The 72,089-nt window shown below is 37.7% G+C and overlaps 1 protein-coding gene and 1 pseudogene across 1 annotated transcript; both read left to right on the top strand.

The window, feature by feature from the left end:
- Positions 1-46,030: 46,030 nt before the first annotated feature.
- Positions 46,031-48,866, top strand: LOC133807284 (jasmonate-induced oxygenase 4-like; annotated as a pseudogene).
- Positions 48,867-51,488: 2,622 nt separating this feature from the next.
- Positions 51,489-54,390, top strand: LOC133803648 (jasmonate-induced oxygenase 4-like). The gene is made up of 4 exons (XM_062241752.1): positions 51,489-51,826; positions 52,211-52,458; positions 53,052-53,379; positions 53,908-54,390. Exons 1-4 carry the CDS (start codon positions 51,623-51,625, stop codon positions 54,148-54,150), a joined length of 1,023 nt encoding a protein of 340 aa, XP_062097736.1. The 5' UTR covers positions 51,489-51,622; the 3' UTR covers positions 54,151-54,390.
- The last annotated feature ends 17,699 nt before the right edge of the window (positions 54,391-72,089 follow it).

The following is a 72,089-nucleotide window of genomic DNA, read 5'->3' as shown; positions in this document are numbered from 1 at the left end:
ATTTAAATTATGAGATGACATTTTGCAAAGAATTACTAAAACTAGGCTAGAGTGCAAAATAACTTTAAAAAATAGGTTATTTTGCAAAGAAGCCCTTTTGTAAACAATATTTACAAATTAAAAAGAAAAATGTAACAGACGATTATATAACTGTTATTCCAGAACTGTTATTCGTATTTTTCAAATATTTTTAAAATTTATAGTGCAAAATGTGTAATTTTTCCATATATTTTGAAGAATAGAAATGAAGAAATAAATACAGAAAAAGAAAAGTTATTCCACCGACCTTATCAAGCATTGTCCAATTGTATTAAATCTCTTTCCCTCTTGCATGTTCTCTTTATCTATATTATCCTTGGCTTTTGCAACTTCTTAATGGCTGACAATGCCCAACGTTGAATGGTAGTCTCTTTTAGGGAGAATCTTAATAAATAGTCATTGCACACTATATGAGAAAAGGACACATAAATATATATATATACACTCATAAATATTTTCAAGCTATTTAAGTTTCTAATCTAACCCAAACAAGATAATTAATATAATTTTTTGTAAGTAATAAGTATAGCTGTAAATAAAGTTAGTGTAGTGTGGATTTGATATGAATTGCATGATGAGAACAAAAGTTGTATATAGCTGCCATATATAATAAAGTTATTTTAATTTAACGAATAGCATTGGATAGTTACAAGGTCATGATCACTTGATAATAAAGCTAAGATAAAAATAAAGGCATGAAAGAAAATTGTGAATTTTATTTTCATTTTTCTATTAACTGATAATAATTTTTCACGCAGCCAAAAAATGACAAGTTCAACATACCATCAACTTGTCTCTCTCTTTTCCTATAAATATCTCTATATGGTACCTGTTTACTACTACAAATTTCAGGCCTTCCTCACTCTTCTTCATCTTTTCTTCTCTAGGATTAAGCCTGCTACATCCTTCTTGATTCTTGAGTTGCATCCCTCATCAAAACCAGCTATGGACAACAAGTTCAAGAAATCACAAGTCCTAGTGCTTTCACTCCTAGCAATTCTTCTTATCATTGCACCTCTTCTATCCTCATCACTAAGGCCTACCTATCTCTACTTCATCACCAACCTCCTTATCATTTCCCTAGGAGCCGAGGCAGGCCTTCTCTCATTAATCTTTTCCAAGCCTTTAGAAGACAACAATCTCAAGAACACTTATGTTGTTCCTCATCAAAAGCCTGGAATAATAGCCTCAGAAGAAGCCTCTCCTCAGAAAACTGTGAATCTTGCCAATATTAATAAAACTGAAGAAAAGCTTAATGGAGGTGGTCAAAGTATTGATATTAGTATCACCACTTCTGAGAAAAAGGTAAAAATTGTAGAGAAAACTCGTTCTCAAAAGATTGTTGGTTCGGTTAAAGCAGATAAAGTAAAGAAATGTCCTTCCATGCCTAGCCTCTTTTTCATTGGAGGTGGTCATCAGAAGGAAGAAGACTTTGATAATGATGAGAAGAAGGAAGAAGAAGAAGAAGGTGGGGAAATTACTGGCCAGGAGCTTTTTACGAAAGCCGAAAATTTTATTGGCAATTTCTACAAGCAGCTGAAGATGCAGAGGGAGGACTCATGGAAGAAGATTCATGGTTTTTATCAGAGAGCCTTCTAAGCTATATACCATTACTCATGACCTTGGCTTCTTCTTATTTTTCTTAGTCTCTAATTACTATTGCTACTACTAATGTTGTTATACCTTTTTAATCAGTTTAGGCTCATTGGTTTGGAAGGCATATTTTGGTTGGGAACCATTCTATTCTATTCATGGTTCTTTCCTTTCATTATTGGGTTCTGTACATAAGTAATAATCAATAGAGGTAGTATATAGTGCCTACCTATCTATATATATATAAATATTTTCCTGTTTTAATACAAGTTTTAGTCTAGTCAGATTTCATGTATACGAACTTAGACATGATCACAGTGTCATGGAAAAAGACATGCATATATAGCTAGCTAGGTGTTCCTTGTTCTCGTGTAATATGTTATTATCATATGCTATAAAATCCTATAAATATATAGTTCACTTCTTTATAATCTCTTTTGAGTTGGGGTTATAGACTGATATTTGATAACTGTTTATTGTATGTGAGTTGTGTTAACATATCCAAGCAATTTGATCCATTTTAGGAAGAATAAAAGAACAAGTCTTGATATGTTGAAATTATGAAACTCAACTTCTCTGGGTAAGTACTCAATGGTTACGTTCAAAATATACTCGGTTACATTAATTCTAGCTATTGGATTGATATCGAATGATTGTGATTAATTTAATAATTAACTAAATATATTTAATAAGTAACCTTTAACCTAATATTTTGTTTCCTTATAAAACACTAATTAAGAATTGTAATTAGTAATTAGAAAATTTATAAATAATAACATGTTACTTTATTCTCAGCTTCCTTAGAATAAAAGAATGGCTAGACTGGAAGGTGACTACAACAACAATTCCAAAATTGTTACGATGGATTGCTAGGGCAACGCTCTCTCCTTTTAGGAAGCAGGTTCTGGCAGCATCTCTTGCAGCTACAGTATACCAGATCTGGCATTGCCGGAATGTTGCAATTTGGAATCAGAGGGTTAGTACGGTGTTAGTTCTCACAAAAAGAATTCAAAGTGATGTGAAAAATAGAATACAAGGTGTAATGCCAAAAAAAGTAAATTTGATAGATAGAGATTGGTTTGAAAACTTGTAATAGATCTTTTCAGGCCTGTTTATTGGTTCTGTATAGGTTGTAATTTGTTTGATTGTTGGGCAATACACGGATCTGATTTACCAAAAAAAAAAAAAAAACATGTTACTTTATAGCATATCATAAAAAATATAATACTGTGTTACTTAATCATTCAAAAGTCCTCTATATATATATATTTAATACATAAATGCACTTCAAAGTTCAAGTGACTTTTATCACTTAACATAAATAGTATTATATATCAATTTGGATGAGACGTAGAAGACAGTACTGATGTCTCTTAAACATATCTGGACGTGCCAAATTCACTCATATGTTTACACATGAAGTCATCACAAACTAATAAAACGTATATTTGTGTGTGTATATATATATATATAAATATAAATATAAAGAATTAATTGATAAACAGATTAAAAGTAAGCGTGGTTTCATTTGCTTATCTGATTAATAACCATATTATAATATGTAAAAATTTAGGATTTAAAAGTAAATATGAGTTAATAAGCACACAGTTCATTTGATAAACATTGTCATATGCTAAGTAAAAAAATCCAAAAGTGGGTTAAACTAAGGAAGCCCTTTTTGGTGCTGATGTTTCCTGCATTATAAAAGCAATACAGAAAATCCATATCAGAAATATTGTTCTTTTGGTCCAAACTGCTAAAGATAAAGCCTTACAGATTAGGAGCTTTTAAGTTTGATAGAATCGAATAGAATGACACATCAGTACATATTGCCACTCAACATGCCATATATTTTCGTATTATATTATATATGTAATTTTCATGGTGGAAAGAATATGTCTCCATCAGCAAAACCTTTTCTCTTTTTGTTTGAGGTTGACCCAAATTTGTTTATTCCTTTTAAAATATATTTCTATTTTCTATTTTTCTGGATCACTTATGAACACGTCGATCGAATAGACATAATTTCTCATTTAGAATAAAGAAAAAGAAAGAAAAAAGGAAATTTTGTTACTCATTTGTATAATGAATATTTTCTTTGCCGAATCATAGTTGGTGACAGCCAAAAAGGTTGATCATGTGGTAACAACATGGAATATAAAGCTTATTTGGATATCTATATAGTTTTTCTCTCTAAAAAAATCTACTTTCACCTGCTCTTGGATTGATGTGTAATCTGGTTTAATTTCATGGAATACTCCTTTTACAGTTGGTTCTCCAAGATTTTATCTTTTCTTGTTGTAGAGGTTGAACCACTTAATTATTACTTTTTTTTGGTTGTATTTATATATAAATAATCTTGAATACAAGAAGAAGAATACATAGCTTGAAATTTCCTAGAGTAATATATCTCAAGTTAATGATCCTTATCTCTTCACTTCATGTCAATTATGACCTTAATAAAGTTCAACCTAGAACACTACACTTTATCATCCATGTTCTTAGAAATTTCCTAGAAAGGAAATCCAACCCAGCAAAGTGTTATTTGGGACATGCTTAGTAAATATAGAAAATCAAATGTATAAAGTAACACTCAACCAAAAAATATTGAACTGAACAGAAGAAAGAAACCTTATCTGAACCTTGGGTTGAATACATGAACCATATTTTACTAAACTACTGCATCATCTAGAGCTACCTAACATGAATAATTTATCTTTGCATTATTTACCATGTTAATAAATTTTTCAAAGGTTATTATGAATGTGACAAATGAGTGAACGCACGTTGATTTATTTCAATTCTTGGAAGGTTCCCATTCAAAATATGGTCATTTTTCTTTAGAATATTTCTTCAAATTAATTACTTGGTTTTGTGACTTGTCTAGGAATTTGTACTGTTATATAAGTTAAAACCACTTAGCCATTAAAGAAAGTGTTTAATTAGTACAATATATAACATCTTTTGACCTTATGAACCAATTCAAACATCAAAACACACAATATATGTTTGATTTCATTGGGAAACTAGGCAAAGTATCTCCACTTCTTCATGAACCCCTTTATTTGGAAATTCTCTACTTGAGAAAATAATAGTAAGAAAGTGATTATATTAGCAACTCCAACATAAATACTGAGTTAATTTTACCTTTATACAAGACACGTTCCACAAAATATTGGCTAACTTAAATTAGACCAAATACTTTTACTCATGAAGGAAATTGGTTTGAATATCTTGTTTAATGTGTGAATTAATTCTTGAAAATTCTAATTGAGATTGATATCTTAAATTGGTTGTCCATGATTTGAATTCTTAATTAGAGCTAATATATTATTTTTATCATAAAATCATATTTATTACATTTATATGGTAAATTAGACTTTATTGGAAGAATAATATATTTGATTTATTCTGAGTGAGTGTAGCGTCCCGGCATTTTACTTAGTTAGATAGTAGTAGTAGTAGGTAGTATTAACTTATAGCATGTTAGTTTTAGCGGATATTGGTTCAAGCCAGGATTTAGTTGGATACTAATAGCAATAATTATGGATTTTATAAGTTTAACATATAGTTTAGAAATATTAATTATAACATAAAGTTTAATTTTTTTAGTAGTTATGATTATTATAGTATAGTATAGGTTTATGATATTAGTAGCCTTGTTTGTAGAAAATGAGGTGATTGCATAAGAATAAATTAATTATGATATTATTAAAAAATGTTATGGATCGAGCCTACATAAAGCCCAAAAGCCTAATAAGATTTTGGGCTTAATAAAATCAAAATCAGCCTAGGGAATTAGAGTTTGTTATTTTATAGTTAGTTAAGATATTTGTGGAATAGGTTGTTATTTAGATAATTAAATAGATTTTTCGTAACTTTAGGGTACTGTAACTTCCGATCTATTTTTGACCGAGTTATATTATGAATTTCGAAAAATAGTATTTCTAGAAAGTTGTAGATAATTGAATTAGCTTTCTAACGGTATAAAGATAGTCTAAATCGAAATCCTCCAGTTATGTTGATTTTACTACAGGTGAGTTTAAAGTTACGAGATTTAGGAAGTTAGAGGTTGTGATATTTTTTTATGTTAGATTATTCCTCAATTATTTAATAAAAATATTAATAAGATAATTTAGAGATATTTTCTACAGAAGTTAGGATTCTATTTTATTTAAATTTAAATTTGGATTATAGTTAGAATGAAACTAATTAAGTTTAAATAAAAGAAAGATTTAGAAACTCTAGAACCTTCTAGAACCATTAAGAGCATGACACTTGTCATAATTATGTTTATTTAAGGATTTAAGTATTTTTTTAATAGGATAGTTTCACTCATCATCAAACTCTATAAATAGGACCCTCCACTCAGGCATTTTATTCATTCTTCAAGCACAGTTCAGAGCCTCCAAGCTGCTTAGATTATTCTTGAGAGAAACACTACACTACAAGAATTGAGGCCATTAGCGGCGGGGTCATCCGCCACTAATAAGTGTTATATCCGCCGCTAATACGTATTAGCGGCGGTGACCCGTCGCTAATGACCCGCCTCAAATTAGTTGTCGCTATTAATGATTATTAGCGGCGGACTGACACACCTGCCGCTGATAGCATATTATTAGCGAAGGATATTAGTGGCGGATCCCGCTGCTAATACCTGTGTCAGATGCATTATTATTAGTCGCGGGGTCCGCTGCTAGTAATGTTTTAATAATATAAATTAAAAATAATTTGAAATAAATTAATATTTATTAAATTTAATTATTTTTAAAAATAATTCATAATAAAATTTAACAAAATAACCATTTAATTAATTTAAACATAACTAACATTAAAATTAATGTGAATAGTTTTAATATTTATCAAACTAGCTAATATCGCTATTGTCATTAAAAATAAATACAGTATTAATTTAATCAAAATACATAAACTAATAACTAAATAAAATCATTAAGATTAATATTGAAATTATCCTCATCTTCAACATTTTGGTGTGGTTGTGAGGGCGACGGATGTGGCTGTGGCGGTGGCAGTGGCAGTGAGGGCGACAGCTGTGGCTGTGGCGGTGAAGGAATATAAGGCTGCTGTGAAGATCGTCCGAGCGTGAGGTCCCCAAATTGATCTCGAGGCTGTGGCTGCAACCCGCCCCCAAACTCACCATATCTCACATATGGCTGTTGCGACGAACCTCCAACCTCCCCATACCTAACATTAGGTAGCGGATGCTGCATCGATCTTCCTTGAAAATCGGTAAAGCTAAAATATAGTGGAGGAGACTGGGAAGAGCGTCCAAAAATGTATTGGTTTTGATACTGAGGAGGTTGTTGCGACGACACATGTGGCAGATACGGTGGAGGAGGCTGGTACTGCTGCTGTGGCAGTGTATGAAGGTCAGGATGGGTGGTGTTACTCTGAGAAGACGAGCCACCTTCAGATTGTGGTGGAAAATACCTCTGCAGAAAACTGTAAAACTGTGGGTCATACAGATTACTGGGTTGCTCAGGTACCACCTTCTAAATCGTCTCACGCATTGCCTTCATCATCAAAGCCATAATAGTCATATCTTCATTAGGCGTAGCAGCAGTATTTGCTTGGGACTGACTTTGATCTGTAGAGCTGGAGGTTATCTTTCTTGCCTTCCCTTTCACCCTATAACCCACTCCTCTTTGGTAGTCAGATCTTTCCCCGAGTACTTTACTTAGTATCTCGTATTGATCGACCGGGGAGGAATCAACGCCAGATACATTAAGAGATCCCTCACTCTATTGTTGACTCTGCCTCTCAAGCTGTGACCTCTGAACCTCTGCCACCATTTTTTCCTGTATAAAGATAACATTATAAAAAAAATTAGAAACATTAGAAACAAAAAAACAATACTATTCACTTACATAAATCTTGTTGAGCTGCCTCATTGACAAAAGATTTTGTCGATTTTTTCATATGAGCATCCCTCCAAGTATCAACAACATGCGCATCTGGGTTCTCCTATACAAATGTAAACAAAATGGTTTACAATGTGTTATTTTATAAAATTAAATTAATATCTTCACTTACATATTCGTGACGCTTAGCTGCCAACGACTTTGTGCCTTGTGTTGTTACATACTTCATTTGTTTTCTGTTTGCTTGATTTTTAGTGGAACGAGCCAAAAATCTTTCGCTCAAAAACAATTCACAAATATTCTTCCAAGCCTCCTTAGTGCAATGGTCAGGTGGCTTAGAGAGGACATTAACACTTGTTAATTTCTTGAAGAGTTTTTCTTTGTAAGAGATTAATTTGTTCACATTAATCTTTGTGCTTGTGCCAAGTGCATTTTTCTTTGTATCTATCTATATTGTTCTTTGTATAATAGGTGGTATCTCTTGTGAACTTTCCTAAGGATCTTCGGGAGAAGATTTCAACAAGTCTCACTCCAAGAGGAAGAGATCATTCACTGATCTTTGAAGGGATTTCAAGAGACTTAGTGTTTCATCAAAACCAGATTCGTAAAGAATAGCACAACAAGATTGCGAAAATAGTTTAAGAGGGAGTGTAATGTTGTTTAAGTCAATGCTTTTGTACAAATTGGTTCTTTAGTAATTGATTTATTCTCTGGGCGTTGCCCAGTGGATGTAGGTTATCCGAAAGGATTTCTGAACCATGTAAGAATTCTCTTGTGTTGATTTTTACTTGTTTTTCTGTTTCTATCTTGACATTCATAAAAGTTATGATAACAACACAGGAATCAGTTTAAACAACTTAATCAGTATTCTGCATTTAATTAAGTTGTTTAATTTTATTCACTTGGTAAATATAAAATATAGAATTTCAATTGGTATCAGAGGGTCACTAAACTCTTAGTGTGATCTTATGGTATTCCATTAGTTTGTTCTTTGTGAAAAGTTTTTCTTTGTAGGAGGTGGCTCAACAACACATCCTCCGTTGCTAAATTACTTACTATCCTTATTAGAAAGTTAGAATGAAAGCATTCATTAAATCACTAGATGAAAATGCATGGAGTGATGAAAGTACGTATTGCAGGATCTTTATTTATTTTCATGTGATTTAAATATTATCAAATAAACATGTAAATTCCTAGAACATGATCCTATGAAATTGATACAAAACAGAGTAAAGTACAAAAAGTTACATATATGCAGCGGAACTAGAACAACTTCTTTGTTCAATCTATTTAACCCTTGATTCCGTTCTCTGTAGCAGAGTATTATCAAGAGATACTACAAAAAATGAGACTTTTGCCGACGTGCCGGCAAAAGCCCCTCGGGCTTTCCCAATGCGCTTTTGCGTCGGCAAAAAGTGACGGTGTACATCCGTCGATAATGGGACTTTTGCCGACGCGACACGTGCTTCGCCGGCAAATGTATCTTTTAGCGACACAAAACTGCACTGGGAAAAATACGGATGCGCTGATGAAAAAATTTGCCGCGGGATCGTGAAAAACACTTTTAGCAGCGCAAATTTGCGCGCGGCAAAAGATGTTGCTTTTAGTGGCACAATATTGTGCCGACAAAAGTGGATATTTGTAGTGGCACGTTTTTGCGCCGACAAAGGTGGATATCTGTAGTAGCGCGTTTTTGCACTGGTAAAGGTTGAGACTTTTGCCGACGTAATTTTGTGTCGATAAAAGTGTTTTTTAAATACATTTTTTTTATAATATTACTAATTTTATTTTCAATATATTAATATTAATTAATAAATTTTGATTTAATATATTAATAATTATTTAATTTTTTAGTAATATTATTTAATTAGAAATAAAATAAAAATTAAGATTTTATAAATAAATAAAAAATATTTTATAACTATTAATGTTTATTATCTCTACCAAACATGAAAATATAAAAGTAGTTTAGTAAATTAAATCTCTAATCAATTAAACTTTAAATAAATAAAAAAGTTCTACAAATGTGTACTTTCCTCATCATCATCCCCACCCCCGTGAGCATCATCGTCCTCGTCCGGATCCTCTTCTGGTAAGTCAACAGTAAAACCAAGAGCCAATACACCAACCTGCTTCAACAAAGCACTAAGCAGTACATCTTGACGCCGTTGACGAGTCTCAAGTTTAGTCGTATACTTCTTTAGGTTTTGAGTTTCCTGCATAATGTCCTGAGTTTGCTGCAAAATGGTGTCCACTTCAAGTGGCAATTGCCCGGACATTTGAGAAGTTGATGAAGATACTGCCCTCTTTGCGCCAATTGCCCTCAACCTAGGCAACCCCCCAAACCCTTTCTTATAACGCGAGCGGGGCCCAAGGACATTCGTGAAAATATCCATATCAGGCGAGAATTGACCGTCGACATTATCGCCGACACAAGAAGCAACAGATGATATAGGGATCGTACTCTGTGATGCTCGGCGCTCAGTCATCTCAGTCTGCACAATAAAAAACACATATATCACATTCCAATATAACATTATTTGAAAACCTAACTTAGAAATTTTTAATATAACTACATATAAAGTATAACTTTATTATCTATCTGCCAACATCCTATCATTAATGACTGCATACCAGTGATTGGAAAAGAATGTAATTAATTTTGTTCCTGTATCAGGGAGCAAATGGGCTAAAGTTAGTTTGGTCATGAAAATTCATATCTAAATGACAATAATAAAGATATTGTTGATATATACAGTAAGAGCAGTTAATTCCATTAATGGGGAATTTACGTCTCTAAACATATACATCAACAATATTTGCATGTTTGTGATTTAGATATGAATTTTCATGAACAAACTAACTTAGCCCAAAAGCTCCCTGATACGGGGACAACATTAGTTACTTTTTTTTTTTTTATCTTAGTTCACAATCATTAATCATAAAAATATTGGCACATAAATTACTAATTGACACCAACCAATTAATAATTAATACTTATTAATTATTTACTAATTTTTTTAAAGTTAAATGATCACAAATTAGTTAAGATTAGGCAACTTACATGTTTTGTCACCGCTTCATCGCTAATCCACTTATCCATCTTCTTGTGGAGGTGCTCGAATGTATCAATCATGCTCGGAAGCTAGCCAGTAGACGGGTCGATCTAAAAAAACAAATTATTAAAATGTAAGGATATAGGTCATTATAATTTACGTGATCATAAACATGGGCAACGATATAGGTCATTGTTACCTTTATAATATTTTCATAAATGTAAGGATATAGGTCATTATAATTTACGTGATCATAAAGATGGGCAACGATGGATTTGGAACTGTGTTCTCCTGGTATGGTCATTTTTGCTCGAGCTTCTTTATTTCTCTTTGATATACACTTCAAACATAAAATAATACTCATTAATCTAGATTGTAATTTTATAATTAAACATTAATGTAAAAACTAAGGTATATCTGCTGAGAATCAAAAGCCCAAAAATCGCATAGAATTACCCAATCAAAAGAACTAATCGACCTAAAAGGTTTCGACTTCGCTCTCTCGTTGTCCACCTCTCCTCCAACCTCTACCCAGTGTTTCTTCATCGTGTGGCGCCAATCACTCAGATGCTTTTGCATTTGTCTTACCATGGCATCGTTGATTACTGGATTGTCTTGTGGATAAATGAATTTGTCCTAAAATCACAATTAAATTTGGGATTTGTTAAAATATTATGAAGGTAGACAAAATAATTAATAGTGAGTTATTAAAGATTTAAAAAATGCTTAAAGATAACCTATGCTGAATAACTTGGAGATTAGCTGGCGTTACTTGTTCCCAAGCTAGTGTAGTTGGGGGTACGGTGTCATGCATATAACGAGCCATGGAATTGTTGAACCACTTGCCGTTCTTTTGAATATCTTTTCCAGTTTGTACATCAAACTCTACTTTCAGATGGCTAACTTTTTTGGTGGTCAGCTCCTTCTCGATATTGGCACCGTAATAAGCTCCCCTGCTCCTCTTGGAGCCACCACCAGTGTCATTACTTGGTTTGACCATTCTACATTGAAATATTCATTAATTAACTAATTCAAATTATGTATGGCTATTGCTTTTTGTTATAAAATTAACATTTTATTATTTAGGGTCTTTCCCAACCTACCATATTCTGACCTAGTGGATCCCTTGGAGATAGTAAGCAGTCATGTACTTCTCCTCATTTTTTCAAAATGTTTCTCAAACATCTTGAAAAAATGAGGAGCAATACATGAATACATTAGCTATCCCCAAGGCATCCACTAGGTGCATGTCTATTACTTTTTTATATATATAAAATTAACATTTTATTACTTATTGTCTTTCCCAACCTACAGTATTCTGACTTAGTGGATCCCTTGGAGATAGTAAGCAAACATGTTCTAATACTCATTTTTTCAAGATATTTCATCAAATATCTTAAAAAAAATGAGTACCAGTACATGAATACATTGACTATCCCCAAGGCATCCACTAAGTGCATGTCTATTGTTTTTTTTATATATATAAAATTAACATTTTATTACTTAGTCTTTCCCAACCTACCCTATTGTGACTTAGTGGATCCCTTGAAGATAGTAAGCAGAAATGTTCTAATACTCATTTTTTCAAGATATTTCATCAAATATCTTGAAAAAATGAGTACCAGTACATGAATACATTAACTATCCTCAAGGTATCCACTAGGTGCATGTGTACGTATATCTGATATTATCATTAATTAATGATAATAAATAAAGTTTTCATTGAATTAAATAAAAAGTTACAAATATTTGCTCAAATTACATATCACTGTCCTCATCATTACGGACACCACTATCACTATCACTATCGACTAGAACATTGTCGTCATCTTCATCATCTTCATACTCAGCCAACGTGTCATCATCAAATTCAACTTCATCATCGACAACAAATTCATTTGTACATTCACCAACCAAATCATCGACGTTGTACACTTTAGTGGGATTGACATCTACCCGATCATACTGAAGATTATCAAAAATTGGAAGTTCTACCCACAACTAAAATGAAGAAGAATTAACTTCTTGCAATATTGGTATATCATTTGTGGTCTCAGTATCAGCAACATCCCATACATTCCTCATAATGTATTCATTAACGAGCCTCCAATCATCCCCATTTTTCACATCTCGAAGATAATACACCAACTTCGCTTGAGATGTGAGAACGAAATGATCATTTTCATAACATTCTTCCTTGACATATACGTTCGTAAAATTGGATTCCACTTTAATTCTACTTGTATTGAACCATCTACACTTGAATAGGAGAACAGTGTAACCCATCAAGTAGGACAATTCAATTACTTCTTCTAGGACTCTATAGTAGTTCACTCCTTCCTCACTTGGCATAATTACACCACAATTTTGTGTTTTAAGCTTCATATCACAACCATGAATCACAAATTTGACACCATTCACTATCATCTCTGGATAAGAGAACACGGTGCCGCCTGATTTGTTTGCGAGAGCATACAATTTATTATTAACTTCAGTAGGTGTTGACTCATGCAAATCGTTCACCTATCAACATTAACATTGAAAGTTAGTTTTGGATTGATTAAGTGGGGTTTCGGAAAAGAACTTACTAATATACATACTCGTTCTTTGAACCACCGAAAAAACTCAGCTTCTTGTTGAACTTCAAGATTCGAGCCCCCTGTCCCCCCCCCCCCCCCCTGTCTTCTTAATTCATCCATATTCTCACTACAAACGGACAACAATTATAATGCCCCAAATTTCCTAAAGAGGTTTAGGACCTTGATTAGGAGGTCAGGAGGGCCATAATTGATTTATCATGCTATTAAATAATTATATGCATGTTTATGTGAATTATATTATTATACGATGATAAACACATGCATATGGGTCCACATTTAAGTATAAGGGCATTTTGGTAATTTGTCTCGTTGAGACCGTGATTGTGTATTTTCATGCATGTGGGTGAATTATAAATAATACCACATTATATGTGGATTGGTTCGAGCCATTCGGCATGAAACGATCATGGAATGCAAGTTTTCAGTCTAGTCATTACGGGATTAAGTTCGGGGCTCGGAGTGAATCTCGGGGTAATTTGGTGACTAGAACGTTGCCGGGAATTAAAGGGTAACGGGATATGAATTATTGGCATTTGAGAATATTGAGAATAACGGGAATTGGAGGGTGTTAATTATGATTAACGAGATAGGTAGGAAATGACGGTTTTGCCCTTGAGGGCTGTTAAGGAAAGAATATGTAGAGTCCAAGAACTTTACTTAGCTAGTTAGATAGTAGTATTATAGTATTTATAGTATTATCTTTGTAACTGTGGATTTTTGGTTCAGACCGGGAATTATTTGGACACTCATAGTAATACTTATAGATTTTCTAAGTTTAACCTATAGTTTAAGAATATTAATTTTAACCTAAGGTTTTGACTATATAACTGATATTAAGGATAATATTTATTATACTATAAGGTTTAGATAAGAATCAATAGGATTTTAAGCACATGTTATGAATGGGTGATTAAGGATTAAGTATTTTGAGGATTAAATTTAATAAGGGGTAAAGTTTGAATGCTATAAGGTCAATCAGCAGCTTTGAATACGTTGAGGGCTTAGTCAAGGCTGTTTACTCCATTCAAACTTAGCTAAAAATGTGTAATTTTGTGTTTAATTAATCAACGTGTGCCGATATATCGCAGCTATAGGGGGCGATATATCGCAGCACGTAGATACGGAAAACACGAGACGATGCACGACAGCCTCGGGCATATTGGCCCAGGCGATATATCGCCTCCTTCAGCATATTTTGAAACATTTTGAATTTGTTTTCCATTCAGCCATTCAACCTCTTGATAAGTCCAGCATCTTTTTGAACGAGTCTTCAACCTCTGCTGAACGATTATTCAAATTATTTTCACCTAAAAAGCTATTATTTTTATTCAAGTAAAATTAAGATCCTTTCATTCCTAAACTCTATAAATAGGACCTAGTACCCAGCCATTATTCATCTTTTGCTCTAAGTTCAGAGGCTGCAAGTGCTAAGTGAGTGTGAGAGTGTAAACACCTGGGTTGGGGAATCATAAGCTTGATCATTATAAGCTTATAAAACACTTGGGGAAGTAAGGTTTCATAGTATTTCGGTTCGAGGTTTAGATTGGTCTACAAGTCTTCAAGGTATTTATATACCCTAGTTCTTTGGTATTGTGTTATTTCTTTCTCGTAGTCTTCTACTCAGTCTTCTAACCTTATTCTTATTTTGGTTAGGAAATCTGAGAACTTGCTCATAAGTTTTTGGTAAGTATGTTTCTCAAAGGTTTAGTCATTCCATTCCTTCCATTCCTTTCATTACTTTTTCTTCAAATCTACTCACCCTGTTATATATGGTTTTAGGAGTGTTCCAAAAGTCCCAACGCTGTCCTCTTATCCCGGTAACTTTGGTAAGGAAAATAGGATAGAAATGCATATGTTATATGTTCTATATGTTATCTTATGTTTCTTATGTTATGATAAGTGTTATGATATGTATGTTTGTAGGCTTGGGCATATGACCCATATGACTAACAAGACCCCAAATGGGTTATGGGCATATGACCTACTTAGCTAGTAGGACCCCACTAATCTCATGGGCATATGACTTGTTTAGTCTATGGGACCCCAAGTAATAATGGCCATTATAGTATGTGTATGTAATAAGTGTTATGTTATGTCTTTATGATTATTATGAAATTTATGTACATGATGTATGTGTTAGATTTTCCTTGCTGGGCATTAGGCTCATTCCTTTTTGTTTTATGTGCAGGAAAATAGCTTTAGAGGCGGTAAGGTTCGTGGATGCTTGGGATTGTGTATCGGTGGTGAATGGATTCAAGGAGTCGAGAGTTCGATTTTCGAGGATGTAGTCTTTTTTTTTTTTATGATCTTTACATGTATTTTCCGCACTTCTTATGTAATTCCTTTCATTTTAAATCATGTTTTGTTTTTAAAGACAATGGGATCCCATATCCTACTTATTTTATGAAAGTAACTTTTATTTCTACAAGTTTCTAATAAATTTATGGTATTTTCGCAAATGTAAGTTTTATTAAGGATTTGTATGTATAGTTTCATTAATGGTCCAAAAGTCTAGAGTAGTGGGTCATTACAGAATATAAGCCTAGGGGAATTTAGGTTTTTTCACCCTAAGATATATGTCATCATTCAAAGGTTGTAGAGAACAAAAAAGAGCATCATCATCCTCATCTCTTTCTCTCCCGTACTTGTTCTTCTCTCCTTCTTCCTTTCAATTTTTGAGAGCCAATTTGAGGATCCAAGCTAGAAGAGAAAGGCTTGAGGGCTTAGGACCTTGGTTCAACAATTGAAGGGGATCTAAATCAAGCTTGAGGTAAGATTACATCCATGAATTTAAGCTATACTCTATTTTTCAAGTAAGTTTTCAGTTGAGAATTTGAGGTGTTAGTTGTGAGAATTAATGGAAGTTTTTGAGTTTGATTGCTTGGGCTTTGATGAGGGTGTGTTGTAGATGAAGCTTAGGGGTTGAATTGGATGTTTGGGTGATGCTTGGGATTGGTTTGGAGGTTTGATGTTCAAGGGAAGTCACAGGGGAGAAGACCAGAAAAGTTTCTGGTCTGCTGATGGCGCCCCAACGCCATTCCTAGCGCCCCAGCGCTAGGCAGGGCAGGTTTTGGGCTTTTCTGACTTTGCGGCAGCGCCCCAGCGCTAGTGCATTTTTCCAACAACCTATTTTTAGGGCTCAGGATGATCTCGGCTCATTTTCATGGAGCCATCCCGCAAGGTCCATAATTTCCAAGCACCGTAGAACAATGTATAAGGGTTTCAACACTTGAAGTCCTTGGGAATAAGATACCTTGCGAGGATGAAAACTTGTGGCTCGAGGAGGCCGTACAGGTACGATATGCGCCTGCAAACTAAGAGGAGTTAGAGTACGGACACGATGTCCATGCCAGACAAGTAATGGCAGTACAAGAATGGTACATGGTACGGACTCCCTCAGCACGCTTATGAGGTCCGTACCTGAAAAGTAGTGGAGGCATAATATGGTACCAAGACAGGAGCACTTTTGTAGACCCCTGACACGTACTGGAGCAGACCACCACTCTTCCAACACCACTACCACTTGTGTTATTACCCTGACAGTGTACTCATGTACTATTTGGTCCCGAGGGACCACCATGTATGAGGGGCCATTGGAGCCCAGCTATAAATAGGTCTGGACTCCTCAGAATAAGGGGTTGGGAAACTCATTTTACACATATGTTATTAAGCAATATACAAAGGCTTACTCCATTGTTGATCTGTGTTTATCTTTCCTCAAGCTTATTCTAAGTTCGTATCTAAATATCTCCATACTAACCTTTGAGTTTTCCGATCTAATTTCGTTGACGAGTTTTTACCGTCAACAGTGGTGGCTAGGGATGAAGAGGGATGTAACCTAGTATGTGTCCAAGTGTATGATGTGTCAACAAGACAAGGCTGAACATCAAAGACCAATGGGGCCACTACACCTCTTGGATATCCCAGAGTGGAAATAGGAAGACATCACCATGTATTTTGTGGTGGGATTGCTCAGGACGGTGGGTCAACACGATTCGATGTGGTTATCGGAGAGCGATACACTAAATCAACTTACTTTTTACCAGTGAGGGTGACTTATACAGTTGACCAGTATGAAGATCTCTATGTGAGAGAGATAGTATGTCTTCAGGGAGCTCCGAGGTCGATCGTGTCAGATCGAGACCCTACATTTACTTCCATGTTTTAAGGAAATTTATAGAAGGAAATGGGCACGTAGCTGAAGTTTAGTACAACTTATCATCCTCAGATAGATGAATAATCTCAGGGGATGGTACAGATATTAGAAGGCATGTTGCGAGCATGTGTGTTGGACCTTGAAGGGTCCTGGAGTAAATATTTGCCTTCGGTAGAGTTTTCCTACAATAACAGCTATCAGTCGACCATTGAGGTGGCTCCTTATAGGATGTCATATGGTAGGAAATGAAGATCGCCATTCATTGGGATGAGATAGGAAAAAGGTAATATTTGGGTCCCAAGGCAGTTCAAAGGACCAATGAGGCTATCGAAAAGATCAGAGCTCAGATGCTCGCATCACAGAGTAGACAGAAAAGTTATGTTGATCTAAAATGCAGAAACGTGGGATTCCAAGTGGGGGACTATGTGTAGCATCCCGTAATTTACTTAGTTAGCTAGATAGTAGTAGTTCTAGTATTTTAGATTCTGTGGATTTTGGTTCAAACCGGGACTTAGTTGGAAACTCCTAGCAATAGTTATGGATTTTATAAGTTTAACCTATAGTTTAAGAATAGTAATTATAACATAAGGTTTGATTAATATTGCTGGTTATTAATATGATAATTATTATAACCTAAGGTTTAGATAGAGCCAATAAGAATATGACACTTGTCATGAGCATGGTTATTTCTAAGGTTTAGATAGAGCCAATAGGATTATGACACTTGTCATATGCATGATTATTAAGGAATTATTATTTTAATGATAAAATAAGGGAAATATAAGACTTAGTCTTCACCAAAATTTGTTAGGAGCATGACATTTGTCACGGTTTTATTTAATTGTGGATTATGTTGTTATTTATATTATTAAATAGATTTTCCCGTAACTTTAGGGTACTATAACTTATAACCTATTTTTGACCTAGTTATGTTATGAATTTCGAAAAATAGTATTTCTAGAAAGTTGTAGATAATTGAATTATCTTTCTAACGGTATAAAGATGGTCTATATCTTAATCCTGAAGCTCCAGTTATGTTACTTTTACTATAGGTGATTTTAGAGTTATGAGATTTAGGAAGTTAGAAGTTAGGATTCTATTATTTATTTTATTTTTAAAAACTAACTTTGACTCCTTAGACCAACCTCTGATAGTTTTGATCAAGTCTTCAGCCTCTGATTGACGAATATTCAAATATCTTCAATAAAATTCATTATTTTTATTCAAGCCAAAAAGAAGATTTTTATTCCTAGAACTCTATAAATAGGACTTAGGACCCAGCCCTTTCACTTACTCTTCAGCTGTGATCAGACTCTAAGATGCTAGTGAGACCATAAGAGTGATAAACACTTGGGTTGGGAAAAATCTTTTCTATTCTTAAGCTTTATAAAACACTTTGAGAAGTGAGGTTAGAGTGTTTCGGTATTGGAGTTAGACTAATCCATAAGGTCAACTGAGGTACCCTTATTCTTAAGTTTCATTATGTTTGATTTCTTAGTTTCTTTAGTTTTCATTCAGGTTCTAACTTTTGTTATGGTTTTGTAGTTAGGATTTTAAGTTCTTTGAACTTAAGGTGTTTTTTCGGTAAGTTTCCTCTTGGTGGTTTACTTTCTATTCCTTTCATCTCTGTCCTTTAGAAATACTCACTATTTTTATTGTTGGTTTTAGGAGTGTTCCAAGTTCCGCATTTGTGCTCAATTATCCCGGTGTTGGTAAGGAAAATTAGATAGTTTAGTATTATGATCTAGTTTATGTAATGTATGATATAGTTTATGTTTGTATGACCTAACATTTCAAGTACAATAAAGGGGTAAGTGTGTCTGGACCTAAGGTGTCCAATGATGTATGACGGACTATGTCCGGTAGGCTCGGTTGCCAAAACTTTATGACGGACCTATGTCTGGTGTATGACGGACTTTTGTCCGATGTATGACGGACTTTTGTCCGGGGCTTAATTGCCACCCCTATATAAGCACTTATCTTTTTATTATATTTGACTTGTTATTTTTAGTTATGATTATGATATATGACCTATAGTTATGATTTATGACCTATGATTTATGATCTATGACCTATGACCTATGACCTATGACCTATGACTTAGTATGACCTGTGATCTATGACTTAGATTTATAATTTAGAATTATGACTTAAGATATGATATGATCTAGATGTTTGTGTTTGTATGACTTTGGTGAATATATGTTATGTTTGATTATATGACTAACCCTTGTTTCTATTTTCCTTACTGGGCTTAGAAGCTCACTCCCTATGATGTTGTTATTTAAGGAAATTAAGTATAGAAAGGTCGGTGGCAAGTGGGACCTAAGAGCTTCGTGATGTATTCGTTGGGGACCATATAGTCGAGCAAGATCAAGCGGGCCAAATTATTATTATTTCTTTTTAAAGTTTGTTTTATTTAAATGTTGCTCATTTTTATGTTAAAGACAAGTATTTTATTTTTATAAAACCATGGATCCATGTATTTATTTTTAAGTTTTTATTAAATAAAAGAGCAATATTTACGATTATGACCCAACGCTGTGTTCTCAATAATCTATGAGAAATTAGGGCGTTACACTATGGCTTCCTTAGAGTCTCACCATGGTTAGGGGTAAGGAAATTTGAGAAGAAGGGCGAGTGAAGTCCTAGAATTGTGACACCATATGAGATCCTGGAGGGGATCAATCAAAAGGCCTATAGATTGGCCTTACCTTCAGCATTGTCAGCTGTACACAATGTATTCTATATTTCGACACCTCAGAAGTATGTGTCAGATGTGACTCATGTATCAAGTTGCGAGGGTCTGGAGCTTCAGGCAGATCTCTCCTATGAGGAATAGCCAGTCCAAACACTAGATAAGGAGGACAAGGTCTTGAGAAGTAAACCATTCCTTTGGTTAAGGTATTATGGAAACCGACAAGGTCAAGGAAACGACTTGGGAGTGATAGTCTGGCAGGCGGGATCAATATCCCGAGCTGTTCAGGTAAAATTTCGAAGACGAAATTCCTGTAAGAAAGGGATAATTGTAACACCCCAAATTCCCTAATATGGCTTAGTGCTTGGATTAGGGGGTCGGGAGGCAATAATTGAATTAATTAGATGTTTATGTGTTATGAGCATGTTATTATGTGAATTATATTATGATATGATTATGCTTGCATGTTTAAGTGTATTAAATATGCATGTGGGCCAGTTTCTTATTAAAAGGGCATTATCGTAATTTTTACCTGTTGAGGGTATAATTGTAAATATGTGTGATCCATAATTGTGACTACATTATTATGTGGACATATTTGAATTATTCGGCACGAGGCGATCCTAGGGAGCTAGTTAGTTCGAACAAAATGTTGATGAAACTATTAAAACATATGGTTTCGAACAAAATGTTGACGAAGCATGTGTTTATAAATACATCAAAGGGAAAGTTGTGGTTTTCTTAGTTCTTTATGTTGATGATATCCTACTCATTGGGAATGATGTAGAGACATTATCAAATATAAAGAAATGGTTGGCTGACAAATTCCAAATGAAAGATTTGGGAGAAGCGAGCTATGTTCTAGGCATTAAAATTCTAAGAGATAGAAAGAACAAGCTCCTAGCACTTTCACAAGCAAATTATATTGATAAAGTGCTTGAAAGATTCTCTATGGAGAATTCCAAAAAGGTTCAATTGCCGACTAGACATGGAATTACTCTTTGCAAAGATCAGTGTCCAAAGACACCACAAGAGCAAGAGGATATGAGAAAGTATCCCTATGCATCAGCTGTAGGGAGCCTAATGTATGCAATGTTATGTACTAGACCTAACATATGTTATGCAATAGGGATTGTCAGTCGTTATCAATCAAATCCAGGTTTGGAACACTGGATTGCGGTGAAACATATTCTCAAGTATCTCAGGAGAACAAGAGACTATATGCTAGTATATTTGGGTAGTGGCCTCGAACCTACTGGATACACTAACTCAGATTTTCAATCTGACAAGGATAGTAGAAAGTCTACTTCTGGGTTAGTATTCACTCTTGGTGGTGGAGAAGTTGTCTAGAGAAGCATTAAGCAATCCAATATAGTTTATTCAACCATGGAAGCTGAATACATAGCAGCTTGTGAAGCAGCTAAAGAAGTAGTTTGGCTGAAAAAGTTCTACACAGATCTGGAAGTGGTTCCAGAAGTGGAGAAACCACTTTTTCTTTACTGTGACAACAGTGGAGCAGTGGCTAATTCTAAAGAACCAAGAAGCCACAAGAAGGGAAAGCATATAAAGCGCAAATGTCACTTAGTCAGAGAAATCGTATATAGAGAAGATGTGTCCATTCTGAAAATCGCATTAGAACACAACCTGGCAGACCTGTTCACGAAGACGCTTCCAACAAAGCAATTCGAGGGTCATGTACGAAATATGGGATTTAGAGAAATGCCTCACTTGCTGGGAGATTGTTAGGAGTGTGTCCTAAAAGCATGTAAAAGACATTTGTTTTTTCTGTGAATAAATAAATATAATGGTTTATTATTATTGCTATATTTAGATTGTTAAATTATTGTTTGAATAATTTTGTAAATATCAGAAAATTTTCATATTCATTATTGAGGATGTGATCTTGTATTATTACGATAGAATTAAGATCACATGAATGAATAAAAATTGTCAACAACAACAAATTAAAGTTAAGGAATTCTTTAATTGGAGTTGTAAGTACGGTTTACTGAGTATCATAATGATACAAATAATCTAGATTTGGATTATTGATGTGGTAAGACATTTCGGTAAAGGTGTTTTATATAATATGATTATATATGACATGGATCGATATGAATTAAAGTCTTTATCCAAAAAACCATTTAACAATAAAGACTTGTAATTCATATCATAAATGATTGTCATTTATAAATCAACCTAAATCCTGAGTGTTTATGAACTCTTGTTCATGTTTATTAAATCTTTTGATTCATTCGTTAAGGTCTCTTCAAAGAATGAGGCTAATGACTTTTGTTTTGGAGATTTAATATCATGGATGGCTGGGAACATGTATCAACAATACGAAATCTAATATTTCCTAACGGATTATTTATTAGTTCCCTTAAATATTAATTCTGGAACTGAATGATTTTGAGCTCAAATCTATAATTAGATTATAGATTAATTATTCACTAGTGAATTAATGGTACTTAAGGAATAAGAAGTAAATTAGAAAGGTAAAATGGTAATTGTTCCATTCTAATTTATGAACTAATTAATTAGAGGTTGAACTATTGAAAGATGGTTATATCAATGGATGACTTAGAATAAGATTTCTGTAAAAGTATATCTATAACATAAAGAGTGCAATTCTGAATTTATAGTGGAGAAATATCATAATTAATAAATTAACTATTATAATTAAAGAGTTTAATTATTTAGTTTCAATTTATTGGAGCTTAATGTTATAGGTCCATGGTCCCCAAAATGGCTTAAACAAACACTGACAAAGGTAAATACAAAAATGGACAAAAGGACTTATTTGATAAGTAAAATATTTTTCTATGCATCAAACATAATTATTGTATAATTATGTGTAATTAATTAATTGAGAATTAATTAATTATTTGATTTAACAAAAATATAATTAATTTTGAATTAATTTATTTTTGGGATTTTTTTGGTATTTAAATAATAATAAAAAATTTGGAAAAATCACATGCCATCCCTGGCATGTGGTACACGTGTAGCACAGTGCACAGTTACTGTGCTACACGCATAAGAGACTCTGAGCAGTTTCTTGGTTCCACAATTTTAGTTATTTAAATATTATATAAATAATGAGATATTGTAATATGATTAAAATATTATTATTTAAACATAATCTAATAACTTATTAGTTATTTTCAAATTGTTTAAAATAACTAATATTTTATTTTTAATATATTGGATATATTAAATATAGGATATCAGTTTTTCAGAACGTAACTTTTCAATGATAGAAAAATATCTTGAAATCTCTCTCAGAGAAAGAGAACAGTGATACAAGCAAAGGTCACTGTTCTTCACAAAACCTATGTCCAAATTTTATCAGATCTCATGTGTTGAGAACATATGATAAATAGATTTTGCCTATTATTTTGTATAGTGAGCCCACACTCGCTCTTTGTGTGCTGAGAACATTTTGGAAGATCTTGGTGTGAGATCTCAAGAATTTTGCCATACAAAAAGGTAGCAGCAAGGAATGACCTGAGGTAATTTTCTATTCATGTCTTTGATTCAATATATATATGCATGTGAAGAAGTAGATCTAGAAATCTTGTGGGATTAAATCAACAATTTGATTGTTGTTCCACTGCGTAGAATCTCTGATTTGATCAATAAAAACCAACAGTGTATACCTATGTAATACATTGTAATGTGTTGTATCTGTAGATGATGAATGTATGTATGTCTGCCCCCGACTGGAAGGCTCGGCTTATAAGTCGGGAGTATGATGAATGTATTATATGTATCTATGTTCCCGACTGGGGAGGCTCGGCTTATAAGTTGGAAGTCTATCTACTGCACCTAACCAAAAGCTCAGCCAGCTAGTCGAGGGTATATTTGATTAAAAAGGGGCTTGGCTTATAAGCCGATGGACAAAAAGGCTCGACTTATAGGTAGAGGATTACAAGGCCCAACTTATAAGTCGAGGATTTACAAGGACCGACTTATAAGTCGAGGCTTTAAAAGCTCGGCTTATAAGTCAAGGATTTACCAAGTCGGCTTATAAGTCGAGGGTTCACAAGGCTCGACTTATGAGTCAAGGGTTTGCAAGGCTCGACTTATGAGTCAAGGATTTGCAAGGCTCGACTTATTAGTCATGATCGACATTATGCACACTAAGCGCAGGCCGTTGACTCAATAAAGTCTGGGTTTGCCTACAAAATAAAACCCAAATGTTAGAGAACACATAATTTTAAAGATACTAATTTTGATAACATTTTAAATTTAATTTAATCTTTCAAAACGTATGGCCGCCAACGATTTAGTACCTTGCATTGTACAATACTTTTGTTTCTGCTGATTTTCCTTATTCCTTAGGGAGCGCGCAACAAATTTTGGATTTGTAAATAACTCACAAATTTGCTTCCACTCCTCCTTGGTAACATCATTGGTAGGGTTGTTTATAACCTTTTCCCAATCCTCTGGTCCTTTATAGTATTTGTCAAAGTGTTTGCGTCTTAATGTTTTCCTATGACAGTGTCAATCTTTCATCTTTCGCTCGATACCTTCTTTACACTGTTCGTAATCTTTGCGGCCCTATATTTGATAATACCACTGAATTGAAAAATAAACATATTAATAATATATATACTATATTAAAGACACATTTTAAAGAAATCATTTAATAGATTTTTACCAGGATCATGTCAAAGACTTGGTCTTTGTATTGTTGAGGCACTGATTCCTATGAATCGAAATATCTGGCGACCATCATTTTAACTTGGGTGCCCATGAGGCGTACAAAAGAAATAGGCTTGGTCCCAACAATCTTGTATGTTCGTGGGCAAAACGTTACTTCTAGTGGTTTTCCATTTTTACGTCGACTCTCATCTAGATATTTTCCAATAGGAACACCACAACCCTTTCTCTTAGTTGGGAGTGCTGTTTTTTTTTTAATAACAATACAAAGAATACTAGTATATACAGGTTAAAAGAAGTTTAATGGAATAAAAGAAAATAAAAATAAATTACCTGACTCACATGAAGTCGGGATCCTAGTAGGATCTAGTGGAGGATTACTGCCAGCATCTCCACCGTGGGATCTAGCCACATCTGCTGACATCTACTAACACGACAATAATTTAACCTATTTATTTATATAATTAATGTTATAGTGAGCGTTATTTTAATTGATTAGGTACTTTGACACATGATATTTGGAAACAAACTTTTTATTTCGCAATATATACAATACTTTTACAGTGATACAAAACTAAGTAGGATAGTCACTATCATCACTAATTACATCAACATCTATTAGGCACACATCATCGGTATTATCACCACTAAGGTCGAAAAGCAATTCATCCTCATCTTCTGATTCTTCTACGTTGTCTATCATAGCATCTTCATCGTCATTAATAAATTCATCATAATCCTGAACAACTGAAGAAAGTCGATGAGTTGTGTTGACTTGTGTCGCTGGTGCATCAAATTGTTGAACAATCAACTCTTCGAGATCCACGGTCAAAATGAAATTCGAAGAGTTGGTGTCATGTACAACATTAATATTAGTAATCAAATCTGAAGCATCTGGAAAGTCCCAGACTTGCCGATGATTCACTTCTTCCAATCTCGTCCTCTAACGGGATCATCAATGTAGAAAACTTATTTCGCTTGGCTAGCTAATATTAACGGTTCATCTTTATACAATTCACTGCTGACGTTGATAGTAGTGATATTATTTTCAGTGATGATTTTCTTCTTTTTCAGATCTGTATTGAACCATTTACATCGAAATAATACCACCGAATAAGCACCACTAAAAGATAGCTGGAGTATTTCTTCAAGTTGCCCGTAATAGTTAAAACATTCTGTTCCAGCAACGCACACACCACTATTTTGTGTAGTTCGATTTCAATCTCGATTGTATGAAACAAATCGAACTCTGTTCACTATACATGCTTGATAGGAGTAGGCCAATAGATCCAACCCAGATGGTAAAGCTAGCAATTCATCAGCATGCTCTAATGACCCACTTAGTGCAAGTCATATATCTAATAATAAAAAAATATATTAGAATGAGAATGCAAGTTTTAGTTAAAAATTTGCTAATTACAGGTATAAGTTACATTTTTATGAAACCATGAACGAAACTCGTTCCTTTGAATCAATTTATGATTAGCAGTCAGATGTCTTTGTTGCAACTCCGTAAGGTGTTCCTAGTTAATTAATTAACAATGTCAAGATTATGGGATGATTATATTGAACAAGGAAGAATATGAAAATTAATGATGTACTTACTCCAAATACACTTCAGTTTCTGGAGAATTATCCAATATGAACCACTCAACTTTATTCTGAGTCTTTTCATCGAGGGGCACGGGAATTCCCTTTCTAAGTGGACGACATTGAGATTCAAACATTGTGAGGTGTCATTCCGCATACGGTGCATCTTCATTACGAACAGGCTGATTAAATTTTGTTTCCACACGTTTGAAATACATTGAACAAAAAGTCAAAGCTTCATCTGCAACATATCCTTCTACTATAGACACCTTAGGGCGAGCTTTATTTATTACATAGTTTTTTAATTTTTTTCATGTATCTTTCAAAATGATACATCCACCTCATAAATACGGGTACTCCCAATATAGCTTCATCAGGCAAGTGCAAAACTAGATGGATCATTGTGTTGAGGAATGCTGGAGGGAAAATCAACTCCATCTTTCATAAAATTATAATCAAGTCATCCTTAGCTATCTCCATATCAGAAACGTTAAGTGTCCTAGAGCACAATTTCTTGAAGAAATTACACAATTCTGTAATGGCGATGGATATAGATTCTGGTAAAAACTTCCGACCATCTACTACAAGTAATTATTGCATTATCACATGACAATCATGAGACTTCAACCCAACAATGTTTGAGTAATTGTCTGTGGCTTTTTTCTTCAAATTAGAACAAAATCCATCAGACAACTTTACTCCTTTAAAAAATTGACAAAAGTTTCGCCTGTGTTCAGGAGTGGAAACGTATGGAGCATGCAGCTTCATTAACCTTTTATTGGCATCCTTGTAAATCCACAACGATGATCTAACCCACATATTCTTTAAATCATGCCTTGCGTTAGTGGTGTTCTTAGACTTTTCATTATCCAATAAAGTCCCAAGGAGACTGTCACAAACATTCTAGGTTGTGTTTTAACAGGTTGGAAATCCAGTATTCAAGTTCATAGAAAATATTTTTTTTCCTCCAATGACTTTCCTCTGCACCTCGTTTGCGCTCCCCCCCGCGAAAAATGCATCATGTTTACCAGGAACTTGAACCAATAAAGCATTGACTTGATCTAAGATTTGTTGACAAGTAAATTGTTGTGGAGGAAGTCTTTTCTCAACTTTGCCATCAAATTCTTTGTCCCTTCTACACTTATGATTACTCCTTAAGAATCGCTTATGACCGACATAAGATGTTTTACCAATCACTCGGATGGAAGAAATGTCTTCATTGCACGTTGGACATGCTTTATATCCTTGCCTGCTCCAACCAAACAAGCTACTACGAGCAGGGAAATCGTTAACTATCCACAGAAGAGTTGCATGCATCTTGAACAATTCATTCCTAGTGCCATCTCTTGTGTCGACCCCGTTAACCCACAATTTTGTTAACTCATCCACCAAGGGTCTTAGAAATACATCCATGTCTTTACCCGGTGATTTTGTCCCAGGAATAAGGAGAGTTAGTGATAACTCTACAAAATAGAGTTATTTTACCACTTTTTATGTGCTAATCGTTACTTAATTCTTGAGTTTTTAATTGATTTATTAAAGTTTTAAAGTAATTTTGAATTTATTGGGTTTATTTTGATTTTATATATTTTGATGTGTTTTTATAGGTATTTTGTTGTAAAATATTATAGTTAATTAATTGAATTATTGCTGTTTAATTTGAGATAAAAAAATGTTGTATTATTGAAATTAAATGTTAAATATAAATTAAGTTATAATTAATATTTTCAAAGAATTAAGTTGATTTATTTTATAGTTAAAAATATTTTATTATGATTTATTTTATATTTATTTTGTAGGGAATTTATGGCACTTTTCCTCTTGAAAAGAAAGGAAAAAGTGGCAAATTTGAGAGGAAATAACAAAAATTGGCACATGGGCCTGCCTCTTTGAGCACCTCCTGAAGCCCAATCTACCAGGCCCAATAATTCCCAGTCGTGCCCTCCTTTTGCTTCTGCCCAAAGATGCATTCACAGCCTCCATTCCACAAGCCTCCACCCAAGCTTCTGCCATCGACACAGCCTCAGCAACCAACGCACAAGCCTGCCTGGTTCTCCTCCGTGGAGCCATCCCTGCACCAGCCAAAGTCAACCCATGCATGCCACTTATTGAGCCCAACAAAATGCTTTTGTACCCTTGTCCCCTTTGCCAAAAATACCAATTTTTACCCAAACTTTTCTACACATTTTACCCCAAAACATCATTATTACACCCTATAATTTACCCATATTTGTCATATTATAATTAATTAATTTAATTTAATCAATTTAATTAATTTAAATTGATTATTTTAATATACTCATTTTGGCTATAAATAGGGAGTTTTGAAGACCATTTAGGGTGTCAATTTTAGGGAGAGGTTACCATACCAAAAATTCTACACATTTCAAAACCTTTCTATTCTATTCTCTTCATCTTCTTCTTCTTTTTGGTTATTTTCTATGTATTTTTAGAGGAAAATTTTGGGGGTTTCTCCTCCAAATTTTCCTATTTATGTTTGTAATTTTTAGTTTGTAATTTCTATTCTAGTTATGAGTTTCTAATCCTTTTAAGATTATTAAGGCGATGATGAAACAATATGTAACTAGATAGTATTTATTTTGTATGTTGATTTCCCATTTTGTGCAACAAAGTTTATGGAATTTTCCTCTTCAAATATCTTCTTTCATCTTAAATATCATGTATTTTGGATTGTTAGCATATATTTACACTTTGTTCTTCATTAGTGCAAAAACATAATGTTCTTAATGTAAGATGTGTGATTAAATTGTATACATCCATGCTTAGAACAAAAATATTATGTCTTGCCTTATAAATAATGTTCATTGATTTACTTGTTATTTCATTAGATTGATTTACCTTAAATACTTTGAAATTATAATTTTTAAAAGTGAAGATAAATCCTATATTTTTATAAAAACTTATGCCTAAATAGAATATATAATTTGAATAAGTGATGGTTTGATTAATTTCTACTATTACTAAAACTTAGGGATCAATGTACTTTTAAATATTATTGAACTTATATTTTGTGGATTCTATTATCTTAATAATCTTTCTTTTACCATCTTCATTTCTATTATTAATTTATGTTATATATATTGTCTTTAATATCTTTATTATTGTCTTTTATTTTATTTTTATTGTTACAAATTTGCATCAATCTTTGGAGTTAGGTTAGAATTTATTAATTTTGGTTTAAAATAGTTTTCTTTTCGATTTTAGACAACTCATTTGGATTCGATCTCGTGCTTACACGAACACAATATTCCATATACGATTCGTGCGCTTGCGAGTTATAAATATTTAAAACATACCCGTTTTGGGTCCATCAGTTAGCATAAAATGCTCCTCCTTCATGCACAGCCAGGGCGGGAGATTGTAGTTCATCAAAATCACTGGCCACATACTATACGATAAGCTCATGTTGCCAAAAGGATTAAACCCATCGGCAGCTAAACCCAGTCGAACATTCCTAGGATCTTTTGCAAGTTCAGGATGTGCCTTATCAAAGGCTTTCCATGCAGAACCGTCAACCGGATGACGCATCATCCCATCTTCTTTTGATCTCCCAATATGATGCCATAACATGTCATTAGTTGTATGCCTTGAACTGTACATTCGCTTTAATCTGGGATTCACCGAAAAGTATCGCATCACCTTTTGTGGAACCTTTTTCCATTTCTTATTTTCATTGACCCATTGGCTACTCCCACACATAGAACATGAATCTTTGTCTACATGCTCATTATAAAATAAGCAACAATCATATTTATAGATATGGATTAATTAATATCCCAACCCTAACTTACTCAACTTCTTTTTGGCCTCGTAGTGTGTTGGAGGAATTTCGTTCTTTTTTCGGAAATGCAAACTTTAGTAGCTTCAACAATTCATCGAAAGAGTTGTTCGAACACTTCCCCCTAACTTTCAAATGCATCAACTTCGCCAAAAAGTTTAAGGATGATATCCAATCACAACTCGAATACAACTCAGCCTCAATCTCGTCGAACAACTCATCGTAATATTGTCCCATTCGACTGCCAAACACACCATCTACTTCCTTTGCATTTGTCGGTAAGATGAAATTTTCAACGACGTCAACCATTTCATCTACATCTTCATTCTCCTCAACTACCTCATTGGAAACACCAGCTTCCACCTCACCGTGATAAACCCACTTTTGATATTCTATTGAAAACCCTTGTCAAATACATGAGCCTCCACCATATCTATAGTTTGTAGTTTAACATTTAGGCACCTCGTGCACGGACATAAAATTCTCCCTTCGTAGTCTACGTGTTCTTTTTCCATTTTCAAGAAGGCTTGGAGACTGTTCCAATAAGCATCACAGTTACGATTCCTTAATGCTGTCCAACACTTATCAATCGACATCTACGATACAAGAATAAACAGCAATTAAATATTATATACTATGTGTATGTGTGTGCCCTAATCCACCTTTTCACTCCACTTCTAAAAGGGTAAAGAACCTATCCATTTCAAATGTAACGACCCAAAATTACCAATAAGGCTTAAGGGACTTGATTAGTGTGTCGGGAGGGCATAATTGGTATTTATGTGAATTAATGATAAAATGCATGATTATATGATTAAATGCATGTTTATGAGTATTAGATATGCATGTGGGCCCTCTCTAGCTTGTAAGGACATATTTGTAATTTTGGTACCATGTCTGTCTTTGTACAAGGAAGCTTTTTGATCTCGAGGAGCCTTAGCCTGATTGTTTCTGGGTGGGCGGATTTCCCGACCGGTGACTTTTGGATCAGGGATTTCCCGACTGGTGACTTCCCGAAGGGGTTCTGGAATTTTCTCTCTGTGTGGGCGTGGTTCTAGAGCGGAGGTCATCATCCATCTGATCAGCCTGATGACTTCGACTTCGATCAGGTCCTCGAGAGTTAGTCTTCCCACGAGGTGGCTCCCTATCAGCATTGTCATTTTGAGCTGCTTGGGCAGCTATTCATGCTGCGGCTTGGGCATTGGCTTGGGCCAACAGGGTAGAAACTTCTAAGGAAAGTGCAGCCTTGCGATGTCTTCGTTCAACCTTTTCTTGCCTTATTTTGATTTCTTTGTTTTGAGCTTTAATGTTCCTATTTCTGCTGCTCGATTTGGCTTTCTGCCTATCCATTACTTCTGCTAAAAACTCCTTGCCAGGCATTGAATTGCACATCTCCTCCTGGAAAACTCCCATGGCCTCCTGGAGTTGTTCCATCTCCGGTGTTATCTTCTCAAGAGTGACTCTAGGCTCATTCTCAGGATTTTGAGGAGTAACAAGAATCTCTTGTCTGACAACTTCTTTTGTTGCCAGTGCAATGGGCTTTTTAGGTGCCATAACCAGTAGGATGGGAATTTTGGTGTGCTTTTCTATTCAGGCTCTCAACGAAAGTACCAAAAATATTGACCACCATTTTGGACAACAGCGATTAGACGCAAAAACGACAGAAAATAAAATAGCACTGAATAGAAAATAAACGATACAAGATTTTTATAGTAGTTCAACCCCAAAGAATTGGTAATAGCCTAATCCACTTAGTATTTTTATATATGCTAAACTACACTTGAGATCAAATGAACCTTGGCCAACTGAGTTTCTCAATCTCAAGTACAAGTCAGAGAAGAGTCAAGTTTCAATCTCCTAAAAGTCCAAAATTCCAAAAGTCCTCTAAATGAAGCCATAAGCCTTGTATTTATAGGCTCATGGATTGTACACAATGGGCCCTAAGTCTTGACTCAGTCATCAGCCGTTTCAACTACATTTAATTAATAAAATAATTCAAAATATTAATCAAATTCAAAATACAACAAAATGGGCTATTATTTCGGGAGATCTGAGAAAACTCCTCCAACAATTACGGACATTTCTGGTTGGAGATGCTGCTGAGATTCTGCTAGAGAAGTTACTGGACAGTATGTTCCTGAACTTTTGCTAGAGAACTTACTGGTCAGTAAGTTCCTGAACTGCTGCAAGGAGACTTACTGGTCAGCAAGTTTCTGAGATTCTGAGGTCTCTGGTCGACATGTTTCTGAGATGTTCCTTTGAAGTCTCTGATCAACATGTTCCCGACCAGAGGCAACCACTATTGCACTCATTGGTCAGTAACCTTCTGACCAGTAATGAATTATAAGCTCTGCCCAGTAGGTCATTTACTACTCCTTTACACTCACTCTGATCGGCACATTTTCTTATCATCAATGCTCCACCTTGTATAAATATATTTCCACTTGTCACCTCAAATTTCCACGTCAGTACATTGATTTTTTGGGGATAACAAATTTAAAATGTCTATTTGGAGAAGTTTTTCATTAAAAAATCATTTTGATTTTATTATTCCTAATTTATTCATAAAAAAAAATCCTTTTCTAATTAATATCTAAACAATTTAAAAATAAATTTTCATTAAAAAATCTAATGAGTCAAAAACAAAAACTTTGCCAAATAACAAATATGACTTTTTTTTAATGGAAGGCTCATGAATTATAACGGCTTGTTTTGTGCAATAATTGGAAATTTACTATATATAAGGTGTTTAGACATCTTTTCACTCTTTCCAAAGTGGGCTTACTTCCAAAAGCTGGATAAAAGTTCAAATAGCCTTAATAAAGGCAAGGTAAATATTTATTTGGTGTCCTCTGTTTTATCGAAATACATACTTAGTACCCTATATTTTTAATAATAGTTATATAGTACCCTGTAATTTGAAATTGTACATATTTAGTACCCTGGACTCAAATTTGAACAATAAAATTTTATCAATATGACCAAACTGTCATCAGTTATATATAATTAACTAATTAAATTTGAATTTAAAATACATATACTTGAGGAAAATTTGGTCATATTGATAAAATTTAAGTCCGGGATACCAAATATGTATAATTTCAAATTACAGGATACCATATGAGTATTATTGAAAACATAGGGTTACAAGTATGCATTTCGATAAAAAGGTAACAAGTATGCATTTCGATAAAACACAGGGTATCAAATGAGTATTTACCCTGAAAAAAACGGGACTATCATGAAACTCAATCCATTTCCAACCATTTCCAATGGGGTCACTTACAAAAATCGTTCAAGAACTGGCCCTCCAAGGAGAGGAAGTGCCTGAAAACTTTCTCTACAAAGATGGTCATGGTGGGTCTTCATATGTCCTAGCTATTGATCTTCCAGTTGTTGATATTGGTCTTCTTGGTACTTCTGCAGAAGAACTTGAGAAGCTTAAGCCAGCTCTCAGCACCTTCAGTTGCTTTCAGGTATGAAATTTAAGAGATCTTCTTCATTAGACATCGTCAATTTATAAAACATAAGTATGGTTTTGTAGGTTATACTGATTTTACCTTTCTAGCTTAAATTTTAGTACGGTACTACAAAGGAAGATTCTTACAAACCAATCTCATAATATATCCAGAGATTGATAAGAATTGGACTTTTAGCATATACATATATGTATGCATACAACAAGGAACCATAATTGAGTAGTAAGCATAGAACATAATTGAAATTGTTATGCTAAGAAACAAAGCTTATGGGACTATCCTTAAATTATTTCTGGCTGTCTCTGACTCTGAGTCTGACCATGTTGAACCAAAGCTCAAGATATGGTTTTTGTGTTAGGGAATTGATAGCCACGGCCCAGTGGTACTAGACCAACAACACATTAGTACAAGGTCCAAACAATGGATAAAGGAAGCCCAAGACCCAACTCTGGAAGCAGCCCAAGATGACACCAAACACGGTATCAAGCCGACAGGAGAGGAGGACTCAACGCAGGAAAACCCCAGAACCAGTGAGACTGCATACGGAGCCGATCACGAAGCTGAGCAAGGGAGTATGGGGCATGGGATGAGAAAGCGTGGGAAGCCAAGCTGGTTGAAGGAATTCGTTATGGCAGAAAGTCGTTAACCCATGTTTGTTACTCACGGCTATCAAGAGCCAAGTTAGTTATTGTTGTTTGTTGTTTTTCTTTTCTGTTATTGGGAACCCATATATAATGGAGATAGTTTGTATTTGAGATTTTTATGTTAAAACAAATGCCAATTTAAGGCTGGGGAGTTTGGCACAGACTCGAAGTGTGCTCTTCTGGTATCAATTGGTGCTTTCATTGCTCTCTCTTTCACCATGCGGAATGAAGAATTACTGAGCTCTTACAGTCTTTGGAGCTTAATCTGCGACAACACGTCGACTCACAGTTGGAAAAATTTACTTCCCTTTTGGATCAACATCGGGTCTCGATTGAGGAGAAGCTGTCCCGAGTCCTTTCTCCTTCCCCCGCTACTGCTTCGGTGGCTCCGCTGCCGCCCTCTACCGCTGACAATTTGTCTTCCCGTGCTTCGAGTGAGTTTCGGCATGAGCATGATATGAATACGCTTCTGAAGACTCTCCGAGTGAAGGTTCCCCGGTTTGATGGTGTGGATGTAGATACTTGGTCTTACCGCATCAACAAGTTCTTTACCCTTCATCAGGTGGATCCGGCCTTGCGCTTGGCTGTGGTGGCATTCCATTTAGATGGTGCTCTGGTTGTGTGGTTTCAATGGATGGAGAAATCGGGCGCCCTTCCGAGCTAGGACGTCTTTCTGCAAGAATTACACAAACGCTTTGGTACTTCGGTCTACGAAGACCCACTCGGTATGATTGCTAAGCTCACTCAAACTGGGTCTGTGTCTGCCTATCGTGCTGAATTTGAGTGTTTGATGACCCGTATATCTAGAGTTACGGAACCTATGTTTCTTAATTTCTTTGTTTGGGGCTGAAATTGGATATCCGCTGTGAACTGCTGTTGGCTGCCCCGACAAGTTTGGCTGATGCCATGGCCAAGGCTTAGTTATTTGAGGATCGGCACACCAATTTGAAGAGTCGTCCCCGCGAGGTTGGGTCGCACCATTCGCTTGCTCCCTGGAAGACTGATAGTTTGGTCCGATCCTACCCGAAACCTGCCGTGCCCCCGCCCCACTCCTCGCTGCCCCAGCGTTCAACTTCCACGACTTCGACTCTTCCTGTCAAGCGCTTGTTCTCGGCTGAGCTCAAGGACGGCCGCGACAAAGGGTTGTGTTTCTCTTGTGATGAGAAGTTTAGTTTCAACCACCAATGCAAGAATCAGGTCCTCATCCTTTGTGGTTTTGATGATGCCCTTGCCGAGGATATCGAGCCCGCGACAGTCGACGATGAGGCGCCTCAGGAGGAAGTCAGTCTTCATTCGTTGTCCACTTCCGCTCACCCGCATATCTTCTGCATGCTTGCCACTCACCGTGATGCCTGGTTGGAGGTTCTTGTGGATACTGGGAGCACCAGTAATTTTATTCAAGAAGACCTGGCTGCGAAGCTCCAGTTGCCAATGGTCCCTATCAAGAAGTTCAAAGTGTACATGGGTAATGGGCAGTACCTCACTTGTTCGTATAAATGCCAGAATGTCGAATTGCTGTTACAGGGCCACCAATTTGGTGTTGATCTATTTGTGCTGCCTATTTGGGGTTTGGATGTCGTGTTGGGCATGCAATGGCTGCGCACCTTGGGTCCTTGTTTGCATAACCATAAGGATCTCACTATCGAATTCCAGTGGCAGGGTCAAACTGTGCACCTTGCGGGTAATACCCCAGTTTCGGCCGAACCCGCTTCTCGCTCTCAGCTGCACTCGCTTCTTGGCGCTGGTCATGAATCCTTGTTGTTATGTCTCTCGTCCTTGCCTGCTCCGCCCTCTGACCCTTCAGTTGACTTATCCTACCTGGAAGCACAGCTGCCTCCGTGTGCCACGACCCTTCTCACGGATTTTTCTCATGTCTTTGCCACACCCACCGCACTTCCCCCGTGGTGTACCATTGATCAACGTATACACTTACATGAGGGGTCTGCTCCGGTTAATGTCCGGCCTTACCGTTACCCCTATTTGCAGAAGGATGTCATGGAGACTTTGGTTCGGGAGATGCTGGAATACGGGTATATTCGTCACAGTAGCAGCCCCTACTCATCTCCGGTTCTCTTGGTGAAGAAAAAAGATGGCACTTGGCGTTTTTGTGTCGATTACCGAGCTTTGAATGCTCTCACCATTCCCGATCGATTTTAGATTCCCACTATTGACGAATTGCTTGACGAGTTGGGTGGTGCGACAGTTTTTTCGAAACTTGACCTTCGCTCTAGCTATCACCAAATTTGCATGGATAAACGGGACGTCCATAAGACCGCTTTTCGCACTCACGAGGGCCATTACGAATTCTTAGTGATGCCCTTCGGCCTCTCTAATGCTCCATCCACATTTCAGGCAGCCATGACTCATGTTTTTCGGCCGTATCTTCGTCGCTTTGTCATCGTTTTTTTTTATGATATTTTGGTGTACAGCACCTCTGTTTCAGCCCATGTTGAGCATCTCCGTACGGTGTTGCATTGTCTAGCCTCGCACCAATTTTTTGCTAAGGCCAGCAAATGTTCCCTCTTCCGTAGCTCTGTTGACTATTTGGGTCACTTAGTTTCCAGCGAAGGTGTGATGCTCGACCCCACCAAAATAGCCGCCCTGGTCGAATGGCCTCAGCCCCGCACTCTTAAGCAGATTTGTGGTTTCTTGGGGCTAACCGGGTACTACCGTCGCTTTGTTTCTCACTATGAGACTCTCGTCGGTCCTCTCACTGCCCTTTTGAAACGTGATAGCTTCACATGGACCGCCCAGGCCGATACTGCTTTTGTTGCCCTTAAACGCGCTATGACTTCGACCCCGGTGCTAAAACTCCCTGATTTCACCAAACCATTTATTGTCGAAACGGATGCCTCTCAAAAGGGTATTGGCGGTGTATTAATGTAGGATAGGCATCCCTTAGCCTTCTTCAGTAAGAAATTGGGACCGCGACTTCGTGGGGCCTCGGCTTATGTTCGTGAACTCCGCGCCGTTGTTGAAGCTGTGACTAAATGGCATCAGTACCTTTTGGGGCATTTCTTCATCATTCACATGGACCACCACAGCCTCCGTGACTTGCTTTCGCAGGTTATTCAGACTCTGGAACAACAGTTTTGCCTTCGGAAGCTACTGGGTTTTCACTTCTCCATTGAATATAAAACGGGCAAGACCAACACCGCTGCTGATGCTTTGTCCCGCTACGCAGATTTTGACTCTACACGCCTGACAGTAGCAATCTCATCTTGTTCTTTTGATTTCTTGGCTGCATTACAGGTGGAACATGATACCCATGCGGATGTCCTGCATATTCGCCAGCAATTACTACAGGACCTGACTACACTACCCTTGTATTCCTTTCGCGACGGTCTTTTGTTTTACAAAGGTCGCTTATTTCTGGGTAACAAGTATGCTTTGAAAAGTTCACTTCTGACCAAATTTCACGAATCTCCGGTGGGAGGTCATGCAGGAGTTGACCGCACATACTTGCGGCTGGGTGCCAATTTTTTTTGGTGTGGGATGCGCCGCGATGTGCGCACTTTTGTGGCTACTTGTCCAGTCTGTCAATCGGTGAAGCACTCCATCCGAGCCCCTTATGGCTTGCTTCAGCCATTGCCGATTCCTGAACGTATATGGGAAGATTTGGCCATGGATTTCATTGTGGGGCTCCCTTCTTCGCAAGGATATTCCAGCATTCTCGTGGTTGTCGACCGCCTCACCAAGTACGCCCATTTTGGTCCATTACCGCGCCACTACACGGCAACTAAGGTGGCTGATTTGTTCTCTAACATGGTCATTAAGTTACACGGGCTTCCTAAATCAATTGTCTCCGACCGTGATCCTATTTTCACTAGTGCTTTTGGCAGAAGCTCTTTGAGTTCATGGGGACCACCCTTAAGATGAGCTCCTCTTATCACCCCCAAACGGACGGCCAGACAGAGGTGACAAATCGCTACTTGGAACAGTACCTGCGGGCCTTCACAGCCTACAATCCGAAGCAGTGGAGTCGTTTCCTCTCTTGGGCCGAGTACCACTACAACACGAGCCACCACTCGTCTATTTCTATGACTCATTTTCAGGTTGTTTACGGGCGTTCTCCTCCTCGCATTCCGACATATATCCGGAGCTCTTCTTCAATCCAAGCTGTGGACGATGATTTACTCGACCGGGACGCCTCCTACGCCGCCTCAAAGTCCATTTACAGCAATCACAGAACCGCATGTCTCAGCAAGCTAATAAAAAGTGCCAAGATATCAGCTTTGCCGTCAGAGACTTGGTCCTTGTCAAACTCCAGCCGTATCGCCAATCCACAGTAGCTGCTCGTTTGAACCCCAAGTTGTGTCGTCGATATTTTGGCCCTTTTCCGGTAATTGGTCATGCGGGCCCGGTGGCCTACAAATTGGGTTTACCCCCAACGAGTCGTATCCACCCAGTTTTTCATGTCTCGCTGCTTAAGCCGTTCGTGGGGCCCCATCCGGTCACTAGTTATCCTCTGCCTGAGTTGAGCCACGTCAATCAACCGTTGCTGCTGCTCGCAGCGATTCTGGCTGGCCGTGTGATTCGTCATCGCGACTCCTTCATTAAACAGGTTCTCGTTCAATGGTCCCACTGCACTCCTGAAGACGCTACTTGGGAAAACTTTACGGCACTCTGTGATCTTTATAAACTTACCGACCTAGAGGACAAGGTCGTTTTCGAGACGGACGGTAGTGATAGCCACGACCCAGTGGTACTAGACCAACAACACATTAGTACAAGGGCCAAACAATGGATAAAGGAAGCCCAAGACCCAACTCTGGAAGCAGCCCAAGATGACACCAAACACGGTATCAAGCCGACAGTAGAGGAGGACTCAACGTAGGAAAACCCCAGAACCAGTGAGACTGCATACGGAGCCGATCACGAAGCCGAGCAAGGGAGTATGGGGCGTGGGATGAGAAAGCGTGGGAAGCCAAGCTAGTTGAAGGAATTCGTTATGGCAGAAAGTCGTTAACCCATGTTTGTTACTCACGGCTATCAAGAGCCAAGTTGGTTATTGTTGTTTGTTGTTTTTCTTTTCTGTTATTGGGAACCCATATATAATGGAGATAGTTTGTATTCGGGATTTTTATGTTAAAACAAATGCCAATTTGAGGTTGGGGAGTTTGGCACAGACTCGAAGTGTGCTCTTCTGGTATCAGGAATAAACCATGGTATGTCACTTGAATATTTGAATCAAGTGTGCGAAATTACAAAACAATTTTTCCAACTTCCATTGGAAGAGAAGAAGAAATACATGAGAGAAGAAAATGAAATTGAAGGCCATGGGAATGACATGGTTCTTTTAGATCAACAAAGAATTGATTGGGATGATCGTCTCTTCCTTGTTATACACCCTTAAGATCAGCAGTGGCTCAAATTGTGGCCTGAAAATCCCGTAGGTTTTCGGTGAGAACATTGCTATGGTGTTGCCACTGCATTCATTACATTTTTATGTAGGAACAGGTGTTGATCACTTACAATGGATATATATATAAATATATATATATATATTTATATATATGTTTATATAATGTATATATAAATTCTCAAAAGAGCACTACGTCTAATTTTTTATTTTACAATTTATGTTGCTATAGTGGTTTCTCTACATTTATAGAGTATTATTTATATTTTAATAATAATATCTTAATCCTTTATTTTTATCCATGTATATTCAAAATAAATTATGTTTAAATAATATAAAGAAAAAATAGAGTAGCTCTTGATCAGTGTATTGCAAAAAAAAAAAAAAAAAGTTTCGGTAAAGTGGTGTTCCATGAACTTACTATTCATATTTTATTGAATATACCGTTTTCTTTCCAAACCAGCTTAATTAACTACTTACTTCAGGACCAAGTACTGTAGAAACTCTTAATCAGATGAAGGAAATGTACCAGTTAACTAACTACAGAAGAGTTTGCACTATTCTTCTAACTAGGCAGTTTCTTTGACATGTCTAACATTATTAGTTTGGCATAGAGCATAAGTTTACTAGTTATACTTGATAAAATTTAAAGTAGTTTTCTTGGCCGATATATCATATTTTCTTTAGAACGAAACCAGATTATAAATTTCTAAGCAGACAAAAGTAGCACACCAGTTAGTGCATAAGTTTCAATACTAGCTTACCATCCTTCAAGCGAATCCATTTATTGAATTTACAGGTCTATTGTACATGAATATTCGGTGAAGATTAAATCAATAAGTGAGGTTATCCTTATATCCCTTTTAAACTCCAAGAAAAAGATACAAATATTGAAAAAGGATAATTCTTGTTGGTCCTCAAAGATATTACAATAGTTTATTAGGTAATACTAGCTTGGCATTGTTAGGAAAAAAAAAATTTAATTCAAGGCTCATCAATTATAATGCCCTTTTTATATTTGTGTTAAAAAAAATGTGCAAGAATAACTCTTTTGGGCAATAATTGAAAATTTACTAGATAAATATGATATCTAGAGTGTTTAGAAAACTGATAATTATGCAAAGATACAATCCATAAAACCCAAATGAGAGATAGCAAAAAGATGAAGAGAGAAAAGGGAGGCTAGAGTGTATTGCAAAAAAAATAGAGAGAATGTATTCTAGGTTACAAAACTTATAAGCCAAGCCTTTTATATAAGGCAAAAGATATAAAATAACAATGATTAAGAAAAGACTAAAATACCCTCAAATAATAACTCTAACACCCCCCCCTCAAACTCACGATGCAGCAACAATAAGCATCGAGAGTTTGCCAACTAGAAATTGAAAACGAGAAATAGAATGAGACTTAGTAAAAAAGTCAGCAATCTGTAAAGAAGAAGGAACAAAAGGCAAAGTGATAGTGCCAAGCTTCAGGTGGTGACGAGTGAAGTGACAATCAATCTCAATGTGCTTGGTGCGTTCATGAAAAACTGAGTTGTGAGCAATCTGGATGGCACTCTGATTGTCACAATACATAGGAGTGGGTTGAGAATGACATACACCCATATCTACAAGCAGCCATCTTAACCAAACAATTTCTTTGGTAGTAGATGACATAGCGCGGTACTCTGCTTCAGTGGAAGATTGGGAGACAACAATTTGTTTCTTACTTTTCCAAGAAATAAGAGAATCACCCAAAAAGATACAGAAACCAGTAACAGACTTCCGATCCGTGGGATCACGACCATGATCAGCATCAGAGTATGCACGCAGCTCCAAGGAAGAAGTGGAGGGAAACAAAAGGCTTTGAAAGATAGTACCCCGAAGATACCTCAAAATGCGAAGAACAGCTGCCCAGTGAACAGTAGTAGGAGAGGCAACAAATTGACTAACAATGTGAACAGCATATGCAATGTCGGGGCGAGTGATAGTGAGATAAACCAAACTGCCAACAATAGTGCGATATAAAGTAGGATCATGCAAGGGAGTGCCATCAGAAGGAGAATACTGAACATTGAGCTCAAAAGGAGTGGCAACTACTTTTGTATCTGTAAGACGAGCACGGTCAATAATGTCAGAAGTGTATTTTGACTGAGAAAGAAGATAGCCTTTTGGGGAGAAGGCAACTTCAATACCCAAAAAATACCGAAGAGGTCCCAAATCCTTCATCTCAAACTGAGAAGCTAATTGAGACTTAACACTGCAATTCCATCTAAATCATCACCAGTAATGATCATATCATCAACATATAAGGAAAGGAGAATACGACCTGCATTGGTACACTTAACAAATAGTACTGAGTCATGATTACTTGAGAGAAACCCAAGAGAAGTAACAACATTGGAGAACTTCTCAAACCATGCTCGAGGAGCCTGTTTGAGACCATACAGAGCTTTCTTAAGCTTACAAACTTCTCCATGATTGTGAGGGACCCCAGGAGGAGGAACCATGTAGACCTCTTCATGTAAATCGCCATTCAAGAAAGCATTCTTAACATCCAACTGAGATATATTCCACTGACGAGCAGATGCAACTGCTATAAGAGCACGGACAGTAGTCATTTTTGCAACAGGAGCAAAAGTTTCCTCAAAATCCATACCATACTGTTGAGAAAATCCCTTAGCTACCAATCTAGCTTTGTAGCGTACAACAGACCCATCAGACTTGGTCTTGATTTTATAAACCCAACGAGAACCAATTGTATGTTTACCAGGAGGTAAAGATACCAAATCCCAAGTATCTGTCTTGTGCAAAGCTGAAAGTTCCTCATTCATAGCATGCTGCCAAAGAGGGTCAGTAACTGCTTCTTTATAGGATAAAGGCTCAGAGAGACAATGAATAGACGCTAAAAATGAAGTGAAAGGGATAGAATAAGACGAATAAACAAAATGTGGTAGTTTAGTAGACTTACGAGTGCGCTGAGGATAGCGAGGAGGATCTACAGTATCAGAAGGATCTAGAACAGCTGTAGGCGGAGGTGTTTCAGAAATGTCAGCCTGCGAAATACCAGTATCAATAGCTCGAGACCTGCGAGAGTAATGACGTGGAAAAGGGACTATAGGAGCAGGAGAAGATTCAGACTCTACAATTTGAGGAACTTGAGGAGAAGAGGTACTTGTATGCTCGCAAAAAGGATCAATATGAATAAGATCTGATTTGGTCAAGTTGTGAGTAGTGCCAGGAATAGAAAAGAAGGGTATATGCTCAAGAAAAACAACATGGCGAGATACATATAATTTTTGAGAAGTTGGATCAAAACAACGATATCCTTTTTGGCCATCACCATAACCAAGGAACACACAAAGTGCAGAGCGTGATGACAGTTTTGTACGCTCTACACTAGGACGAAGAACAAAGCAAGTAGAACCAAAGACTCTCAAAGAAGAATAATCAGGAATATGTCCATATAGTTTTTCAAAAGGGGACAAACCTGAAGTGATTGAAGATGGAATCTTATTAATAAGATTGACTGCAGTGAGAACTGCTTCTCCCCAAAACTGACTAGGCACAGATGAGGACAATAAAAGAGAACGAGCAGTTTCAATAATGTGTCTATGCTTTCTTTCAGCAACACCATTTTGTTCAGGGGTATCTGTACAAGAAGTTTGATACACAGTTCCATCTAAAGCAAGCAAATTACAGAATTTATTTGAAGTATATTCACCACCTTGATCACATCTAAAACATTTAATAACAGAAGCATGTTGAGTTTTTACATAAGCTCGAAAACGATCATAAATATCATAGAAATCAGAACGACATTTCATTAGAAAAACCCAACAAAATCGAGTGTGATCATCAACAAAAGAGACATAATATCTAGACCCTCCTTTTGTAGCAATAGGAGAGGGTCCCCACACATCAGAATGAACTAAGTCAAAAGGTGCAACAGAACATGAAGTACTTTTACTGAAAGGTAAAGCAGAAAATTTTGCAAGTTTACAACCACTACAATCAGAAATATCATGAACTTTCAAATCTCCTAAGGTTCCTGTAGAAGCTAAGAATCTTAAACGGGAAGCTGAAACATGACCAAGGCGAGAGTGCCATAAATAAAAACTAGACGATGATGGAGACAATCGAAAGGAAGACAGATCAACACTAGGAGCTGCAAATACTGGTAATTTCAGCTCATCCAAAACATATAAACCCCCCCGCCTACGGCCGGTCCCAATCAGCTTCTGAGACTGCGGATCCTGCACATGACAAGAAGTAGAAGAAAAAGACACTGAGTAACCAGAATCACACAATTGACCAACAGATACAAGGTTTAGTGAAAGCTTAGGAATATGGTAAACATTAGGAAGCGATAAATGATGACTGACAACAGAACCAACACCTGCTAATGGCATAGGAGTACCATCAGCAGTCATGACAGGCACAGATGATGCAGGACACAAGGAAACAAAAGATTTCGAATGTGGAGACATATGGTGCGAGGCTCCAGAATCTAAAATCCATGTAGAGGATGTCATACCTGAAGAGCTAGTAGGGGGCTGACCTACCGAAGAAGAGGCAGACATGGCATGTGGCTGCATGGTAAGAAACTTCTGAAACTGTTCTGAGAGGGCAGCAAGAGCAGGATTGGAAGATGAGGCCCCAAAATCATACGAGTCAGATGGAGGTACAGTAGCAGCGGCATTAAATTGCGGAGGACGGTATGGTCGAGGTTGTGAGTGGTTGCCAAACTGTGGTTGGCTACCATAATGAGGCGGTTGATTACCGAATTGAGGAGGTCTGAGTTGATGTCTTTGTTGCTGGGGTGCACGATTTACTAATTTAGGACACTGAGCCTTCCAGTGACCTTTTTGTTTGCAAAAGCTGCATTCATCAACTCCAACCTTTGTGTGAGGTTTATTCTCATGGTGAGTAAAGTGTCGAGGAGGAACTACCAAAACAGAGGGACTGGGTGCTGGGAGGATGCCTTTTCCTGCTTGAGACTTAAGACGAATTTCATCTGCCAATAGTTCACTAACTACTGAATCAACCGAAGGAAGTGGAGAACGATGCAAAATAGAGCCACGGAGTCCCTCAAAGTCATCACGAAGTGCCATCAAAAACTGAACCAATCGTTGTTCCTCCCTACGAGCAATATATGGTGCAAAAGCTCGTAATTCTGCAGATTCAGTAAGGGCCAATTGATCCCATAGATCTGTCATAACTGAATAGAACTCTTGAATACTCATATCTTTCTGTTCAAGAGCTCTAATATCTGATTCTAATTGATATTGCTTTGCAAAGTTAGACTGAGTATACAGCCTTGCAAGATGGTCCCAAACTTCCTTCGCTGTTTCATACTTGGCTAGTTGGGTACCTATGGAGTGTTCTACAGAGTTGTTTATCCAAGTAATAATTTTTGAATTATCCACTTCCCAATTTTCTAGCAAAGTTGCATAATCCGCTTTGTCATTTGTTGGTTTAACCAAAGTTCCAGAAACATAACCCCACATCTTTTTCCCTTTCAAATTTTTTTTCATCACATAGTTCCAATAAGAATAATTCTTTCCATCTAACCTCACACTAATGGATTGAAGGGAATCATCTCTATTACTTGCCATTTCAGAAACAAATTTCCAAATGCTATCTCAGACAAAAGTTCCCAAATTCTGCAATATGACGAAACCCTAAAATTTCAGAATGAACACGAAAATCACATACCGAGTTACTGCAAAGATGCTTCGACCCAATTTGCTGCAATACGCAAAAGCTATGGTTACGCTTAAGAAATTCAATTCCATAAACCCTGCTCTGATACCATGATAATTATGCAAAGATACAATCCATAAAACCCAAATGAGAGATAGCAAAAAGATGAAGAGAGAAAAGGGAGGCTAGAGTGTATTGCAAAAAAAATAGAGAGAATGTATTCTAGGTTACAAAACTTATAAGCCAAGCCTTTTATATAAGGCAAAAGATATAAAATAACAATGATTAAGAAAAGACTAAAATACCCTCAAATAATAACTCTAACAAAAACAACATACACAGGACTAAAAAAAATTAATAAACTAAAAAATTTAAAATTCAAAATTCCCTTTCTAGGATTTTCCTCCCATCTTTTCACCAAGATTTCTGTGGAATACAATGAAGCTTTGGCACTTAGTTGAGTCTTCATTGGCTTGCTTAGGTTATGTATTTCTAGTCTTGAAAGTGATGCATAGTTGGTAATTAATTGTAGTTTCTTTTCTCAGTGAGGTTTCTTATTGAGTGATATTAGAAACTCGATCTATATCTCTCATTCTAAGTGCTACTCTAATATATGTGTTGTTTTCTTGTAATAATGTTATTCATGGACTAAGTATCTACTTACAACTAATAATGAGTTTATTTGGTAGAACGAAATTGCGCCTTGTTGTATTTTGATCATTGTACTAAACGAATATTATCCATAGTACAATATTTAGTGAACAACATTTTTCAAAAGACACAATCAATCCACCAATCATTTATTTCCAAGGTGGGCTCACTTTGGAAAACTGAACATAAAGGTTTCAACAAACAACCAATTTCAAAGTTGAAAGAAAGCACCTAGGTGAAACTCAATCCATCTCCAACCATTTCCAATGGGGTCACTTGCAAAAACTGTACAAGAACTAACTCTCCAAGGAGAAGAAGTGCCTGAAAACTTTCTCTACAAAGATGGTCATGGTGGGTCTCCAGATGTCCCAGTTATGGATATTCCAGTTGTTGATATTGGTCGCCTTGGCACTTCTGCAGAAGAGCTCGAGAAGCTTAAGTCAGCTCTCAGCACCTTCGGTTGTTTTCAGGTTTGAAATCTAACAAATATCATTCATTCATTCAAGGTCATCAATCTATAAAACATAAGTATATATGGTTTTGTAGAATATATTCATCTTACCTTTCTAGCTTAAATTTTAGTATGCTGATCTATCCAATGATTAATAAAAATTGGATTTTTAGCTAATGTATATTCATATAAATATATATATATATATAACAAAATTGAAATTGTTATGTTTAGAGATTAAGCCTATAGGACTCTAACCATGTTGAATCAAAGCTCAAATTTTGGTTTTTGTGGGTTTTTTTTAGGGAATTAACCATGGTATATCACTTGAATATTTGAATCAAGTGCGTGAAATTACAAAGCAGTTTTTCCAACTTCCATTGGAAGAAAAGCACAAATACTCGAGAGAAGAAAACGATATTGAAGGGCATGGGAATGACATGGTTCTTTCAGATAAACAAAAAATTGATTGGAATGACCGTCTCTACCTTTTTATATACCCCGAAGATCAGCGAAGGCTCAAACTTTGGCCTGAAAATCCCAAAAAATTTCGGTGAGAACATTGCTATGGGATCTATGGTGTTGGTACCCCACTCATTAAACTTTTATGTAGGTACAGATAAGTATAAATATTTATATATATATATATAGAAATTGGTCAAAAGAGCACTACAATTAATTCCCTATTATATATATATATATATATAAATATATATATTTACATGCATATTACTATAGTGTTTTATCTAATTTACAGATTATTTTAAATGTTTTTTAATAATATCTCTCTCCTTTCTTTTTATTTTTTTATATTAATTTTTTTTTAAAAATAGAGAAGTTGTTGAATGGTGTATTGTAAAATTATATATATAAATAAATTTTGGTAATATATTTTTAAAAGATATGATAAAAAAAAAACAATTGGTGTGCTTAACATAACACTTTTTTTTTGTACGAGTCTTAACATAACACTTAAGTAATAGTTGTACATGGACTTGCTATTTATATTATATAGAACCAAGAACAGTAAAAACTGTTTAACAGATAAAGGTACGTACCAAGTTTCAGTACTATTTCTACCTAAACAGTTTCTTTGGCATGTCTAATATTGCTAGTTTAGCGTAGAATTTAAAGTAGTTTCTTGGCCGATATACTTATTTTCTAAGCAGATAAAGGTAGCATATACTAGTTAGTGCATAAGTTTCAATACTAGTTTACCATCCTTCTAGCTAAAACATTGTTTTGACATGTCTAGTATTGAGGCACATCGATTGAATTTTCAGGTCTATGATACATGAATATTCTGTGAAGATTCAATCAATAAGTGAGGTTATCCTTAAGGCCATGGCAAGGTCACTGAACTTGGAAGAGAACTGCTTTGTGGAGCAGTATGGTAAAAGATCAAAACTGATTGGAAGGTTCAATTCTACCCCAGATGTCCAAGGCCTGGCCTCAGTCTTGGTATCAAACCACATGCAGATGGGGCGGCGATCACCCTTCTCTTGCAAGACGAAACTGTCGAAGGTCTGCAGTTTTTGATAAACCACCAGTGGTTCAAAGCTCTAATCATTCCTGAGGCTCTTCTGATTAATGTTGGTGATCAAGTAGAGGTAATCACTACTTTATAACAACACTAAGAAACTAGAATAAGAGCCAAGAGTGTGTCAATATTTCCACATGACTAAAGCTTGTTAGAGTATCCACATGAAAATGGTGTGAGAATATTATACCATTTATAAGAGTACGAGTTACTCTACTTATCACCAATAAGCTTTAAGATGTAACCACATATTTCTTACCATACACTTCATTTTATTTTCCATACTATCCATTCTATGTCAATTCCAAAGCTAAACCTATGCAAGACTAAGCATTTGTATGAAACATTTGAGGAACATTGTTATGCTTTTCGCTTCTTGGTTTGGCTCTTTTGGTAAGAGTTGCTTACATTAGACCAAGTCTTGAGTTAAGTATTGTTAAATTACACATCATATCTCAATTTAACCATTCATTAACAGTTGACTATGATGTTGGTTTCTCTGTACTAATGCAGATATCGAGTAATGGCACGTTCAAGAGCCCGCTACATAAAGTGTTGGCGAACTCAGAAAGGGAGAGGATTTCTTTCGCTGTCTTTTATGTTCCAGATCCTGATAATGAGATTGGACCTTTGAAAGAGCTAATGGACGAGTCAAGACCCAGATTGTATAGAGCAGTTAAAAACTATGCTGAAATCTATTACCGATACTATCAGCAGGGGAAGAGGCCAATGGAGGCATCAAGAATCCAAGACTAACATTCCCACCTCTTAATATTGTTTCTGCTTAAGAAACTTATTGATGAATAACATGTTCTGTGTTGATTTCTCTTTTAGCTTTTTTTCCTATTATGGGTGTGTTGGTATCACATGAAGCCTAAGAACTTGCAACTTGGTATCAAAATAATGCAGTTCAACTACAGTGGAGAAATAATTTTTTACAGAAATATATTGGATGTTTTAAAGGTGCCAAATCTTTAGGCCAGTATTCCATTATACTTGTTTCTTATTCATATATTAACATATGAACAAGTTAACATTATTGGCTTAGGCTTTGTTGTTTACTTTTGATAACAAAGTGAGCACAACTATATGATCCAAAAAACTTGGATTGGTAACCATATTGTTGGAAAAAAGTTCCCATTCTAACCCTGTCACAAAGGAAAATACACATCCAGAATAAGCATAAACAACAACAGACTCACACACACGAGTAACACAAAAAAAAAATAAGTGAAGAGACTTTTCAAGTTACGTATGCAGAGATTTACAAGATACAAACTAAAATTACTTCTAGCATCACATCTCTACCTATCTTATGTTGAGAAATAGAAATAGCCTAGCCGTTATCCTTGCTGTGCAAAATACAAATTCTGTTATGTACTGTTGATAGCTGTGCTATTGTAATCATGGAATATTTTTTCTGTTATGATTTTGTGATCATTTGTCTCCTGTACGTGTCATTAGCTCATTGAGCATCTTGTATGCATCCTTGATATAAATGAAGACATTCTCAGCCAGCCACAATTGAGATGAGCATTACCAAAACTTCTCTTCTGCAATTTTTCTCTTCTTCTCTTATTTTCAAACTTCTTATAATCATTGATTACATCTCTTTTTCATAATTTTTATGAACTCTCATATAATAAAACTCACAAATTTAGAGTATTTATATTGGCATCAAAATTTCTCTTAGTTCAAATTGTAAACGTGGCACTCTTTGATACCTCTTCTCTTCAAGACCGTTAAGTCTGTTATATTCTCTCTACCCCTCTCTTAGATGCTTTCTATATAATTGAGGCTTTGGAGAGACTTCGGCTTCTTGAAGAAATCAGAAACTAACTAAGAGTATTTCTAAGTTTTCAGAGTTCAGTTCTTTTGTTATTTTTCTCTGTACTTGTTGTAAAAAGGAGCAAGACTCCTATAGCTCTGGGTGAACAATTTGTGCTTCTGTACAACTCATTGAATAATAAAGAAGTAAAGCCATTGAAGGCTGTTCCACCATGGACGTAAGCTCACATTGAGCTGAACCATGTAATCTGGTGCTCTCCTCTTCTACTTTTGCTGTTTTGTGTTTTCTGGCTTGAGCATTATTACTTTTGATTATTCTTTGTTATTGTGTTCTTGTTAGGTGTTAGGGTGAACATGTTTAGGAGCAAGAACGGTTTATGATACTCGAAATGGTGCCCATCCTAGTTTAACTTTCAGATTTAAAGTTCTTACAATTTGAACTATCTGAAAACTTCAGGCTTGTCAGGCCAAAGTTTAGGCATGCATTGATCTTTACATATCACATCTTATAGGAATTCATCTGATATAGAACTTTTCTTTAGAAGGTCTCAGCTTCATAAACTGAACAAAATGTATTTTTCAGTATAAATGTGATCTTTGAGAAAGAAAAAAGGAAAGAAAAAAGGTTGATAGATTTCAAACCTGAAAGAAACCCAATGAGCTGAGAACTGCTGTTGCATGCTGTGTATCATTATATGGATGTAATATCAGCTAAATTGGTTTTAGTGGTCAAGAATACTATCTTGTTCTTTTTAAAATAAATATTATATTATGCCTAAAGGATGTTGTTTTATCTAACTTATTATATTAGGTGTTTTATGAGTATGAAAAAGTCAAGGCTCAATGCACATGGTTAGTGACCGTGCATAGAGTAGTGTAGACCAAAACCAACTCAAGAGATACTCTATTCCTTTTAAACTCAATAATATGATAAGTTTGACTTCGATTTGACTTTTTTTAAAGAGTAATTAAGATTATAGAAATAACATCTCAAGAGATATACTCAAGAGCAACTCAAGAGACATACTCTATCCCTTTAATTTGATTGCATAACCACTAAAGAAAGTTTCCTCACATGACATTTTGTAGCTTTTGAGCCAATAATGTGTTATTTATATGTTCAAGCATTAAAAAAACTATATGTTGTCTTATCAATGCATCCAATCAAGGAAATGCTTGAAAAACATTTTGAAAAGTTAGACTAGCTCTACATATTTTGACCTTGTTTTTAATTCTTAATTTGAAAGAAAGATATACAATCACATTAATTGTTGGTATGACAATCTCATAACTCCAAATTCAAGATACAAATATTAAAATGGATAATTCTTATAGGTCCTCGAAGATATTGAAAAATAGTTTATCATGTAATGCTAGCTGGCATTTGTGAGAAAAATTAATTGATTTTACTGGTTAAACAGATCTGAGACTCTTGACTATTAGAGCATCAGCAATGCAAGCAATTTTAGAAGTTTAGAAGTTTAGGAGTTGCTAAAAGTATATAAATTAGTATAAAATATTACTAATATTTTAGAAATAGAATAAGTAACGTTGTTTGAAAGTGACAACTTCTCCAATCTGCTGCCACAAAATTTTTACTATTCATTAACAAGATGGCATTATAAATATGCTCTATCCACCAATGTGGCTACAAGCATTAGTGGGCACTTTAGATTTGCGTTGAATTTTTTTGCAATAATTGAAAATTTACAAGATAAATATGATATCTCAACTAGAGTTACTAGAAAACAGCACATACTGGACCCAAAAAACATTAATATAACACTATCAACTGAACAGGCCTTTTTCAAAAGTTACAATCAACTCATCATTTCCAAGGTGGCTCACTTCCAGAAACTGAATATAAACAAACAACCAAGTTCAAAGTTACAGTGAAAGCACCAAGCTGAACCTGAAAACCCATCTCCAACCATTTCCTATGGGGTCACTTTCAAAAACTGTACAAGAATTGGCTCTCCAAGGAGAAGAAGTACCTGAAAACTTTCTCTACAAAGATGGTCATGGTGGATCTGCAGATGTCCCAGTTATGGATGTTCCAGTTGTTGATATTGGTCTTCTTGGTACTTCTGCAGAAGAGCTTGAGAAGCTCAAGTCAGCTCTCAGCACATTCGGTTGCTTTCAGGTATGAAATCTAAGAGCCCTGCTTCATTAAAGGTCACCAATTTGTGGAACATAAGTATGGTTTTGTAGATTATATTGATTTTACCTTTCTCCCTTAATTAATAGTTACAAAGTTACAAAAGGCTGTCCAGGGAAGATTCTTACAAAACCCATGTCATAATCTATCCAAAGATTGATAAAAATTGGACTTTTAGCTTGTGTATATCTAAATATATGTGTATATATATAGATAAAATGTATACAACTTTGATAGCAAGATCAATAATTGAAACTGATATGTTAAGAAACAAAGATTATGGGTCTGCCCTTTAATTATTTCTGGTTGTCTCTGACTAACCGTATTGAATCAAAGCTCAAGATTTGCTTTTGTGGGTCTTTTTTTTAGGGAATAAACCATGGTATGTCACTTGAATATTTGAATCAAGTGCGTGAAATCACAAAACAATTTTTCCATCTTCCATTGGAAGAGAAGCAAAAATACTTGAGAGAAGAAAATGATATTGAAGGCTATGGGAATGACATGGTTCTTTCAGATCAACAAAAAATTGATTGGAATGACCGTCTCTACCTTGTTATATACCCTGAAGATCAGCGGAAGCTCAAACTTTGGCCTGAAAATCCCAAACTTTTTCGGTAAGAACATTGCTAATTTACTATGGGACACACCACACTTTAAACTTATAGTGTTACATTTAGGTAAAATGGCATTCTATTGTCTTAACAGAACACTTGAAGTTAAAAGAATAGTTGACATGAACTTACTGTTTATATTTTATAGAAGATGACAGTATACACCAGTTACTACAGAAGTTTCAGTACTAGTCCACTATCCTCTAGCTAAAAAGTTTCTTTGACATGTTTAATATTGTTTTCACAGAAAACCGTTCTGATTTTAGGCACAATATGATTGTTTGATTTTGATATTTATTGGAGTATGGTATACTATGTGGAATAAGTGAAAGAATATTAAGTCATTAATAAGAACATGGGTAGCTCCACTAATCACCAATTGTATCAATTGGTTTTTAGATGGAGTCCCGTGATTTTTGTAAATATTGAGCATGATTTTACTATTTATACTTGACAGAAATAGTCTTCTAGGCCCAGTATAGCTTATTTTCTAAAAATACCAAATCAGATTAGAAACTTCTGAGATGATAAAGTGGCTCACCAGTTAGTGCACATGTCCAAGGCATAGATGTCACTGAACTTGATTGAATTTACAGGTCTACGATACATGAATATTCAGTGAAGATTCAATCAATAAGCGAGGTTATTCTTAAGGCCATGGCAAGGTCACTGAAATTGGAAGAGAACTGCTTTGTGGAGCAGTGTGGGAAAAGATCAAAACTGTATGGAAGGTTCAACTTCTACCCCAGATGTCCAAGACCTGGCCTCAGTCTTGGTATCAAACCACATGCAGATGGGACGGCGATCACCCTTCTCTTGCAAGACGAAACCGTCGAAGGTCTGCAGTTTTTGATAAACCACCAGTGGTTCAGAGCTCCAATCATTCCTGAGGCTCTTCTGATTAATGTTGGTGATCAAGTAGAGGTAATCACCTATTTATAATATCCAAACCAATGCAAAATAGTAGTTGTCTTGTTTTGAACATGACCAAACATAATCCAATAGACTAAGCAGTTGATTTCGACATAGTAGCAAGAAAGTGAAAGAAAAAGAAGAGACTGGTGAGAAACTTCAAGAAAAAGATTTTTTGGGTCAATGCATCTGATACCATGAAAGTGTTTGAAGAAAATGACTCAATCTTGAAAAATGAGAAGTTTGTCAGTAGAACTATATAGAAAATGTAAATAAAATGGAATTAGTTACATTAACCAACTCTAACGAACTTTCAACAACATAACTACCAGTCAACTTATTGTCTACATTCCATAAAAAAAAAAAATACTTAATGTCTACATTGTTGTGCTTTTAGTTTCTTGGTTTTTGGCTCTTTTGGAAAGAGTTGTCTACATTAGACCAAGTCCTGAGTTTAGTATTGTTAATTACACATCTTATCTCAATTTAACCATTGATTAACAGTTGAATTATGATGCTGATTTCTCTGTACTAATGCAGATATTAAGTAATGGCGCGTTCAAGAGCCCGCTGCATAAAGTGTTGACGAATTCAGAAAGGGAGAGGATTTCTTTGGCTGTCTTTTATACTCCAGATTCTGATAAAGAGATTGGACCTTTCGAAGAGCTGATGGACGAATCAAGGCCCAGATTGTACAGAACAGTCAAAAACTATGTCAACATTTATTTCCAATACTATCAGCTGGGGAGGAGGCCAATGGAGGCATCAAAAATCCAAGACTAACATGCCCATCTCTTAATAGTTTTTGTGCCCATCCAAGCTGTGTGGCTATCAAATGCTAAGAACTTGCAACATGGTATCAGAATAATGCAGCTTGAATACAGTGTAGGAGTTACTTTTTACTGAATATGTTGTATTTGTGACTGAATTTTAATTGGTCCAGTTCGAGAAGCTTGCAGTGCAACATTACATTTGTAGAGAAATAAAATATTAAAAAAATTTGGGACTCTCTTGTTTATTGTTTGTTGCAGTGCCGCATAATTGAAAATATTAATTCCTCTGTAACCGAAATGGAAGAAGATAAGGACCACCTTAATGACGTGTAGTTGGTCGTACAAATTCGTTTAGATTGTGTTATAACAGATTCCTTTATTCTTGGGATTGTGTACAGCTGTATAGTCCTTAATTATTCTTTTTGTCTGCCGTCTATATTGAGTATTTATTGTAAGAGCTATTCCCAATTCTTGTAACCGTTGAGCATTTAATAACATTGGTAATAGGCAGCATTCAGTATTTTTCTCTCTATTTAACTTGGTATCATAGCCATGGCTACTCCTAACGATTCATCTTCCACAACTGCTGGTCCTCGCGATGCTCTGCCTACCTCTGCTCCGGTTCACAATCCTTCTCCAATCACTGCTCAACTAGCATCAATATTTCAGAGTCTTGCTCCTCTTACTCTGAAGTTGGATCGTGGTAACTACTCCTTCTGGAAGTCTCAAGTTTTACCAGCTCTTCGTGCTCACGATTTGGATGGTTTCATACTCGGCACAAAAATCTGCCCACCTCAGTTTGTTGACAACACAGTTGGAGGCACTGCTCCAGGTGAAACTCGTCAACTTAATGTTGGCCATGCTATCTGGCGAAGAACAGATCAAGCCATTCTTAGTTGGCTGCTCAACTCCATTTCAGAAACAATGTTCAGTCACATAGTAAGGTGTACTACTTCTTTTGAGGTTTGGCACACTCTTGAACTTCTCTTCACCACACATTCCAAAGCTCGCACTCTCTAAATCCGCTTCCAACTTCAGTCTCTTAAAAAAGGGAATTTATCTATTCATGACTATATGTTGAAAATGACTAGTTTAGCTGAGAATCTTTCTGCTGCAAGCCAACTAATCTCAGATGAAGAGTTGATTTTGTACATTCTTGGCGGGCTGGGACATGATTATGACCTTGTGGTCATCACTCTCACCTCACGGCCAGATCCCATAACTCTTCAGGAAGTCCAGTTTCTCTTGCAGAGTCAAGAAATGTGATTGGAACAACTCAACACTCCTGCAAATGGTGATATGCTCACTCCCGGTGCCAACCTTGCCACTCAGTTTCGACGGTCCGCTACTATCGATGGTTCTCTGAATTCAAATGGTCCTCAGCATCGTGCCTTCTTACCTCGGGGCCGTGGTCGTGGTGGACGTGGTGGAAGAGGCAATCGTCTTGTTTGTCAACTTTGTAATCGTGTGGGACATGTGGTTGCTAAATGCTATCATCGCTTCGATATCAACTTCCAAGCTGCTGCTCCTGGTTTTAACCAACAGAACCCAAACAACAATCCACCTCAACAAGAATCCTCTGGACAGGGTCAACAAGCTCTTTACTCCTCTTCCTCAGCTGATGTTGGTCATGACAACTCTTGGTACATAGACAGTGGAGCTACGCACCATATTACACCAGATACTCACAACCTGCAAAACAAAATGGAGCACAAAGGTACCACTCAACTGCTCATTGGTAATGGGCAGCCTCTAACCATCACTGAAATTGGAAATAAAGTCTTGAGTATTCCTGAAATCTCATCTCTTCTGTTCTTAAACAATATTTTTTGTGTTCCCCATATGACCAAAAATTTGCTTTCCATATCTCAGTTAACCAAAGATAATTCTGTGTTCATTGAGTTTTATTCTGATTGGTGCATTGTTAAGGAACTGGATACGAGGAAGGAGCTAGCTCGGGGAATGCTTAGTAATGGTCTCTATCAACTCCAGCTTTCTACATCATGTTTCACTTCAAGTCATCCAAGCAAATCGAGTCTTTGTTTTTCTGCCACTTTAAATTCTAACAAAAGTCGTTTTAAATCAAATGATCATATTGCTCAATCTTTGCTTGTTCAGTCTTCTAAGCATAGTGACCTTGATATATGGCACATGAGGCTTGGTCATCCAAGCACACCTGTAATGAAAAACATGTTGAGTAATGAAAACGTTTCTTTCAAAAGTCCATTATCTTTCTGTGATGCCTATCATATAGGTAAATCTAAACACATGCATTATAAATCATCCATTAAAACAGCCAAATCACCTCTTGAAATTATCCATTCCGATGTATGGGGACTGTTATCCAAAAAATCAGAATTGATGACGTGGCAAGTAATCCCTGGACACGTGGCTGACACCTGGAAGAGCTCTGCTAGTGTATCGACTAGAAGACATATTATAAGCAGGAGACGGCCCAATCTTACCTACGACCAATCTGGTCGATGGTTCCGCATACAATGTACTATTACTATAAAGATCTTTGTAAATCCCGAATTTAACTCACACAATCTCCTGAGTATCCGATTATTCAGGAGAGAATATCTGTAACAATCTTGTGTAATCCCCCTTGAGCCTATAAATAGAGAAAGATAGCTCAAGGGAGGGACTTTTGGCTTTCGAATTACTTGATACTAGTGTAATTCTATCTGAAATATTGGATTGTTCTTCAGAGGTTGGTGAAACTCATTGAACCCTTGTTCTTTGATCACTCCTTTGATTCTCATATCAATAACAATCTAAGTGGACGTAGGTCATTACCAGATCCTGGGGCCGAACCACTATAAAATATCGTGTTCTTATTACTTTTCGTCATTCGGTTCTTTTCAACGCATTCATTCACATCAAGCATATTCTGACTCCGTGTTAGTTGACCAAAATCTGGGTCAACATTTTGGTGCTTTCATTGAGAGCTTGATTTATCATTGTTGAGAAAATCAATGGCGAAAACTGCAAGGAAAACTGGACAGGCGGCCGCCGCTGCACCGTCAAACCCGCCACCTCCTCCTCCTCCCGCAAGCGTGGCTGAGGATGAGCCACATTTAGATTTTGAGGAGGAAGAAATGGATGATGCGACGCTAAAAAGTACTCTGGGAGCGCAGCAAGAAGAGCTGGCTAATCTGAGAGCTAGTCAAGAGACAGTTGCCGAGGTTATGGCACGACAGCAGCAGGAGATTGAGCGGCAGCGCGCGGAGTTAAGCGAAAGGCAGGCGGAGATGGACCGCCACCAGAGCGAAGCCATGGCAGCCCTCGAGGCAGCCTTGCAACTGGCTAGGAATCAGGCCGCACCTGTTTCGCAGCCTGACCAACCTGTCAATGGGCCACCCCAGAGGGGTCCTAATCCTAGCCCACCAATCCAGCCCTCGAGTCCACAAAGGCCCGAGCAGCCTCAGGTGCCCCATGACGATGTCGCGATGGACCCTGAGGCACAGCCTCCATCCCAGGCTGGTCGCAGCAATCCCCCGCAACAGAGGCAGAATAGGGCCGAGCATCAACCTCGTAGTCCTAGACGTCGTAGGGGAGATGAGCCAAACCTACCAAACAGAGGTCGATATCCCCCTGGTAACAGGAGGAACTCAGAGTTAGGCTCTGCGGTCCGGGGTCCCCCGCGGCATGATAATGCCCAGGGACATAACGACCAGCGCAGGCCACCCTCTAATGCTCGGGACGTTTCAGCCAGGGATGGAAATCGAGGGAACAGTCGGTCCCACCACAGCCAATCGAGGTTCAGAGATGGCCATGGGTATGATGAGGCCGACCCAGGCAAAGGAAATGCTGGTAGGAGGAATGAAGAAAGGGGTAGAGGTGGCGGCCAGATACCCCAAGATGACCAACCCAATGGACGGGATGCTGGGGGGCAGCCCAGGCAGAATAATGTCTTCAACCGGCTCGGGGGTAGCGAGCAACGGAGAAGAGACGAGGATTTGCGAGACGTACTCAACGATCGTCGCGAGCGGCATGGCGAGAACATCCCCCCAGCAACAGAGGCTACAATGTTTCCTGTTGTTGTACAGGCCCAGATAGATGCCCTCAACCAAGCAGTGCAACAACTGGTCGGGGGAAGGACATCTTATATCGACCACGATAGGAGGAAAGGCACTCCTTTCGTACAGAGGATAGCTAATGCAGAAACTCCAAGCAAGTTCAAAATGCCTACGCTTCCAAACTTTGACGAGTACGGAGACCCAGTATCTCATGTCAATAAGTTTGAGATACAGATGGATATGCAGAAAGTGTCCGAAGACGCTCGGTGCAGGATCTTTCCTGCAACACTTTCTGAGGCCGCGCAGGAGTGGTTTTTTAAGTTCCCTCCCGCAAGCATAGTTTCCTGGGAAATGTTCGTAAGGGAGTTTTACGGACAGTTCTATGCAGGTCGTGTGCATCCGACCGAAGCAAACCAGCTGGTTGAAATTCGCCAGCAGGATGGAGAATCAGTGAAGGACTACATCCAGCGCTTTATGCGAGCAGCAGCTGGAGCAAAAACAGTGGGGGACGAAGGCAAAATGATGGCCATAACCGCAGGGGTTAGGCGTCGCTCCCCCCTCTGGAAAAGCCTCCGAAAGGAAGGAGTTAAAACTACCCCAGAATTCTTGGACCGGGCTGATCGTTACATCAAGCTCGAAGATGCCATTGCCGACGATGGAAAGCCTTCTAGCAAGGATAAGAAAGCAGCCGAGCCCGCCAAAGCCGCCAATGGGTCCAAACCTAACAGCAACGGCAAAGGCAACGGGAACGGCAGCGGCAATGGCAAGAATGGTGGAAAACGGCCGTATAACGAGCCTTCCACCTCCGACAATAAATGAGCGAAGGGTAACCGTTATGAACCACGGTTCACTAACTACACTGCCCTCGTTGAGTCTGAGGGAGAGGTTTATCAAGCCACAAGTTCTAGTGTGCCTTATAAAAAACCTGGCCCCATTCGAAAGGATATTTCGAAGAGGGACACTACCAACGACTATGGGCATGACACCAACGAATGCAACCAGCTGAAAGACGAAATTGAGTTCCTTATTAGACAAGGACACTTGAGAAGATACGTACGGGCCTCGGGAAATTCCCAACGAGAAGCTCCGGGTAGCAACGAGCAGGCGTCCACGCGCCAACGCTCGCCACCCTTACAGCTTGCCCCTGTGACTGGCACCTTATTGACCATTTGTGGAGGCCCGCACCTCGCGGGGAATAGCGGAAAGGCCAGGGAACAATATGCTTAGACCCTGCGCCACGACCAAGACATCGAGACGATGACTGTTGAGGACCGTGCACCAAAAAAGGCTCGGTCAGACGAAGGCGAAATAACCTTCTCTGATGGCGATGCCCAACACGTCCGGTTCCCACATTCCGATCCGCTGGTCGTGGATATCCAAATGGCCAACATGATGGTGAAAAGAGTGTTGGTCGATACAGGAAGTTCGGTTAATATCCTGTATAAGTCTTCGCTGGAACGCATGAAGCTGTCCGTTAAGGACTTGGAGTCCTGCAACCAAACGATATACGACTTCTCTAGAGAAGGACTCGCCCCCGCCAGATTGATCAGACTACCGGTGACGACAGGTACAGCGCCTGTGTAATGACCCACTAATCTAGACTAATTGGACCATTATCGAAACTATACATAAAACTTACATTTTTACGAAAATACCATAATTTATTGAGTAACTTGAAAATAAGAGTTATTTACAAATAAACAGAATACTAAGAAGGATTTTGGGATCCCATTGTCTTTAAAACAAAACAAGATTTAAAATAAAAGACATTACATAATAATGCGGAAAATACACATAAAAACCATAAAAACATAAAAGGAGACTATATCCTCGAATCGAATAACGCTCGGCCCCTTGACTCCATTCATCATCGATACACATTCTCCAAGCGTCACGAATCTTTCCGCCTCTAAACTTATTTTCCTGCACATAAACAGAAAGGAGTGAGCCTAATGCCCAGTAAGGAAAATCTAACACAAAGTCACATACATAATTTCATAAGAAAACATAAAGACTTAACATAACACATATAACATACACTTATTATAATGGCCATTATTACTTGGGGTCCCATAGGCTAAACAAGCATATGCCCATGGGGTTAATGGGGTCCTACTAGCTAAGTAGGTCATATGCCCATAACCCATTTGGGGTCTTGTTAGTCATATGGGTCATATGCCCAAGCCTACAAACATACACATATATCATAACACTTTTAATAACATAAAACATATAGATAACATAATCACATAACATGTTGATTCTAGCCTATTTCCTTACCAAAGTTACCGAGATTATGGACTGAGTTGGGATTGTTGGAACACTCCTAAAACCATAAAAAAAGAGTAAGTCTAAAGAAAGGAGATGAAATGAAAGAGATGGAAAGACTAAACCATAGAAAACATACTTACCAACTTATATGCTTAAAAGCTTGGATTCCCTAACCAAAATAAGAATAAGGTTAGGGGACTGAGTAGAAGGTTTTGAGAAAGGAAATAACATAAAAATACAGAAAAGAACTAGAGTTTTGGGTTTACCTCAAAGATTGCAAGATCAATCTAACATCCACCGAAATACTATAGCACTCACTTCCCAAAGTGTTTGATAAGCTTATGATGTTTAAGCTTATAGTTTTTCCCCAAACCAAGTGTTTACACTCTCACACTCACTTAACACTAGCAGCCTCTGAACTTAGAGCAAATGGTGAATAATGGCTGGGTACTAGGTCCTATTTATAGAGTTTGGGAATGAAAATATCTTGATTTTACTTGAATAAAAATAATGGCTTTTTAAGTGAAAATCATTTGAATAATCGTTCAGCAGAGGCTGAAGACTCGTTCAGAAGATGCTGGACTGTTGAAGGAGTTTGAATGGCTGAAGGGAAAAGAATTCAAATGTATTTGAAAACATGCTGGTGGAGGCGATATATCGCCCCCTATAGGCGATATATCGCCTGGACCTTTGTTCCCGAGGCGACCGTGCATCGATTCGTGTTTTCCGTATCTACGTGCTGCGATATATCGCCCCCTATAGCTGCGATATATCGGCATACGCTGAATATTTAAACACGAATTTACACATTTTTAGCTGAGTTTGAATGGAGTAAACAGCCTTGACTAAGCCCTCAACGTGCTCAAAGCTGCTGACTGACCCTATACATTCAAACTTTTACCCTTATTTAATTTAATCCTCAAAAATACTTAATCCTTAATTACCATTCAAAACATGTGCTTAAAATCCTATTGGTTGATGTCTAAACCTTATAATATAATAATATAATCCTTAATATCAGTCACATTAATAAAACCTTAGGTTATACTTAATATTCTTAAACTATAGGTTAAACTTAGAAAATCTATAAGTACTACTATGAGTGTCCAAATAACTCCCGGTCTGAACCAAAAATCCATAGTAACAAAGATAACACTAAACATACTACAATACTACTAAACAATTAGCTAAGTAAAGTTCTTGGACTCTACAGCCTGCTACCAGGACATTACTCTCTACTTTTTTAATAGTCGATTGTCCTTTGGCGTACAATGCCGTCATTGGAAGGCCTATACTGGTTGATCTACGGGTCGTCATCTCTATGTGGCACTTAGCCATGAAGTTCCCGACGGATGCAGGGGTAGGACGCGTGTTGGGGAACCAAAGGGAAGCCAGAGAGTGCTACAATGCCTCAATCACAAAGGCGAAAAATGGAATACCGAAGGGAACTACCTCGGATAGGTTGCAGATGGCAGTAGATTCACAAGCCCAATCCGGTGATGAAGTCACCAAATAGGGTGTTGCCCAAAGTGGGGATAGAGACTTAGATCCTCGCTTTGGGGATTTTGAAGAAAAGGTTGGACCCGTCGAGGACCTGGAAGAGGTCCAACTCGACGAAAAAGACCCGACCAGAGTTGTAAAGGTCGGGAAAAACCTGGAGCCCACCACGAAGCACGCACTGGTGGAATTTTTGCGGAAGAACTAGGAGGTTTTTGCCTGGTCACACAAAGACATGGCTGGAATAGATCCTGCAGTTATCAGCCATGTCCTGAATATAGACAAGACTTTTCCACCCGTGCAACAAAAGAGAAGGTTGCTCGATAAAGACAGATCGAGAGCCTTAAAAGAAGAAGTTGAAAGATTAAAGGAGAATGGGTTCATCAGGGTGGCATTTTATCCATCGTGGGTCTCCAATCTAGTGCTGGTTCCCAAGCCTAACGTCAAATGGCGAACCTGCGTGGATTTTACAGACCTCAATAAAGCCTGCCCAAAGGACTACTTTCCACTCCCAAAAATCGACCAGCTGGTCGATGCTACTGCAGGACACGAGATCCTCTCGTTCATGGATGCCTATTCGTGCTACAATCAAATTAGCATGCATCCCCCCGATGAGGATCACACCAGCTTTCGGACCGATACGGGCTTATACTGTTACAAAGCCATGCCCTTCAGACTGAAAAACGCAGGTGCGACTTACCAACGGCTAGTCAACCACATGTTTAAGGAGCTGATCGGAGTAAACATGGAGGTATACGTGGACGACATGCTGGTAAAGTCTTAAAAGGCAGAAGGACATGTAAGGGATTTACAAGAGTGCTTTGATGTATTAAAAAAATACCAAATGAAGTTAAATCCCCTCAAATGTTCCTTCGAAGTTGGATCAGGGAAGTTTTTGGGGTTCATTGTAAATTCAAGAGGAATCGAGTCCAACCCCAACAAAATAAAGGCCCTGATCAACATGAAATCGCCAGAAAGGATCAAAGATGTACAAAGTTTAACCGGGAGAATCGCAGCCCTAAGTAGATTTATTTCGAAGTCAACAGACAAGTGCATCCCTTTCTTCAATCTACTTAGGGAAAATAAGAAGTTTGAATGGACAGGAGACTGCGAGCAGGCATTCCAGACCTTGAAAGCTCATATGGCACAGCCTCCCATCTTATCAAAGCCAATCGAAGGAGAAACTTTGTTTATTTACCTGGCGATTACAGAAGTTGCTGCGAGCGCGGCGCTAGTACGAGAAGAAGAAGGCGTACAGAAAGCGGTCTACTATGTAAGCAAAAGGCTAATCGGAGCAGAACTGAGATATCCACCAATCGAGAGGTTAGCATATTTCTTATTCCTGGCCTCTAGGAAGCTGCGCCCTTATTTCCAAGCCCATCCTATCACGGTTTTAACTGACCATCCCCTACGGCAAGTCCTCCAAAAACCAGAGGCGGCTGGGCGATTATTAAAATGGGCAGTCGAACTAGGGCAGTTCGATATAACGTATTCACCGCGAGCAGCAGTAAAGGGACAAGTCTTAGCCGGTCTTATTGCAGAATTCACAGAACTCCCAGAGAGCGAGCAGTGCGATTCGCCGAATGCGCCTGGGCCTCAAGAGAAAACTCCTCCGTGGAAGTTATTCACGGATGGGTCATCCAACGAATCCCACGCAGGAGTGGGAGTGATATTGATAACGCCGGAAGGGCATCGATTTCATTGCGCCATCAGGTTCGACTTCACCGCGTCAAATAATGAAGCTGAATACGAAGTGTTCCTCGCTGGATTGAGAATGGCAAAAGATATGAGCATAAAGACGCTTGATATTTACAGTGACTCACAGCTGGTCGTGAACCAGGTTCTAGGGGAATATCAAGCGCGAGGTTTAAAAATGGTGGCCTACTTGAATAAAACAAAAGATCTGCTAGCCCAATTCACGGAGTACACCCTCCAGCAAATTCCGCGAGATCAGAATTCAAACGCAGACGCCTTAGCCAAACTCGCGAGCGCGAAGGATGCTGACACTTTGAACATTGTGCCAGTGGAAAGACTGAGTAAGCCAAGCATACAAGCGGTTGAGACCAATATGGAGATTCGAATGAAGGATACGTGGATGGCACCTTACTTGGAGTATCTGACGAACGGTGTGCTACCAGCAGATAGAAACAAAGCCAAAACTCTACAAAGGCGAGCCGCTAAATACATATTGGTCGATGATGTTATGTACCGAAGAGGATATTCAATGCCATTACTCAGATGCGTTACACCAGAAAAAGCTAAGGAACTCATGAAAGAAGTGCATGAAGGCTTCTGCGGGGATCACGCTGGGGGGCAGAGTTTGGCAAAGAAGATTCTAAGGCAAGGCTACTCCTGGCCAACTATGAACGAGGATTCGATGGAGTTTGTACGAAGATGCGATAAATGTCAAAGGTTCTCCAAAATTCCACGAGCGGCTCCAAATGAATTGAAACAGATGCAAAGTCCGTGGCCTTTTGCGGTGTGGGGAATATATTTGATTGGGTCCCTACCAACGGGAAAAGGCGGAGTAAAGTATGCAGTCGTGGCAGTCGATTACTTCACCAAATGGGCCGAAGCTGAGCCACTCGCCACCATAATGACCAAGAAAGTTCTTGACTTTGTCATCAAGAACATTGTTTGTCGCTATGGTTTGCCCCGAAAGATAGTTTCAGACAACGGAACCCAATTTGACAGTGACTTATTCACCGACTTCTGCGAAAGGCATGGAATTATTAAAAGCTTTTCTTCAGTTGCGCATCCCCAAGCAAACAGGCAGGTCGAAGTCGTGAATAAAACTCTTAAAGATACCCTGAAGAAGAGGCTTGAAGATGCTAAAGGAGCATGGCCAGAGCAGCTGCCTGAAGTCCTTTGGTCGTATAGAACATCTCACCGAACAGCGACAAGTCATACCCCATTTTCCTTGGCCTACGGATATGAGGCTATGTTACCTGTCGAGTTAGATCCCCCCTCACATCGACGCCTAACATACGACCAGGACCAAAACAGCCAACTAATGATGGAGTCCCTAGATTCAATTGACGAGATACGGGAGAAGGCCCAACTCTGAGTTGCTGCTTACCAGCAAAAAGTCGCCCGGTACTTTAACTCCAAAGTTAAAGAAAGAAAATTCAACGTCGGTGACTTGGTGCTACGACGAGTTTTCTTAAATACCCGTGACCCCACTGCTGGAGTACTTGGACCTAATTGGGAAGGACCTTACTAGATTGAAGAAGTCCTTTATCCGGGCACCTATAAACTTGCACGACTAAACGGAGATCTCGTTCCACGTTATTGGAATGGAGAACACCTGCGCAAGTATTATCAGTGAACAGTCCTTTTTAAAGGACTGGCTTGTATTAAATTTTACTTTTTACAAGTTTTGCAAAGAGGGTTAGCCACGTTGTATGGCTAATCGCTCGTATATGTAAGATTCTATTTTAGAATCACTCGTAAAGACATGTTTAGTCCATTTTTAATACGAGATTATAAGGGACTGTGCGCAGCCAGTCATTCTTGCCAACCTTTGTGAATTTATATTTACAAGTATTTGTTCATTACGTGTGTTGTTTTGCTGTAATACAAGTATTACTTTTTCACCCGAGCAGAAATGTTCGAACATGTAGAGTCCAAGAACTTTACTTAGCTAATTGTTTAGTAGTATTATAGTATGTTTAGTGTTATCTTTGTTACTATGGATTTTTGGTTCAGACCGGGAATTATTTGGACACTCATAGTAGTACTTATAGATTTTCTAAGTTTAACCTATAGTTTAAGAATATTAAGTATAACCTAAGGTTTGATTATGTGACTGATATTAAGGATTATATTTATTATATTATAAGGTTTAGACATCAACCAATAGGATTTTAAGCACATGTTATGAATGGTAATTAAGGATTAAGTATTTTGGAGGATTAAATTAAATAAGGGTAAAGTTTGAATGTTATAGGGTCAGTCAGCAGCTTTGAATACGTTGAGGGCTTAGTCAAGGTTGTTTACTCCATTCAAACTTAGCTAAAAATGTGTAATTTCGTGTTTAATTATTCAGCATGTGCCGATATATCGCAGCTATAGGGGGCGATATATCGCAGCACGTAAATACGGAAAACACGAAACGATGCACGGTCGCCTCGGGCATACTGGCCCAGGCGATATATCGCCTACAGGGGGCGATATATCGCCTCCTCCAGTATGTTTTCAAATGTTTTTGAATTCATTTCCTTTCAGCCATTCAAACTCCTTCAACAGTCCAGCATCTTCTGAACGAGTCTTCAGCCTCTGCTGAACGATTATTCAAATGATTTTCACCTAAAAAGCCATTATCTTTATTCAAGTAAAATCAAGATATTTTCATTCCCAAACTCTAAAAATAGGACCTAGTACCCAGCCATTATTCACCATTTGCTCTAAGTTCAGAAGCTGCTAGTGTTAAGTGAGTGTGAGAGTGTAAACACTTGGTTTGGGGAAAAATTATAAGCTTAAACATCATAAGCTTATCAAACACTTTGGGAAGTGAGTTCTATAGTATTTTGGTGGAGGTTAGATTGATCTTGCAAATCTTTGAGGTAACCAAAGATCTAGTTTCTTTCTGTATTATGTTTCCTTTCTCTTAGTCTTCTACTCAATTTCCTAACCTCATTCTTATTTTGGTTAGGGAATCCAAGTTCTTAAGCACTTAAGTTGTGGTAAGCATATTTTCTTTTAATGGTTTAGTCTTCCTATTCTCTTTCATTTCATCTCCTTTCTTTAGACTCACTCTTGTTCATTATGGTTTTAAGAGTGTTCTAAAAAGTCCCAACTCAGTCCATTTTATCCCGGTAACTTTGGTAAGGAAAATAGGCTAGAATCTATATGTTTATGTTTATGTTATCTTATGTGTTATGTTATGATATGTTATGAATGTGTTATGAATTTGTTATGCATGTGTTTGTTGTAGGCTTGGGCTTATGCCCTATTTGACTAACAAGACCCCAAAAAGATTGTGGGCATATGCCTATTTAGCTGGTAGGACCCCACTAATCTCATGGGCATAAGCTTGTTTAGTCTATGGGACCCCAAGTAATAATGGCCATTATAATAAGTGTATTATGTGTTATGATATGTCTTTACGTTATTATGAAATTATGTTTATGTTTATGACTATGTGTTAGATTTTCCTTGCTGGGCATTAGGCTCATTCCTTTCTGTTTATGTGCAGGAAATAAGCTTTAGAGGTGGAAAGATTCGTGACGCTTGGAGGATGTGTATCGATGATGGATGGAGTCAAGGGGCCGAGCGTTATTCGATTCGAGGATGTAGTTTCGGTTTTATGTCTTTTTACATGTATTTTCCGCACTAATTATGTAATGTCTTATTATTTTAAAGTATGTTTTTGTTTTAAAGACAATGGGATCCCATATCCGTTTTGGTATTTACTTTGTAAATAACTCTTATTTTGCAAGTTACTCAATAAATTATGGTATTTTCGCAAATGTAAGTTCTTTTAAGGATTTTATGTATAGTTTCGTTAATGGTCCAATTAGTCTAGAGTAGTGGGTCATTACAGAACAGGTCATGGTCAAGGCAAGTGACCAAAGACCTAAAGCTCCTCGATCACTTGATAAGGCACATCGATAGCAAAGCGTACCATGAGGTATGTAAACACATGAACAAAATGAGTGAAAGCATGCTAAGGAACTTAGAGTATTTTTCAAAATTTATATTTTGTTAAATCAAGCCAAAGTACTATGTTAAGTTCGGTCATACGGACAAATGTTATAATAAATGAAAATGTTATAGCATCATGATGCAATCTTTTACACCGCAAGCATCACTGCTTGGATGTAACTGTTCAAATAAAAGGAAAAGTTTGCTGCCCATGCAGCAAAATAAAAAAAGGTATTGTCTTTACATCACGACCCGTGGGTCGTGTAATCAAAAGAAAGGAAAAATAATAATAAAAGCTCAAGAGGCATTAGGAGCAGGAGGGTCTTTATCGGCGTTCTGGTTGGTCGCATCCTCGGCAACTCCTTCTTCCTCTGCACCAGCAAGGCTTGGGGAAGTAGGGATCCTTGCTCTTGCCTCCTCTTCAGCCAGTTGAGCAGTGCAGCGAGCCAGCTCAGCAGTCCTAACATCTTCTGAAAGATAGCCGAAGTTGGCGTCCTGATTGTTTTTCCAGAAGTTGTAAAAACACCGGAGCGTCGCGTTCTTAACCATTGCATCCTTGACACGGTCGTTCTTCATGATGTGCGCAAGGCGGTCTTTGGCTGCTCGTAAGGCACGGCTCGAGAGTTTGGCCCCAAGAGTTTCTTCCCGCTTGTTTTGTTCCCTGTTGGGCGCAGCCGGAGGAGGGTTCATCGGAGCAGGAGGAGTCTATTTCTCAGCAGGAGCCGAAGGATGAGCAGAAGTTTGCCCAATTGGCACGTCCTTGGAAGGATCTTCTGTTCGACACTTTTTGGCAGGTCACTGGCTTGTTTCGCCGTTGTGTCTCCTTGACGACTTTCGCCGGAGCTGAGGAACTTCCTCTTCCTCCTCAGCCTGGTATAGGTCGAAGACGTTGGGAGTGGCCATATCTGAATACAAGTAGACACATGCAAAGGGTAAAGATAAAGGCAGATGAAGACTCTTTATCAAACGGAAAAGAAGGTCACAAAGTTAATACCCGAGCTACAACTACTGGTCGCTATACTATTGACTCTATTAGTCACACACTCACTATCTGGCACGAAGAAGTCTGGCCCTAGATTTGGAGTATATGTAAAGTTGCCATCCCCGTCAAACAAGTGACAGGGAATTGGCAAGCTATTTAAAAGCGAAATTACTGTACCGTTTTCATCGGAGGATTCCCCCAAGTCCACAACCGGCTCTTTTGCCTTTTGTTTCCCCTTGCCTTGGGGAGCAGAAGGCCCTTCTGCAAAAGGATTGCTCGTGGGTTCCCTGATTGTAACCCCCGTTGGCCTCCTTCGTGGAGAGGACGCAGGGGGTTGCTGCTCGGGAACCCCCTCGGCAGTGGCATCAGCTACCACGGGTCCTCTTGTTTCATGGCGAGGAGCCAGGAGGCCAGCTAGCCTCAGATTATCATCAGTGACCAGGGACTTGACGCTTTTTTCTGCGTCCGTCATCCTGGCCAGTGCATTGGCCCTCAACACCATGTCTAGTGTTGGGGTCGGACGTAACCATGGGCCTGAAAGACAAAACGCACTTTAAGGAAAATAAAGGGAAATTCGCTGATAAAAAATACTGACCAATAAAAGCAACACTTACCTCCTCGAGCGAAGGCCAAGTTGTTGCTGGTTATGTCTGGAGTAAGGAAGTACTCCTTGCTGTACTGCCCCACGTTGGATATGTGCGTGGTGGCACTCAGGAACGTTCGGTTTGTCTCCTGGTGACAAAGATGGAAGAAGCCCGTCCCATACTGTTGAGAGTTGGACTTGAGATCAAAAAGATAATTGATCTCATGGGGGGTAGGTTCTGGCCATTTTTTAAGTTTGTACAGGATATAGAGTGCGGCCAGCATTCTATATCCATTTGGAGTAATCTGGAAGGGGGCGACGTCAAAATAATTAGCCACCCCCTGATAAAAAGGATGTAGCGGGAGCACAGCCCCCGCCTCTATGTGGTACCGAGACCAAGCACTGTATACACCTCCGGGGAGGTTAGCCCTTTGGTCTGTGGCAGGAATTTTGAGAGTGACCCCTGTGAGAGGATACTTCCTAAGATAGTTGGCAAGCATCCTGGGAGTTACAAGGCTGGTCGGGGAGAAATACCACTCGACATCAGGCAGATTCTGATGGCGAGGGCGGGCTCTAGTTTGGATGTTAGGGTCAGGAGCAGGATTGTTTCAGCCACTGGTCGAAGGAACCCCAGCCTGTGAATCAAGCTGGGCAGGAGGGTTTGGGCTATCGTCGGATTCAGGTCTTTTCTTGCCTAAAGATTTGGAACGAGCCATTTGAGGAGGAGAAGGACGAGGTCTGGAAGAAGATTTTAAGAAGGGAATCTCGTGAATTCGGTCGGCCGGTTGTTCTTCGCCTTCGAGCAGCTGGGCGAGAAGATCGTCGTCGATGGGACGTTCAACTCCCCACAAATCTGGCATCAAAGTCTGCAAACAAAAGAATGGGGAGGTGAGGATAGAGAATTTTTAAAGGCTTTTTAGAAATAGCGCTGGTCGAGTATAAAAGTCAAGCTTTTATACAAAAGCATTCTAACAAAAAGCTAAATCTTTCTACACGAACAGTTTGAGAAACGGATCAAAGGGTGAAAGTAAAAAGTTTTTCAAAAAAGCTTTTTCAACTCCCCTTAGGGCGGGAAAAACCTATTTTCCAACTAGCCTAAAGATCGAATTTTTACTTCGATTTTACGTCCTAAAAGTATGATCCCGACTATTAAACTAACTCGTAACTTTTTTCGCCTACAAGACATTCTACTCACAAGCATCTCAAACCATAAGCAGATGAACTCAAACAGTCAACATACAGAAGCATGCATTATGAAAATTTGAAGCATAAGGATTTAAAAACTTACCAAAAAGATGGTCGTGGAGATTGGAAAAGAGTCTTCGGAAATCAAGGAACTCTCGGGCTGAGTCTTGAAAGTGCAGAAGAACAGTCTCCGGAAGAAGTTTGAAGCTCTGGATTTTAGGGTTTCTTGAGAAGGTAATGGCGTGCGTAAAAAGAAAAAGGGAAGTTTGGAGATGTTATATAAGTTTGTCTGTGGCATAAAAAAGGTGTAATCATCAGTTTCCCTTTTTCGAAGTATGGGGAAGCGGAATAGCCGTCGAATTATTACTGGGGAACCGAAAAGTCATGATTAGACAAGAGTAGGTTGCTTTTTCCAAGAGCACACGAAGGGTTCTGACACGTATGGCGGGGTTACCAAAGGGTCGTTCGCTCAAAAGTTTATTTATTGCTCGTAATAAATAAACTTGGGGGCAAATGTTATCCAAAAAATTGGAATTGATGACGTGGCAAGTAATCCCTGGACACGTGGCTGACACCTGGAAGAGCTCTGCTAGTGTATCGACCAGAAGACATATTATAAGCAGGAGACGGCCTAATCTTACCTACGACCAGTCTGGTCGATGGTTCCGCATACAATGTACTATTACTATAAAGATCTTTGTAAATCCTGAATTTAACTCACACAATCTCCTGAGTATCCGATTATTCAGGAGAGAATATCTGTAACAATCTTGTGTAATCCCCCTTGAGCCTATAAATAGAGAAAGATAGCTCAAGGGAGGGACTTTTGGCTTTCGAATTACTTGATACTAGTTTAATTCTATCTGAAATATTGGATTGTTCTTCAGAGGTTGGTGAAACTCATTGAACCCTTGTTCTTTGATCACTCCTTTGATTCTCATATCAATAACAATCTAAGTGGACGTAGGTCATTACCAGATCCTGGGGCTGAACCACTATAAAATATCGTGTTCTTATTACTTTTTGTCATTCGGTTCTTTTCAACGCATTCATTCACATCAAGTATATTCTGACTCCGTGTCAGTTGACAAAAATCTGGGTCAACAGGGACCATCTCCAATTTTGTCTAAAGATGGATATAGGTACTATGTTCACTTCATAGATGAATTCAACAACTTTACTTGGATTTACCCATTAAAACTCAAATCTGATGTCAAAGAGATCTTCATTAATTTTCAAAAACTAGCTGAAAGAAAATTTGACTGCAAAATCAAAACTCTTCACTCAGATTGGGGTGGTGAGTACAGAAGTCTTGCCCCATTTCTTACCTCTTTAGGAATTCATTTTAGACATCCATGCCCACATACACATCCTCAAAATGGAAAATCTGAATGAAAACATCATCACATTATTGAAATGGGTCTCACACTTTTAATCCAAGCTTCCATTCCTCTCCAATATTGGTGGGAATCCTTCAGCACGGCCACTTTTCTTATTAATCACTTATCCACTCCAACCTTAAACCACAAATCCCCTACTGAAATTCTGTTCAAAGTCAAGCCAAATTTAAGTTTTCTTAAGGTCTTTGGTTGTGCTGCCTTTCCTCATCTTCGTGCCTATAATAGACATAAGTTAGATTTTCGATCAACCAAATGTGTTTTTCTTGGCTATAGTCCAAATCATAAAGGATATAAGTGCTTGCATCCCTCTGGTCGCATATATATTGTTCAAAGTGTTACCTTCAATGAGCTTGACTTTCCTTT

Source organism: Humulus lupulus, chromosome X, assembly GCF_963169125.1.
Source record: "Humulus lupulus chromosome X, drHumLupu1.1, whole genome shotgun sequence".
NCBI lineage: Eukaryota > Viridiplantae > Streptophyta > Magnoliopsida > Rosales > Cannabaceae > Humulus > Humulus lupulus.
Note: the sequence above shows the minus strand (reverse complement) of the source record. Positions and strands in the feature narration are given on the sequence as shown.

Coding starts and splice junctions, on each gene's coding strand:
- LOC133803648 (XM_062241752.1), top strand. CDS start 51,623: ATGGGGTCACTTTCAAAAACTGTACAAGAATTGGCTCTCCAAGGAGAA. Junction 51,827..52,210: donor GCACATTCGGTTGCTTTCAG/GTATGAAATCTA, acceptor TCTTTTTTTTAG/GGAATAAACCATGGTATGTC. Junction 53,380..53,907: donor ATGTTGGTGATCAAGTAGAG/GTAATCACCTAT, acceptor GTACTAATGCAG/ATATTAAGTAATGGCGCGTT.